This window comes from Mytilus californianus, unplaced genomic scaffold, assembly GCF_021869535.1.
Source record: "Mytilus californianus isolate M0D057914Y unplaced genomic scaffold, xbMytCali1.0.p SCAF_8, whole genome shotgun sequence".
Taxonomy (NCBI): domain Eukaryota; kingdom Metazoa; phylum Mollusca; class Bivalvia; order Mytilida; family Mytilidae; genus Mytilus; species Mytilus californianus.
Genome location: NW_026262734.1, coordinates 60,487,108 through 60,559,196, shown reverse-complemented (window position 1 = coordinate 60,559,196; position 72,089 = coordinate 60,487,108). Strand labels below are relative to the sequence as shown.

Below are 72,089 nucleotides of genomic sequence, written 5' to 3'. Positions count from 1 at the left end.
GGGGGCAGTACCCTTGTCCGTAAGTACGTACGTTCAAAATTGGATTCCGTTCTCAAAGTTTTAGTTTGCCTCAACCAAATATGAAACTTAAACACAATGCGTATTACCATACAGATCAAGTTCCAAGTTGGGTGGCGTTACTTTTACCGGTCTGGAGTTATGTCCCTTTTTAACGTTACATGCAAGTGGAGGCATCATCTGTGTCCCATGGACACATTCTATTATATTATACATTTTATTATACTTCACGTTAAAATGCCAGATTTTGATTGATTGGCTAATACGAGGTAGACAATTTACTCTGTCCCATGGCTGAGCGGGAGACAATTTTTTGAATGTCACCCTCTCGTGCAGACCAATCAAAAATCGATATGTTAAAGAACAATGAATTGAATTTACATCAAATAATTAATTGCAATGCCCAATTTCTACGTTTTGGCTCAGAACTTTTTCATAGAATGTCAAAATAAAAAAAAAACCATCTTGCTGCACTGCTGTTAATTTTTCAAATATCTGTAACGTTGTTATGTACGTGACGTCATGGTAAAATACTTTAAATTTAAAATTCAACAGTAAAAGACAATAATGATAGGACATTCAGTATAATAAATTAAATACCACATAGCTGAGAGGTTGATAGAGCAGATTGGTACCACTCGAAAAAACATTGTCAACCTTGGCTTCGCCTCAGTTGACAATGTTTTCTCGGGGTAACAATCTGCTCTATTACCCTCTCAGCTATGTGTTATTTATATATTGTTATTTAATGCCGACGGTAGTTAATCGACTGAATTCCAATATTTGTGACATTTTTTAAGTACAGTCCTGTCTAAGCTACAATCTCTGCCAAATTTGCTGATTTCTTTCAAGAAAAAGTATGACCATGAACGTAAATATAAATCAACTATAGCATCCCTTATCAGAAAATATTTTTCGCGAAATTGCATCATTGTTTTTACTAAAAAAAGACGTTACTTGATCGTCGCAAAGTAAGGTATAGTTACACGTATCTTAAAATATTTTCTAGAATAAACAACACGTATTAATGTAGCTGGAGTATACTGTATAAATTACGCCATGTATAACATATCGATTTATTAAGCATGCAATGGTATGTGTAATTTTGTTTTTCATGGCCTGATTATATTTTATATGATCAAATACTTAGCGGAGGTCGAACACTGAACTGTTGGTGCAAGTATGGAAACTACATTCAAGCTTGATACAGCTCTGAATTTGGATTGTGATTTAACATTTGACACAGCATAGGTTTCTGTCACAATGAATGTGGTCAAAGTGCTGAAATTTTTAAAATTGGATTTTACCTATTATGGTCCAAAATTCAAATATAAATACACGGTTAGATTCAGCATATCCAAGTATACAAAAAAATTAATTCATTTATTTATTAATGGACCATAATATCCAAGGACACAAAGAATTCAATATAAGCTAAGTTTTAAAAGGATTCTCTTCTCATAAAAATATATATATAGCATTCTGAAAACTAATTTATACAGAAAATCACTCCTCAAGGGTAACTGGGGAATGAAAATATGGTCACCAATGGTCTTCCTCCTTCCTTTACCGGCAGTAAAACCCTCATCAAAGTGGGGCGTCCGTTTAGCTGTGCGGGATGAACAAGTTCGCAGCAACTTCCGGTCAGAATTGGGATGTTAAATCCGATGCCTCGTGTAAAGAGAGTGCCACGCTCTTCGAATGGTCCGTACTTGGCCTGTTGCAAGGCTAAATTTCTGTCCCTATATATCCAATATACCCTCATTTTCCTGTGGCAGTTTAAATTTACACGACCTTCATCCCTGACGGCCTCTATTACAGGACCTACCTATTATATTTATTGTTAATTTGTTCTCGTCCTGAACATGCATGAAATATTTGCCACTGGACATTAAGCAACCAACAATCAATATACAGAATAACAAACAAACCTCATTAATACAATGTCTTTAAACAATCTATAAAACTTGCCTCTAATTTTTTTTCAAAATATCTAACAATGAACAGTACATTTTAAACTATATTTATACATAATTTCTAAAATTAGAATATGATGATGCTCTATCTATTTTTAACTATGAATTTACTTTCAACTTCTATTAATTGTGCGATACATCTCTGAATTTGGATTGTGATTAAATATTTTACAGAGCATTTGTTTTCACACAATGAATGAAGTCTACGAATTTTTTTTTTTTTAAATTGGACATATAACGTGTATGGTCCTATATCCAAAATCTCGATACATGGTTAGATTCAGCATATCAAAGAACCCCTAGAATTCAATTTTTGATGAAATCAAGCAAAGTTTAATTTTGGACCCTTTCGACCTCAATGTGTACCAATTTGATAATGGGGCCAAAAATCCAAAATATTAACACACAGTAAGATTTAGCATATCAAAGAACCCCTTGCATACTATTTTTGTTAAAATCAAACTAAGTTTTATTGTGGATCAATGTGAAAACCCGGCCCAAAATCAAACATCTAAATTACACGGCTGTTAGATTCAGCATATCAAAGAACCCCAAGAATTCAATTTTTGTGAAATCAAACAAAGTTTAATTTTGGACCTCAATGTGGACCAATTTAAAACCGGGGTCCAAAATCTAAATACATGGTTAGATTCAGCATGATAAACAACCCCAAGATTCAAGACTTTGTATTAAATCCCATTGAAATTGTTAAAGAAAATAAGCAATTTATACAAAGTATTAAAAAAGTAATGTTTATGGCACCTTTTTCCCAAACGGTTAGGGACATAACCCCCAAAATCATTCCCAATATTCCTTTTTTGGTATGAAACCTTGTATAATTTCACAAAGATCCATAGACTTATACTCAAGTTATTGTCCGGAAAAATGAAAATGCTAGGTTTTTTCCCCTAATTCCTAAACAGTTTGGCCCATAACTCCCAAAATAAATCCCAACCTTCCTTTTGAGGTATGGCACCTTGTAGTACAATTTCATAGAGATCCATACACTTATACACAAGTTATTTTCCTGAAACAAGAAAAATGTTTGTTTTTGACTCCTAAGTAGTTAGAACAATAACCCCCAAAATCAATCTCAACCTTCATGTTGTGGTAAGGAACCTTGTGGTACAATTTCCTAGAGATCCATACACTTATACTCAAGTTATTGACTGGAAACCAAATGACTTCGGACGACGACGACGCTGACAACATGATAACATTATACGAACGCTTCAAAATAATTAAAAGTTCTGTCCTTATCGTCATTCGATTTCGTTATTAAACTAAATGGCGCGCGTTCAAACATATGCAATCTCTTCAAACGTATAAACATGATAAATGCTTGTAAAGATGTAATACTGTTACCTCACGTGTGTCATATCACATAACCAAACAGATTATATTGTAAACAAAAAAAATCTAATAAAAAAAAACACACACACATTGACATGTACAGAGCTTCCTGTGGATTGTATGCTTTTTATTGTCCATTCCTACTGGTAATGGAAATGGCTATTGCAATAAAACATAATTAAATGTCCGTCCACCTTTTTTCTCTTTTTGTGCCCCCGCCGTGCAAATAGCAAATTAAACCTTGAATCTTCGAGATATCAAATTAACCTTTGTCAGAAAAAAAATTTATCTGAATACATCACAAGGGTAGACTGGTGAATAGAACTATGGTCATCTTTGTTCTTCCATACAAGACAACAAGACAAATAGCATATTTAAGCCACTCCAAAAAGAGTTACGAGAGACTGATTAAAACACTTATACTTAAAACCTGTAAAACTAATATTGCAGTGAAGTCCATTCTAATCAGAGACTTCTATTTACCTGTTGGATTTACGCAGACATGTTCAGTAGGGATGTAGACGTTAAATCCGAAGACTCGTAAGAGTGTCGCGCTCTCTGTCAATAACTTATCTTGCATTAACTATTTTAGGGGTCCGTAGGTGGCTTGTTGAACGCAAAATTACTGCGATCCAACAAATAAATGGCAGTCTAAAATTGTTCTCCATCTGAATATGCATGGAAGATTTGCCACTGTACGATAGTTAAACAACACTCAACCATTCAATCTGGGACAAAAGTTGTTGAATTTTTAAAGTATTTAACAAGTATTACAAATATAGATTAAAAAAGTGGAACAATGCAGAAAATGATGAATAGTAACCACTCTGGGTTTTAGAGTTAGAGAGGACTGACAAAAGAAAATGCAGTTTCGAAATGAATGGAAACCATTCAGAATCCGATTTTACGTGTTCGGCCCCTGTGCGATATTCTTCACCAACGCTGTCCTGCTCTAGATCTGGTTGATCTTCAGAATAATGATCAGGAAATGTGCTTTCATCGACTTCAAGTAAATAAGCATGAGATTCTGGGACATGTTGATCTGGAATGATCATACCATCGTCATCCTGAACTGGGAAGACAGGCTGTTCTGTGCCCACAGTATTTACGCCAGTATCTATTTGTAGATGCCTATGTCTCGACGATGTCAAGTGTTTGAGAAAGTTTGATTTCTTGTCAGTCCCGCAGGTTGTCTTCATATTTATAGTAGATTTGTTCTATAAGTACATTCTGCTTAGTGGAACTACGTACAGGAATGATGTCGGATTTGAGAAGTCTGTGAATTACCATATTTCTTTGTCCTATAACATATGACTTCGCATATCTATGAATGTTTTATCACCTGCTTATCTATCTAATAAATTTACTGCATGTACTGATCTGTATAATTATTCGCTCAGGTCGACAACATCAGGACTTCTTCATGTACCAAGACCTAATTCTGATTTTTTAAAAAGAACATCTAAATATTCTGGTCTTATAACCTTGAATAATTCCAATAATATTAAAGAAACAAATAAATAAATTACATTTAAGATCAAATGTCCATTATTTTTAACTTTACAGAATGAAGAAGATACCTTAATCTAATGTATTTTTTTTTTCTCTCTATTGAATTCAGGAATCTAATGTATTTTTTTTTTCTCTTTTGAATGCATGAATCTAATGTAATTTTTTTTTAATGCATATGTGCTTATTCAATATATAAGCTGATTTATATATAGTTAACTGTATTATGTATGTTATTTGTCTGTACTTGATTTATTTATATCAATAAGTTTATATGGCAATAACTATTTGAATTTGAATTTATTAATAGTTTTTAAAGGCCTCCGGGAATATTAACATGTTATTTTTAAATGAATTACCTACGTTAAATAAAGAACTCAATTATAGTTTAGTAGAAATTAATCGCCTTGCTTGTGTAATCAATGCATGTAGCTTGTCCATGCATTATCATCTGGGATGACAGAAGATTGTTTGTTTGGGAACGTCCAGTGGCAAATAGTTCATATTTTAGACAAACATAAATCATTAATCAAACCATTGGATGGGTCTGCGACCTGGGTGACTACCACTGTAAAGAAAGGATACGTTGGAGGGGTAAACAAGCCACATATTGGCCCCTCAAATATCTGTAGGAAGGAGTATAATAAGGGTTTTTATATCGCCCAGCCAGCGTGATATCTCTCTAACGTCGGAATAGATTTAACTTATGACCAAAGTGTCTACGTATTTGTTCATCCATCCCACCAAAACGAGCTCCCCTCATCATGGGCCTTCCTGTTGGACGGGACGGGGCTTTTAGTGTCTTTATAACACCCATTTCGCTAAGAAAATTGATGTCTTTCCGAAAGTAAGTAGTTACCGATGTACTGTGCAAATAACTGGAAATAGGGCAATTACAATTTCTTTTTTGTTTTTTTAAATTATGTCTTTTGAAATAATATATCAATAATGAATGCCGTTTAACTAATAACTTCAAATAAATCGTTTGAAAACCGAACATCGATTATTTAAATAGACGTTTAAATCAAATATTGTAGCATCCCTCATTATGCAGAAAACAGTTTTAGTAGTTTGATCAATAATGCTTCGCAGATTGTTACTAAATATAGACTGAGGCTGGTCATCAATTTACTTATGTTTTAAGGTAAGGTACAGTAGAAGATATCTTTAAAAATATATGTGTAGAACTAACTACTTATTAATAGTTAAATTAAGATGTATGTCATGTAGCTGGTTCGGTCATGATTAAACTTTAATTTTTGCTTTGTAAAATACACACTGTACGGCGTATTGATTACTTCACTTGTGTATATTCTATTTTATTGTGTTGAATATTTCATATCAACTTATACTTTTCGTTTTATACATGTTATATACACATTTACATCATAGCGATTATTATATGCAAGAACAGTTTTCCTTTAGTGTTTATTCGTTGTTAAAGACAAAATTGTGTGTATTAAAAACGTGGTATCTACAAACGTGTAATAAAAGTTTGTGTACGTTATTGTAATTATAACAAACACATTACCGGTTGTAACTGTTTTTCTACTGTGGATTTGAAGCAATTTCATAACAACAGATTCCAAATATAATCATGTTAGTTATAATGGTAATTACTTATTGTCTGTCCGTCCGTCTATAATAAACATTTTCATATCCAACTATTACGGAATGATATTAGTTAGATTATCCCATCATCCGTAACATAAGCTGTAATTGATAATTGACTTGCACATCTTTTTTATATAGCCTTAGAATCTGTACAACAAATAAGAGCCATAGCTTGTATGAAGTGAACCGAAAAAGATATTTTTCTGTATGGATAATAAAAAACATTTGCACTTTATTTTGTGTATTTTGGACTTCGAATGTGAGCAATTAAGGTATCATCTTAATTACAAGTTTGTGTAACATTGCCATATAAGCGAGAGGTTTGGCTAGCCATACAACCAGGTTCTACCCACCATTTTTTCTTAAAATGTCCTGTACCAAGTCAGGAATATGGCAGTTGTTTTCACATAGTCCGTTTCTATGTATCGATTTATCACTATTGAACAGCGTCGTATTGTTTGGTTTATAGAATAGACCATGTAGAAAATTACTTGAACAAAATTCTGACGATCTGTATCGATTTAAATATTTATTTAAAATTAGCCCGGAATGTGTTCGGGATTCTAATTTCATATTAATGAAATATTACATTGTACCTATATTGTTAATTGCCAGGTGTCTCAGGTTACAAATTCATTATTTTTTTAAAAACAATGAGCCTAATTGACCAATGCACAATATAACATGTCTAAAAAAGTTCCGCTTTACATGTAAATGTTTCTCAGTTCATTCTAAATATTTATGAAATGCTTGACATTGGACGTTAAACAAATATTAATCAACCAATCGTCCTCTTTGTCGGGAAAGTAAACAGCTAAATAGGATTGCATGTCCATCTGGAAAATTCATTTGATGGTATTGGTTTTACTTAATTAAAATTATGGGCTTACCAAAATTATGGGCGCACGGATCGGTCCGAAAGCACATGTTGTGCACACGGAAATAATAAACACATTTATTTTTGCAGACATGGTCCGTTCAAAAAGTTCTATTTATAGTGTACGGACTTGGTTGAACAAAACATGCTGTTGTAGGTGCATATGTAGTAAAGACAGGGAGGTTGCTTCGTCAAAAGAATCTGCTTTGACAGGGGAGATTGACGATTTAAAGGTATGCTTTGATAATCCTATAACATATAGGAATCAAAAAGTGTTTGTCCTCGTGATGAACATACAACAGTGAATAACTATATGGACAAAAATAGTTTAAACATTTTCACGTTTGGGCTACATGACGATAAGAACTTCTTACAAAACACTACACCGAACACTTACGACTGAACTACACCAACAACAGGGGTGTTCGCAGGTGTTTCGGAAGGGTAAGCAGATCCTGCTCCACAAGGGAAATTTCTCAAACAAAGTTTCCTGTTGATTTATATACAGCATCGTGTATGTATCCCTTTTGACTCCCAATCTGTTGGCTCATTCAAGAAATGTGTACAAAATTCGTATTTTTTTGTTTAAAACGATAACAATAATAATTATATATTTATATATATGTTACAGGCATTTCTAAATTTAGGCATTTTCTAAATGCCTGTAAAAATCGGGCATTTTATGTATTGACTATTTTTGTTCAGGCATTTTACAAAATGCCTGGAAAAATCCAATGACACTTTACAAAATGCATGAAATTATTTTATACAATGAAACAAAACAAAAACTGAGCAAATGAAAGTATGGAACAACTGAGCAGTTTTATCTTTGTCACTCATAATAACGGCAATTTGAAAGCTTGCATGTTAAGAGCTTTAATAATTAAAAATGAATTCTATTGAATTACTTAAAAGATTTCCACAAGCACCGCACTCGACACATATTTTTTTTATTTTAAGTAATGTTTGGATGGCAGAATCAGTTACACATTCGTCCTGAATTTTTTGCAAACGCATTGTTTGGCTAAGCACAACCACTTTTGGCGAAATGTGTGCCATTTACACATTCAGCTTTGTTAATACTTTTTCTGATAAAACACTGTCGTTCAACCAACATTGGGTTTTGCTAAAAGTACACCCATGAATATTTTGTTTTTATGTGTTTTCTACAGATTCAAAGTCACATTAGCACGACATGGTTGACTGATATCATTTTTCTTATCTGATTAACAATTGACAGACTGAAGCAGATATACACGTTCCGGCTGATGCATCCATAGCAGGAGACGCTTACCCTGTCAATGCACCCTTATTTGTAACTTCATGACAAAAAGATAATAAAACTAGATTTGCAATTGTGAGCAATAGCAGATGGCACCCTCGTCCCCAAATTGCCAAGGTAGCTGCAACCAGTTTGAAAATTCTAAAGTCAAACAGTGCATCTACACATGCCAATTTACATTTTTTGTAAAGTTTCAGTAAATTTGGAACATTTTGAAATGTTTGCTGTTTCCATGGTAACGGTGACCATTTCCAAAATTCCAAAGGCAAATGCCACATTGGTACATGCCATGTTACATATCCATATAGTTTAAATGCGTTTGATGTTCTATTCTTTACGAAAATGCAACCTTAATGTATTTTCTCATAGTTTCCCCCTGTTTCAATGACAATGGCGGCCATTTTTGGATTTTCTAAATACTGCACATCTAGGCATACTAGGTAACGTTTCCTTAAAATTCCATCCAGTTAGGTCTGATAGTAAAAGATTTAGAATTTAGATTGTTTTCCTCCATGGAAACGGTGGCCATCTTGAACCATTCCAAAGTCAGAGGATCAACTTCACATGGGGGTCCTCATAATGGTCTAGTTCCATCAACATTGAACCATTCAAATCCGAGAACTAGAGCGGACAAAAAAAAATGGAAGAAAATTAATAATGATACGAAAAATGAAACGCAGAATAACAATATGTCAACCCAACTCCGTTGATGTTGCCATAATCCTCATAAAAGTATAGTTCCATCAATATTTAACCATTCAAATCCGACAACTAACGGGGACATAATAAGTGGAAGAAAAATGATAAGAAAAAAAAAGAAACGTAGAATAACAATATGTCACCCCAACTCCGTTAAGGGTGCTATAATTACAACCTGAAATACAGAGTCACTAGTACATACTTAACGTAGTTTCACTAAAACGAATACAAGTTCTAGTCACTGGTTTTTGAAGAAGTAACTCAATTTTATCGAACCATTTGTTATTTTCCTTGCAAGATATTGTGTTTTGGTCATATGCATCTTGATGATAATTATCCTTTTTTCAACAAATTTCCGGTAACTGAAAAGGCAATTTGTTGAATTTTGTTTAAAAGTTTCAGTAATATTTTATATAATGCCTGTCAAGGTTAGGCATTTTATAAATTGTCTGAAAAATTGATTCAGTCATTTTACAAAATGCCTGTAACATAGGGTTAGGGTTAGGGTTATATATATATATATATATATATATATATATCGTTTTGTGCAATTAGTTAAAATGCAGATTATTTTCTTAGCAATTAAGTGGCGCAAGTGTTTGCTCCGAAAATGATATCGGCTGAGGATAATTTCAGGGTTGAAAACTTTACCGACTACCATTTATAACGATCCTTAATTATTAAGTACACTTGACTATTAGATTTCCCTTCGAATGCTACTGTATAATTTGAATTTCATTCTGTTCTGATATAATTTTTTTTATTTGTAAACTGGGTAACTTTTTTCCATCATTGTCTGAACAAACGGTTAAAGTCGATAAAAGACAGACAGACGGGTTAACTTACTCATACAAAAAGTGCATACAGAGAACAGTTGATTTGTTTATACTTTTTTTAAATGATATTTCCAGAATCCTTTTTTGATTTTAAAGCTATATTTTGTAAATTGATCCTTATATGATAACATATGCCTGTGTTTAAAGAGAGAATAAGTGGAACAAGTTTCTAAGAAAATATGTCGATGATGCACGAGAAACTTGCATCATTTCATGGCTGGTTCTTTCTAAAGTTCTTATCAAACAAATGTGTTACAGTCCTAATTACAAAATTGTATGTAAAATATGAAGTAGTCGGTTTGTAAGCAGAGATGATGTTGAACATATTTTCTAAAATTCCCTATTGATAACTGAATTTATTTTTAAGGAACTGCCGCAGGCAAGGTTTACCTTTTGCTTTCTTTTATGTCCTTTTTGGTCATATAATTCGAAACGTTTCTACTTCTTTAAACAATCCTGGCTTTCAAATGTTAAGTTTTGGGCTTTCCTGATTAAGATAGAATTTATAGAGTGCTATTTGCATTTACGTTTTTTGATGAACAGTCTATATAAAGGCGGTGAATGGACCAGTCAAAAGACATTCAAGCATAAAGTATAAAACAGAGTCAAACTATCAATATATAGCCTACCTTTTTTCAATTTAAGTGTATAGTTAGATACATTTTCCATTTATTACAGATTTTTATCCATATTTCATACCCAGTAAATATATATAAGCATATCTTCCATGAAGAAGATGCTGAATGCAAACAAAAAGTAGACAAACTCGGTGAAAACAGAAAGTGGGATGAGCTCGTTTCTTACCTTAAAACAGCTGGAGGTATTAACTCCAGCAGATCCCCCATTAAAGATGAACCAAATTCACAAGCATCTTTGTACACACCTCTTCATCATGCTGCTGCCGGGAAAGCCCCAAAGCATGTCTTTGAAGATCTTCTGAAAATGGGTGCATCCAAATGCTTGAAAACATCAAAAGGAGAAACTGCATTTGACATAGCATTGACAAATTCTCTGGATGAAGATATATTAAGACTAATTGAGGTATCAGAAAGTGTAAAACAGAATGGAGAATATATAGCTATAATGGAAAAATCCCTACACACTATTATATTGGATAGAGTGGAACGTCTAATCAAAAATAATGGTCAACAACTCCCACAGCTTGTTTTTCTATATGAGAAAGGTCCGTTTCATTATTCAGTTCCAATGATGTATGGCGGATTTAACGTAAAGAAATATAATGATGGCATAAAAGTTCATAGTTTCTGTCGTGTAGTGGGTGGTTATGCGAAGGACCATTTAATTGAAAGAAATGGAAACATAACTCTAGTAGCTACTGGCTACCCTTTTTAAAACTTCAGATGTATAGACATTAGCTAACGTGAACAGTGTTAATAAATATACCCCTATACCCTGGTTGAATTCTTTTTCTTCCTTTGTCTTTCTGTTTTTATGCCCCCGCCGTAGCGGAGGGGGCATTAAGTTTTACCCTTGTCGGTCCGTACGTACGTCCCAAAGTTAGTTTCCGTTCTCTAACTTTAGTTTGCCTCAACCAAATGTTATGAAACTTATACACAATGCTTATTACCACAAAACACAGATCAAGTTTGAATTTTGGTGGCGTCACTTTGACTGATCTTATGACCCTTTATAACTTTATATGTTATGCAAGCGGGAGCATCATCTGTGTCCCATGGACACATTCCCCATTTATCTTTTTTATTCTTTTTTTTTGGGGGGGGAGGGGAGGGTACAAATGCGATATGCTATGCATAGTTGAGGATATTTCAAATAAGAAAGAACGTCATGCTTTTTAAATCAGTATGTTGTTATAAACAAATTATGTTTGCCAACTATTCGATTTTATAATGTTTAAACATTACCAGTTCTTAAAGTTAAACATAGATGTGATGGTGTAGTGATAAATAGTGATCAATAGTAGTATCATGTTATTTTCAGTTTGTATTTGTAAACTTGTCTTCATGGCCCTATTTTCTGCTTGGCGCAAACGTTTTTGTCCTCCGAATCTGATGCCAGGTTATTACTTTCGTATCCTCAGACTTTTCAGCAATCCGGATTCATCTATTCCTCTTGTTGATCTTTATAATAATGCCGGAAACCAAGTTTGAACCTAACGAAGTCTTCCAAGGACGTACGTTTCTAAAGTTTCTGCAATTTCTCACAATTCAAGGAATATTGAATCGGATTCCCTTCACCTTTCCAGCTTTGAAGCTAGGAGGTCGTTCCCACAAAACTAACTCATTTCTCAGAGATGAAATGTTAGGTTCGAAATATGATGCAAAAGAATTAAATGTACTGTTACTTATCTGCAGTTGCTGAAAAGTAGATACAGAAAAACTTGGCACCTAAAACATGTACTGTTCGATCATGTAATAACAAAGCATCATCGTCCTCGGAGTGGTGTTCTGTCATTATAACGAAACGAAAAGTATGCTACTCAATCATGCCGTATACGTGCTCCGACCTCCGTCTTATACATAAGATACATATGGTGATAAAATAGATATGCGTTGTATAAATATAGATTCTTACATTGATACCAGTGGATTATCGGATTTATCCAATCGAGATAGTTAAATTATCAATTTTAAAGTCCAAGCCTCGGCGAGGACTTTAAAATTTATAATTTAACTATCGAGATTGGATAAATCCGATAATTCACGAGTAACTATGTAAGAATCTGTTTCTCTAATGATTAAAAAATATTTTTTTCTTTTTTTGTTAAACGAAAATCCCCTTCGAGTGCCTTTCACATTCCACGAAGTTGTCAATTTCATTAACACCTGTTAGCATATTTTGATTCATCCAGTTAGCTAAAAGGTTATGATCCTTAAAATCATCCAATGATCTTCTGAGATCACCGGCAACCACATGTTGATTAAATTTTTTTATACAATGGGTTCGGAAAGGGATAAATTTTCATAGAATTAGAGAAACCCTTGTATCTTTTTTCTTTGTATTTCTTTTGCCATTTCACCAGACAATTTTACCAAACTTTCAAATTCATTTTGATCTAGTTTGTTGGTATATCTATATTCTGTTACAATTTCTTGAAGTGTTCTAGTAGTGTTACCAAAAGTTGAAAAGTTTCATGCTATTTTTGCTTCAGTTGGTATCTTCTTCATTTCTTCCAAGTAGTGTCTATACGGTTTCTTCCCAGACTGAAATATGTTTCGAAGTTTTTGATTCTGTTTTCAGCTTATAGGTCTAAAGTGGTGTTCTGTTATGTGGTGATTTTCATGGGAGCTTATGTTAGCGTGTACAACTTTCTTGTCGTCCATAAAAAACTGGTATTTATAACTGTGTGCAATGAAGTACACCGTCACCTCGAAACAATTGAAACTTCTGTTTTTGATTTTGCTTCGGCAATTATAACTTTGTCATTCGCTAAACATATAAACACAATACGGATTTATACTTTTAATGCCATTTGAAATAATATACTCCCACGTCCTAATCTTAAAACACCTGTATTTCTGTCCTTTGCATAGATTACTTCAAACTCGATCACTCATGACAAAAGAACATGTTGTGCACACCTCTTTCTCAAAATATTAGTTCGGAACTGGTATTCCAAAGTACTCTCTATTGTAGACTTACTGAAATTGTTTCCTTTGTTTATCTCCACTTCTTAAGTCTAAATTTAATGGAATTTCTTTTACATCAATTTTGTGGGTCTCACTGGCGTTTTATATTCCTGTGTCGATTTCATAGCGTCCCTTTTGACATTATCATTCGAAGCGTGGGCGATGTTTGAATACTACAGATTATGGAAGATACTTTTTTCAAAAACATTTTGTTTCCTGTTAGGTCTGAGGGCAGATCTTTATTCTTTTTTATCGTTGACGTTTCATCAGTACCAGAACATTTGCTGGATTCTTTAACTTTAACTTCCATTTGTCTTTCTTGAATATTGTTATCATATTCCTTACTTATTTTTTAACATCTGTAGCAGTGCTTTCTTTATGCATATCTTGTATGTTATCCTGATTGATTTCCTGAATTTTTATAGCTGGTTGTCTCTCTGGAATAAGTGTGTTTGTTTTTGGTGTTTTTTTTTAAGGCCTTGACAGAATCAGATCTTCCAAGTTTAAAGTTGGAGATCATTCACAGTATCACTCTCCGTGATTGACTCCATCAAAAGCTTCACATTAGCGTCAGGGTTGAACGCTCTTTGCCTCATCCGTACTCTGATTTATATCTATAATTTTTTTTAATATAATTATTAATTTATTAAGTAATGCTCATGTATACCCCGAGGGGTTGTAGGCAAACAATACAACAATATACACAATGCAAACATTATAAAATATTAAACATCATATACCAATAGTAAAAACTGCACACAAAAACAACTAGTAATGATTATGCAGGTGTGGTGTCCACTCTCCCCAGTATATCAACAATCTTTCTATACAAGACAACTATCAATTGCAGGGTTATCTTTATCTTCTTTTGCATCTTTGACAGACACACTCCCTTTCTTCTATTTTACAGTAATTTGTTTTCACCTTATTTATTTTTGTCGCTTGCAAAACATGACCGTAATTTGGTACAACGCTCTGTTCAATATTCTGAGAAAAAAGCCTTAGTATGAACAAAAACTATGTATATTCAAAAAGAGTGAAGTCCATTGATAAAACCTGACAAAACCAAACACTCGTCTATATTATCCAAAGGAACGAATGGAAAACAACTGTCAACTGTCATACTCCCGACCGTGTACAGGCACTCAGAACATCAAATGACAGTTATTAAAAATATTTATGTTTTATAACAAGACCATGTAAAAAATCACGATCCTACCCTCAAGTACACGTGTAGAATTTCTGCATTGCGTCATACCATATAAAAAAGAAATTGTGGTATCGTTGCCAATGAGACAACTCTCCACAAGAGACCAAATGACACAGAAATTAACAACTATAGGTACCAAAATCACGATCCTACCCTCAAGTACACGTGTAGAATACCTGCATTGCGTCATACAAGACTGCACCAAAATCACGATCCTACCCTCAAATACACGTGTAGAATGCCTTCATTGCGACATACAATCGGGTATTCAACCATGTGCTCAGCAACACGTGTTAAACATGAAGAAACAGACATATCTCTCCGGAACTATTGATAAATATATTGCCAAGTTCTTGAACCAAACTCTTCATCTTATAGTTATTTGGGATAGACACATACTAGTTATGACTCTTACTTTCGCATTTGTTCATGACAGTAAAAACCAAAAAAAAGTACGGTCGATCTTTAATCATCAATGTCCGTGGCACTGTCGGATTCAGTTCTAACTCCATTTCAGATTTTTTGTGCTTCTTTTGTAATTTGACATGAATTTTTGTATGTAATTTTGTTTTGTCAGGCATCTTCCATAGTAGATATTATTTTTCTTTTTTGATGGGTGTTTTGGAGTATGATTAGGAAATATCCAAGACTAGTTTTTTCTTAAATTTGAATATTTCTGGGTCATGTGGGTCGGTTTCTTGGACTTGCAAAGTGCACAAGGAATCCCTTTTGAATCATTTTCTTCATGCAAGTTGACAACAAGTTCTTCTGACGTCATGTTGGCAGCATATTCGACTGACATCAAGTTTGCTACCGATTCCTCTGGCTTTATGTTAGCAACAGCTTTCTCTGGTGTCGTGTTAACAACAGGTTCTTCCGTTATGTCTAAGGTCAATTGTGACCGAGGTTTTTCTTTTAGCGAAATAATTTGTAATTGGTATGAGCTCATTAAACGAAATAGGTACAGTTCTGTCCGTGTATAGGTCAGTCGTGTAAACTTGGTGCCCAACATATAATTATAATTAAAAGAAAATAATAAACCATCGAGAAAGCATTTGTTTAAATCTATTAAAAAATTAAAAAGGACTTGAAATTAAAAAGATGTTAGAAATACTGACTTGGCATATTGTTTTATGAAATAGCTCAATCCTTGTCGACAATGAAAATGCATCCATTCTGAAATTTCACAAGTTTTTGTATTAAATCTATAGTTTCTGTCTTCTATTTTGGGTAGACTTGAGTCTCCCCTTTTTACACAATTTTTCATACATTTTTTATTGATATTTATTGATTTCTTTCTCAATGTTTGTTTGTTATGTAATCGATTTACGGGATTTGAATATCGGTAAACTACTGTCGTCTTAATTTAGATATGCATGAGATATTTGCCACTGGGTGGTCAGTAATCAACAATCAGTAAAGCAAGAGGTAAATGTATAAATCAATTGATTGATTTAGTTTTTGTTGTTTAACATACAGTGGCAAATATTTCATGCATGTTCATGACGAGAACATGTTTACAATGAATAGGTCCTGTAGTAGAGGCCGTCCGGGATGAAAGTTGGTTAAGTTTTGACTGCCACTGAAAAATGAGTATGTATTGGATAAGGACAGATTTACCTTCCAACAGACCACCTACGGGTTCTTGACGTGAAGAGAACGTGGCACTTCTTTACAAGAGGCATCGGATTTAATGTCCAATCCTGATCGGACGTGCCTGTGTACTAGTTAATCCCGCATAGTCAAACGGACGTCCCACTATGGTTTTACTCTAAGTCGGAAGAAGACCAAAGTTATATTTCTATTCCCCAGTCAGACTTGGGTTTTATTGGCTTTTCTCATTGTTAAAGGCCATATGATTGCCTATAACTTCTCACATCCACTTCATTTGAACTCTAGTTGTCTCATTGGCAATCTTACCAAATCTCCTTATTTATACATATAAATATATACAACTTTGAGGTAATATATCGGAGTTTTATTAATAATTTGAATTTAGAAATATGAAAACCGTACAGTGTATTTGATATTTAAAATTATATTTACACTTGTCAAAGTGAAAATGGTGATTATTGTTTAACAAAATTTTCACTGATATGAAATAAGACAATCAAATCAAACTAAAGGTTGCGCTTGTGTAAATATAGACAATGCATTTTCACATACGCCAAAGACTGTCCCTTTTAGGTTGCACTTCTGTAAATATTGACAATGAAGTTTCCCATTGGAACTCCTTTTACGGCTAAAACTGTATCGCTTTTACTATGAAGTTTCGTAAAAAAAATATTATCCTAGAATTGAAAGCTCACATGCACTACTATTTTTTTCAAAGGTCAAAATATAGGGCTGTGCGGCATATTTTCAACATTTATATGACCCGAACTTCTAGTTTAAACTTATACTAAAATTCTGTACTACGGTACCCCTCTTTTCACTTTGGGTCTTCCTCAGAATTCAATTTAGCCGCTATCTATGAGTATTTATACTGGTAACATTTCCAAGTTATTTCTGTACGAGATGAAACATAAAAATCATATGCGGGAACCAGTAGGTAAACAAAACAGAATATCTGAATATTATATAGTTTCATAAATAAGTACAACGTAATGTCTTGAAAAAAGATATCCGATGCATTCAGATGTGAGCAAATGTTTAAAAGCAATTAATTTTACGACTTTTTTATCATATTTGATTGCCCTTAATTTAACGGATAAAGACTGACAATTCTGAAAATTGAGCACATGGAAATGTCCTTGAAAAAATAAACATGTTTAACGTTTCTTTATTTTTTCACAGACATGTGCCTTTGAAATTTTGATAAAATATAATTGTATACTATTGAAATGTATAACACATAAAACATGCAATAAACAGGTTTAGAATGGGTAAGAAATGTCAAAGATAACTAATACAAGGATAAATTTACCAGTTAGAGACGCAAACCCTTTCAGCGCGCTTATAATGTTCAAACATCAACAATTACATCAGTTTAGTTCAATCAGGGAACAGATCAGTGACAACGCCAAAGTTGTTAATAGACAAGACAAGACCGGTGCATTTCATTTGCGCGCATTCTTTTACAGGTAAACTTAGGTAAATACATGTACACTTCATGAAAGACCCGTCTAAATTGCATTTAATTGATAAATTCAACAACACTTACCGTTATCTTGATATTTTTTTGTTAAATAATCAAGAATTTTCTAAATATACTGCCGAAATTTACCCAAAGGAACTTACTTTGAATAAATCAAATATAAACGTTAATAACTGTCCTTTCCTAGATTTAGATATTTCAGTTTTACACGGGAAACTCTACACTAAAATTTACGACAAAAGGGACGATTTTTCGTTCACTATTGTTAATTTTCCTTTTTTGGATGGTGATGTTACTTTGGCACCATCTTGCGGTGTTTATATATCACAACTCGTTCACTATGCCCTTGTCTGTTGCGACGTTTTGGATTTTAATAAACGTAATCTGTGTATTACTGGTAAATTATTAAGTCAGGGATTTCGTTACCAAAAGTTACTTAAAACCATTACCAAATTCTTCCACAGATATAAAGATTTGGTTTTGGAGTTTGGTTGTACCTGTAGAAAACTTATTTCAAACGGGATAGCACATCCTCATTTTTACGGAGATGTTGTTTACCGAGCCCGGAAATTAAGAAAAGATCCGGATAAACTTATTGATCTTTGAAATAAACTTATTCTAAAAGGTTACCAATTCAACACTGTAATTAGATCTTTTAATATTGTTTTTATTGGTATTAATGTTAATTTTGTTATTAGTAAATTAAAAGCAAACTGAATATTATTGTTATATACATATGCACATTCATGGCTCTACAATCTGTCGATACCTGTATTTTGGCATTGCACAACGTCATGTTTCTCTGACTGTTTATGACGTCTTTACACTAAATCCATTGGATGTTGGATGTGTATTGATTGATAATTTAGTCTTAGACGCATAATTTTTTTTATTAGTTGTTATTGGCTTTGCACTAGCTGTCAGTAACTGCGAGTTCTCTCAGATCTGTACTTGGTGTCTTTTTGTTGTTAGGATGTACAAGTACCCGTCCACGCCTACTCTGTGTTTTTGTTAGCTGTTTCTATTTGTATCCATCTGATGAGTTAAGCCTTCTTCAACTGGTTTTTATAGTTTGTTCTTATGTTGTACTGTTACGCCACTGTCCCAGGTTAGGGGGAGGGTTTGGCGCCCGCTAACATGTTTAACCCCGCCACATTCTGTATGTGCTTGTCCCAAGTCAGGAGCCTGTAATTCAGTGGTTGTCGTTTGTTGCTGTGTTACATATTTGTTTTTCGTTCATTATTTTGTACATAAATTAGGCCGTTAGTTTTCTCGTTTGAATTGTTTTACATTTGTCATTTCGAGGCCTTTTATAGCTGAGTATGTGGTATGGGCTTTGCTCATTGTTGAAGGCCGTACGGTGACCCATAGTTGTTAATTTCTGTGTCATTTGGTCTCTTGTGGAGAGTTGTCTCATTAGCAATCATACCACATCTTCTTTTTTATGTCTACTTATTTATTTATTTAACTGTTATTTTCCAGCAGTAAAAGTCCCTTTTAGCTCACCTGGCCTAAAAGGCCAAGTGAGCTTTTCTCATCACTTGGCGTCCGTCGTCCGTTAACTTTTACAAAAATCTTCTCCTCTGAAACTACTGGGCCACATTTAATCAAACTTGGCCACAATCATCATTGGGGAATCTACCCCCTTTCGTCTGAAAAGTTCAGGTCAGATAGATCTAAACCTGATGAACATTTTTACCCCATGTCGCTCTAAATGCTTTAGTTTCAGAGATATAAGCCAAAAACTGCATTTAACCCCTATGTTCTATTTTTAACCATGTCGGCCATGTTGGTTGGCAGGCGTGGTCATTGGAGCAATAATGTTCAGCAAAGTAAGATCTACAAATTTGTCAACATGACCAAAATTGTCAATTGAACCCTTAAGGAGTTATTGCCCTTTATAGTAAATTTTTAACAATTATTCGTAAATTTTTGTAATCTTTTACAAAAATCTTCTCTGAAACTTCTGAGACAAATTCAACCAAACTTGGCCACAATCATCATTAGGGAATCTTGTTTTAAAAATGTGTCCAATGACACCGCTTGCCAACCAACATGGCCGACATGGCTAAAAATAGAACATAGGGGTAAAATGCAGTTTTTGGCTTATATCTCCGAAACTAAAGCATTTAGAGCAAATTTGACAGTGGGGGGAAAAATGTTCATCATGGTTAGATCTATCTGCTCTGAAATTTCCAGACGAATCAGACAACCCGTTGTTGGGTTGCTGCCCCTGAATTGGTAAATCTAAGGAAATTTTGCAGTTTTTTGGTTATTATCTTAAATATTATTATAGATAGAGATAAACTGTAAACAGCAATAATGTTCAGCAAAGTAAGTAAGATCTACAAAAAAGTCAATATAACCAAAATTGTCAATTGACCCCTTAAGGAGTTATTGCCCTTTATAGTCAATGATTCGTAAATTTTTGTAATCTTTTACAAAAATCTTCTCCATTTAATCTACTGGGCCAAATACAACTAAACTAAGCCACAATTTTCAATAGGGTATCTTAATGGAAAAATGTATCCGATGACCTTGTCATCCAACAAACATGGCCGCCATGGCTAAACATAGAACATAGGGGTTTACTATTGAAGTCTCAGGGAAAATTATAAAAAAAAACAATTTCAAATGGTCACAACTTGAAAACTAATTTGAATAATGATAAGGGGTCTTCAGTAACTATTGTAAGACTACAATGGAATGACCTGTTTTTAATATAACTACTGGGCCAAATTAAACCAAACTTGGCCTCAATCATTATTAGTGTATCTTATACTATTAATTATGATTTCAACCTTATTTTACATGATTTCGAAAACAACAGTAGATACAGGTGAGCGACACAGGCTCTTGGGAGCCTCTAGTTATTGTGCACTAGCACTTAGTCCTGGAAATATATACAGATAAAATGTAAAAACATAGTAAATCTAAAGATTAAAAGTACTGATTCCACATGTTTTTACTAGTATTTTAAGTGTCATCTCTTACAAAACATCTACAAATTATAAATTCACATATAGAACAAGAGCCACTCTAAACAGAGTTAAGAGACTTCATTTATATTTTGAATATGTACACACAAAAAAATATATTAATTTAAAAATCAGGAGATGTGGTATGATTACAAATGAGATCATTATCCACCAGAGTTCAAATGACGTCATTGTCGTGGAAATAAGCGATAATATGCCACCGCACGGCTTTCAGCAATGAGAAAACCCCATACAGTATAGTCAGCTTTAAAAGGCACCGAAATGAAAACTGTGAAACAACTCAACCGAAAAAAATAATTTACCATATTTAAGCATCACAGAAGTCAAAGGTTACCAGATCGATACTATGCCGACTGAAAAAATCATATCTTGGAAATGGAATGGAAAGTTCACATGCACTACTGTTTTACACAGACTAAAACATAAGGTTGTGTGGCATTTTTCCAACATTTAAACATTTGTTATATACCTCGAACGATTATACTTAATTCTATACTACCCTTCTCTTAAGTTGAGTATTTCTGGGAATTCAATATGACCCCTATTAAACTGTATTCATAATAGTAAAATTCCCAAGTTTAACTATGTGAACGTTTCACGGTGTTCCGGGGTTGAACCCCTCCCCCTCTTTTCAAAATGTTGGATCTGCGCCTGGCATGAGTGTGTGAGCTCTCTATGAGATTAAAGATACAGAGAGAAGTCTACTTATCAAGTTCAAACTTAGATTATCGTAAAATTGTTACGATATTTAGAATATGTGATCATATATTATAATCTGGATCTAGGATTGGGAAGATATACAAAAAAAGTACCTCGTAATATAATAATGGTCATAATAATAGGTTGCTTTTGCTCTAGTTATGATAAAGATTGTGAGTTTCATTTCATCTTCCATCGAGAAATAAATATCAATGCAAGAAACAACTATTTCTCTGAACTGGTCTCTCAAACGACTGACTTTATGAATTTCACTTACAAAAGAAGCTACGATATGTACTCAATCCAACATATGTTCAACAGGTACAAAACGGTCAATGGAACTTAAGACAAGAACTATTGATTAAAAGATTTTTGAGGAGCAGGAACTGCTTACCCTTCTGGAGCACCTGAGTTTCCCCCGGGTTTCGGTGAGGTTTGTGTTGCTCAATCTTTAGTTTTCTGTACATTTTTTTTTATTGTGCGTGCGTCTTCTCGTTTTTTTTTTCATTGCGCTGTTGACTTTTTTTTTCGACTTGTGAGTTTTGAATGTCTTCGTTGTATTTTCCGCCTTTTTCTATAAGCTTTGTTTTTTTTGGTATTTTGTTTGTTTGTCCTTCTGTTATTAAAACAATAATGATTTTTGTACTTAAACATGGAGATCATATCTGGAAACCAGGTATCAAGTAAACAAAACAAAATATCTATTAATATTAAGGTTTGTGAATCGGCTATCTTTTAATACAAAATGCACGGTAGGTATAGTGTCCGGCGTAGATAGTGTTTTTATTCGAGTGAATCGATCCACTTTTTTGCAAGTGTAGATCAGGTTTTTATGAGTGATATTACATGCGATCAGATCGTTTCACTGCTATGTCGCAATTATAATATTTTTTATTATGACTATTCATCTTATTTTGAATACTATTCATATTTTTAGCACAAACTACGCACAATGTCCTTGAATTTCACTTAAAACTAAGCCATTTACTAAAGAAAAGCAGTAAAAAATCAGAAAAATTCAATATAAACACATATATTCTACTAAAAGACCTCCCCCCCCCCCCCCCCCCCCCCCAAAAAAAAGAAATTACAATAATAAAAAAACAAAACACACACACTTAATCCGCCCACGTACTGTTTCTTAGTGACAATACCATTTTTAGTTGAATGGATTATCTAATACTAGTAAGAAATGAAAACGCTTTATAAATTTCATGCGTCTGAAGCGCTTTTTACCTTCATCCAAAACTCTCAAAGCCGAAGATTTGAAAGCCAAGGATTTATAGGAACCGAAACAAACGAAGAGCTATGTGACCAAGAGGACCTAAAAATAGCCAAATCCATCTAGGGTCAACTTTGCCTGATGGAGTTGAAACCTTAGTTTCTTTATAATTTTTAAATTTATAAACGGACAATTTTAAATAATTGATTGTTGGTTGCTTAACGTCTAGTGGCAAATATTTCATACATGTTTAGGACAAGATCAAATTAACAAAAAATCCAATAGGTAGGTCCTGTACCAAGAACGTTCGGAATTAAGGTCGGTAAATTTAGACTGCCACTGAAAAATGAGGTATATATCCCCAGTCCCCCTTGGAGGTAAACAATTTTAGAAAGGTTTGTTTTAAATCATGTGAGTACCGAGATACTGACTTCTGAGTTGATGATAAACTCGGGGACTTATCCAATTGTATTTAATATATAATGAAATAAATAATCTGTTATTTTTAATACGATCCTTTTGAAATTATAAAAAAATATGTAAACTATATAATATTCCTGAAAGTTCCACATTACTTTAGGAGCATTTGAACATTGTTCTCGTTCTCCATTTTCTAGAACGATAAAACATATTACCATCAAGACAAATAGTAAATGAAACATTTACGATGTATTTTCTGTTAAAAACACACATTTACAAGCATGAATTCCATATCGGTACACTAACATGAAGATTTCTGAATACAAACGAACGATGCCTTTTAATGAAATGTTTGTGTTGATACAGCATTATCAAACTAGTTTGATGCATTCTTTCGTTCTTCGAGAAGTACTTTATTTGAACCTTTTCATTGTTTTTAAAAGTAAATGCACTGACATATTACATTTTAAGCCATAGTTTAGTTTTTTTACTCGATAAAACAAGGACGCGATACGTGTTGCTTAGTCTTTAGTTTTCTATGTTGTGTCATCTGTACTTTTATTTGTCTGTTTGTTTTTTTTATTTTTGGCCATGGCGTTGTCAATTTGTTTTCGATCTATGAGTTTGACTGTCCCTCTGGTATCTTTCGTCCCTCTTATATACAGATGAATTTACTCTCCAAAATGTCTTTTTCAATGCAAAAACAAGAATGTTTGTAAATTGTTTGTATATCTAAGTGTATATAGATTCCATGTATGCATTTCCGTTGACAGTTGCAATGGTACATGTATGTGTATAAATAGCTTTAATCTATTTTTTGGAATAAAGTATTGTAAGTTTAAATTAAACGTCTTTAAAACAAGATAATTTAGGGTTGATAATTTCTTTTTATCACAAATTCTAATTTACCTTCTATGATCTTGTAAATAAGGTTTTTACGATAGTCTGTGTTTACATTTTTGATCATATTCACTCGAAAAAACACGATCCCAGAAGGACACTATATATACCTACCGTGAAGTGCAACCTTTAGCATTATCCCTCATTTAATATACGGGAAATATATTTAGCAATTACATCATTTCGAAGGTTGTTACGAAAGATAGACATTATAGTGGATTATTGTTTACATTCGTTCAAGTGTAATGTTATAGAAGGTATATTTATTTAGATAATTTATAACTGATGACTTTTTTTTAAGCCTTAATATTCTATTGCTTTACGTTATTTCACTGTGTAAAATACACCATAATTACTTATCGATTCTCTTGTACATAATAGTTGTGTGTAATTTCATTTTTATGTAGCCATATATTTTATTTGAAAGAGCTTTGTGCTATTTATACATCAGCATCATGTTTACTCTTATACGTATTTCTATAATTGACTTCAATTATGAAATGAATGAATATAATCATTCTTACCGTTATCACTCGATTTCATAATAAAAATTGATGTTTAAAATGTTGTGTGTGTATATATATATATATATATATATATATGACTAGTATATATATGTTAACATATCGTGTCGTCGTTCAAACGTGTGTTCATATTATAATGTAGTTCTGGTCTAATTCCCCCCAATCTTATTAAAATATGTTCACATCACTTGCTCCTCGATTTTTTATATGTCGCCACACACGGCGACATATAAAAAATCGAGGAGCAAAGTGATGTGAACTTATTTTAATAAGATTGAATTCCCCCCAATTACTTCATATAAGAAAATAATAAACAACATAAAATACTTATTGCAGGTCCGATTAAGACGATATTTTATTGTTAAACTCATAATGTGTACAGTTTTCATCTTTATTTTGAAATATTTTTATAACACGTCATTACTCAGAAATAATTATTTATATATAGATATAAAAACTAAGTTGGGTATACTAGTTTACGTCCGTCCCTGTATCCTTCTGTCCGTACGTCATTCCGTCTGTCCCTGTATCCTTCTGTCCTTACGCCCGTCCGTCCCAGCGAAATTTATGTTATATTTTTCTCAAGCCTCTTAAAATGTGAGCATGTTTTACCTTGTAATGCGTTTTCACATTCATCTCTCATGTTTATCAAATATTTAAAAATTTTAAACATAATGGCCATGTATGAAATTTTCGTGGCACACTTTTCTGAGGACCTACGCATCAGAAGAGCTTCCTGAAATATGGTATCAAGCTTTAGTTTAATAGGTTGTACATTGTGAAGCGTTTTCAGGTGTATCGCTTATCAATTTCCTGTTGGCCGAATGCTTAAAGATATTCTTACAAATATATGATGGCCATATATGGAACATTCGTCCCATTTTTCTCAAGAAGTATAGATCAGAGCTTCCTGAAACTTTATTACAAGCTTAATGTGATGTAATCATGCTATATCGTTAAAGTTTTCACAACCATAGCTCATCAACGGTACAAACCGAAAACTTATTGCGGGCTATCATAAGTGAGCAATAGCTCCAGTTCAACTTGTTCGTGCTAGTCCTTGATATGCATGAAATACTAACCACTTGAAATAGAACAAACAACAACCAAGCAATCTTTATTGAACATAGTGTTCAGTTATTATTTTCATCTGGACTTAAATTTGGACAAGGCATTATTGAAAATCATTTATATACTTTTTTTAATTTCAAACGGGCATTTAGTACTGTCTCCGATGGCCATGCTTAATTATGATAAAATTGAGAATGGAAATGGGGATAGTTCATATCTAACCGAACTTTACAATTGTGAGAATTCTCATAGAAGTTAAATTATATCTGTTCATGATTTGGTTGACCGTTATGGAATACACGTCAATGTTCCAAATGTCGTAGCAATAGTCCTGACCTCAGATAGTTTTAGTTGTTTTATTTAAATTTTTTTACATTTCTGTGATTGACAACGTTTGAAACTCTATGAAACTTTTGGTTTCGATAGTACCTGATTATGATTTTTTCTGGAAACGTGTTTTGCGCAAGGAAATCATAAAATTCATATTTTTTCCAGATATGGTCCGTTCAAATAAGTTATGTCATCGTGTACTGAACTGGGTGAACAAGACATGCTGTTGTAGGCGCTTATGTAATAGAAATGACAGAGAAGTCTCTTCATCAAACGAACTTCCTTTGACAGGGGAGATTGAAGATTTGCCGGTATGTACACATGTATTAAAAACCTTCAGATACCTGCTTATAAATATGAAAACAACACATTATAAATTTTCTGCTCCCTTCGCGCCTTTCTGGGTTTACCTTCATCCCACATGTCAATATATGATTATACGAAATTGTTTTTTGTGTAATCGCCACATTGAGGTATTGCGAAGAACTCGACCAAAGAGACTTAAATGAATTAAACATATTCATGGTTGGTTTTACCATGGAAGTATTATATTGACAGGAACTCCAACGAAAAATTAGCACATTCCCACCCCACTGATTTCTTTAAGAAAATAAAAGGTTCCGACTCAGTTAGTCAAGTACGTGATAACTCCTTTGTGGTATCTGCGATGCCGCCTTCGCCTGTTCTGTTAACTGAAGCTGGTCTTATCACGTGATTTGGTATCGAGTGTCTTATCTACCTACCAATGCAAATAAACACGGAAACGCCCGTGGTTATATGTGAATCGCCACATGAATAACGACACCTTTTTCCGTTCAATAAATGAAGGCAAAAGCTGAAAAGATCTAAAAAATCGGTCCATATTTAACAGAATGACATAAGAAAATTAACTGCATTCGGAAAGAGGGCACGCTTATTTTTAGTTTTGTTTAATATGTTTTATTCATTGGAACTTGGAAATCGGGAAATATCCGATATTAAAAATTACATGTACCTAAAGTCGGGTGTTTGCGGAAAGCAATGACGTTACGCACGATATTGCGTCTCAAATGGTAACGTCATTTTTTTACGTTTTACGGCGATTAATGATTATCATGATTATATTGGGGATATTTATTTTATTTCACTTGCAATTTCTGTTTTGCACATCAATATTGATACTTCTTAATGTTTGGTTGTACTGAATATGCATGAAATATTTCCCACTGAAAGTAACGTAAGCAACAAACAACAAAATATATCGTATTTGGGTAATGCATAAGTCTATATGAAAAAAAAGATATACGGTATGATGAGTGCCAATGAGACAACTCTCTACCAGAGACCAATTGACATAAAACGTAATAAAATGCAATGTTTCCCCATTTTGATCCGAAAAAGAAGAAGATATATATTTTGATTTAATTAAAAAATGTTTGTCGGGAATTACAAGTTAAACGGGTCTTGCTTATAAAATTCACTGTACTTTCTTTAATGATTAAGAGATGAAACGATTGTCAGAAAAAAGGTTAATTCTATTCATCTCATATGTTTACAAGCCTTGTATATTATGGAGAGGTATATAGCCACGCTTCAGGTCGAATTTTATTTTTACTTTCAAGTTCTATACATATGAATCTTATTGCAGAGAAATAAAACAAATCGCAGTTTTACGCTCCCCAAATTTGAAAATTTGAAAAAGATTATTTTTTATCCTCTCGTAATACACAATTTTTTCACAACTAAAGAACCTCATCTAAACGAACAAACCCAGCCATCGGATTTTTTTTTATACTTTGTGGTCTTTTTGATAGTATCTGACTATCAAGAAAATTCTATCTGAGGAAATATATACAGATGATCCACCATAAATAGCGTCCCGAATTTACAACGTTCAAAACGTATCAAAATCGTCCAGTGGACAAACTTGCAAGACATTTCATTTCTTTGAAAACGAAGTCGTTTTGACTACGCAAATTATCAAAAAGTATGTAGCTGTTTCGTAGAGTTAAAGTACAATTACGGAAAAGCAATATTTAGCATGCAACAAATCTCAATTTTCAATAATAACGTCGCAAATGACAGTTTATTTGTAAAAAGCGACGAAATCCGACATTGGACATCTTGCAAGACATTTGCCAGAAGCCGTTGCCTTTTTATATGTGGTGTGAGTGCTGCAAAAATTCGATTTTGATATGGTCTATATATGTACTTTTGTGAGCATAATTTACACAAACGAAATTTCATATAATCTTACATTTTGAAACCTATAAATTTTGATAACTTAAGATTTTCCTAAATCTGACCATAATGGACACTTTTTGTTTTTGCCAAAAAATAACGTTGGTTGTTACAGGAACGCATATTCAGTAATATTGTAATACTTTATATATAAAGCATATCATTCATTCAAATTTTCGCGGATATAACACTGTTTTGAAGAACACAAACACCCCTGCTAAAGTTATTATGCGTATAGTCTGTTACGTCTGACACGCATATTTTGTACGTTTTGTCAATATGTTGTCCTTATTTTAGACTATGGTAAAATATGATAAAACAGTTTGTATTTTTTTTTCGGAATAGTTTTTACTAGTCTAGTCTATGGATAAAAAATTTATATAACTTCACTGTTATGATTTTATAGAAAAGCTGTTTATTAGTGTGGACTGGTTGATTACACGGTATTGACGCAATAACGTGCGTAACGTCAATGTGATGCGCGTGTAGTGTGTAAGATGGCGAAGGATAGCTCAAATTCAAGTTAAAGGTTGTAAATTTTTATCGAGTGTTACAAGAATATTTATAGTTTTCTCTATCGTCTCAATGTAGAAAAATGTTAGTTAAAGTATTTATCAAATATGTTTTAAAGACTAAAAAAGGTTAACAATTACACGCACGTGATGACTTCTACATAGCATTATCAGGTCACGAGACAGATGAATTGTTACACCTTTTATAATAATTCCAAAGTTATAAACAACCTTAAACATTCAACCTAGTCCGAGATTACTCTGACAGATTTTTTTTTACGAATGGCTTAAAATATTTCTGGATGCATTTAAAGAACGATCACCATGATGGGCCCTAAGCAGTATAATATTTTTTTTCATTCTTAACATTTTATCATGGGAACCATATTTGAATTTATTTATGTGTGTAAATGCTTAACAGTTCTTAAACATCTAACGCCGTATGTTAAGCAATTTATGTTTCTGTTTCTTGTTGAATTCAATTGCATGAAATATTTGCCATTGGACTTTCAGTAAACAATTAATCAAAATATTTGATTTTTTCCCGATCAAATCCTTTTAACCTCCCCCGGGCCCCGCCGCTACTGGGAACCAACTTTTGGATTAAATTTTTGTTGGAAATTCTTTCAGTAAACACTTAATTAAAAATTTTGTCAAAGTTAGCAGTAGAACGCGATAATAATTGCTGATAAAAACTTTTCCGTTTACTTTTGTAAGAATTTTACGATTTTAAAGACTAGCATCTATATGCACATGTAACAGTTATGCGTGTTTATCCAACAGCCCTCTCATGAATAAAAAAAAATACTATTTAAATTGATTGTAACTTAAACTGAAATGTTTATGGCTTGTACGTGTACGTTACTCTTCAGTTTTTTGTTTTATTTTTGTTTTGTGAAAACAGTCGCGGGGATTTCGTTTCTTTCTTTTTATTTGCTTTTACGCAGCAAAACTCGTAAAAACTGACATATTTGTCATCGGTAAATGTCATCTCCCTCTTCCTTGGCAATTAAGATTTCGGTATGTTCCGTAATTACGATCAATCACGAGGTTCAAAAAATTTGATCGGAACCCATGCATCCATATGACATGTCGAGTTAATTAACAGATACTTAACGATTTTGCGGCATCGCACTGTAAACTTTAGAAGTCCGCTTGTTGGAGTTTCTGTCAATATAATACTTCCATGGTTTTACTATACGAAATATTCTGTTTTATATTGATGTATAGAGGTTCTTATCGTATAGAGTATAATCTTTTGGACAAGAACATAGTTATGTTGATCATGTTGACAAGCCTGTTTACTGGACGTATAATGGTAAACCGTTGTCCGTCCGTTGTCCAAGACGAGCCAAAGGGCGACGGGCGTATCGTGCGCTCATGGCGCAGCTCTTTATTATTGGCTGTTGTCAAGCTGGTTGTGATTCTCAATTAAAACTCGTACTCAGTCCTTTTCATTGGTGTTTTTTGTGTTATATCTGAATTTCAAGTAGTTTGACCTTTTTGGGAAACTTTGTGTTTTTATAGTCTCTGCTTTATTATTTCACGACGTGTCTACAGTGTGGGTCTCATTGGGGTCTAATCGTGACCCGGGATTGCCGATTTTTTGTAAGCGTGACACGTGAAAATCAAATTATTGTGCCTTGAAAACGGGAAATGAAGTCTAGCGGGACACGGGAAATTACAAAAAAAATGAGAATTGCTTACGTACATAGTGTAAGCGGGATACGGGAATCTGACAAAACAGTAAGCGGGATACGGGATCAGAACCCCCCAATGAGACCCCCTACAGTAGAGTTGGTATTATTTAGAGCTTGACATATTGAAGGACGCTTATCTATTGATAAAGACTGTATATTTCAATCCTCAAGATCCGTATATTTATATTGTTTTGGTTTTTTTTTTCGTTGAGTTACTGAGACAGCAAGTCTCGTTGGCGTATACTTTCTTTTTTACGTAAATGTTGCAATTGCGCTTCGAAAATGTATTTTATGGGAACATTAAAACAAAATGAAAGAGATACAAAATAACTTATTTAAAACTAATCTCCAACATAAGTGCATTTGAAGTGCTTTTCTGAATTCTGAGGTTATCTTCATCAGGAACGCTCAAAGACAAAAATTTGAAAGCCTAGAATGTTTAAATACTTGAGGATCTAACTGACCACACTGGGACCTTTAAAGAATACCTTATTCCACCTTTTATATTAAAAATGTAATATAAAACACATAAGGTCAACTTTGCATGAGGGAGTTTTAACCTTAGTTTCTGAAAAACTTATCAATTCATCAACATTATAAATCTGACCAAAATCTTCACCATGACTTACAGAACTTTTGACTGTGTAGGAGTTTAAACTCTTATCGTCATGAAACGGATTTATACACGTATAAACATTTGGTTGCCATGACGTTCATCAATACTGTAGAAATGACTATTTAGCTGCTTATTCCCACGAGAACTAGCAGTCCACCAGAAGCGGTTACGACCAAGTGCTAGAAAATGGAAATTATTTTCTGTATGTTTCAAAAATAACAAAATGATATGATGCAATGGTACTAAAATTTATTTTTTTGTGATATCTTTCATCTAGCCATGTTAAACATCTGTCTGTGCGTTTATGGTAATCATTATTTTCTAAAATAAAATAATAATTGTATATGAATAATAATGAAAGGGGGTGGTGGCCCGCTTTTGGGATGTGGGATATAGAGGGTAAAAAATGCGATCTTGGAAAAAGAGGGAAGTCGGATCTGGTAAATGAGTACCACCGTATCATCCCCTCATAATTCCAAATTGGTGAGCACCTTGGCAACTAAACCTTTTTATCCTTCAATCAGTAAACTAATGTACGCATATGTACAAATAGCAGGTACATACATAAATGTTAGTTTTATTTGTACTTGTACTAATAAAGGTTCCTGTTACACCGCTTCCATATTGAGCAAACGGAAATTTGAATATTTATTACTATACTATACTATAATTTTATTGCCATATAAATCATAAGATTTGTGACAGTAACATACCCAAATATAACATATAAACATTATATGAAATAAAAATATACACACAAATACAAAAACAAAACCATAGGAAAACATATCCCATAAAACATATACAAGTAAAAAGCAAAACAATCCAGCTGTATATTAATATACAGTCCGCCAAAAGTTAGGCACCACCTATTTTTATTGCATCGAAATTTTTTCATTTTAAAAAAATCAGTTATTCCTCGAAAAAGAGAAAACATTCAAGTAGCAATTTTGCTAACATATACCATAAACAAACCTTTACTTAAGTTTGGTCACTTATGCAGGTTCTTTGCATTTAAATTTTGTGTTCATAGAAATAGTGCAAATTACACAAATCAGAAACGGAATTTAAGTTTCACTGTGATTTTATTTTTTTACAACAATTAATCAGCCAATATCATTAAAATTCTCTACAAATATTTTTTGGTATGTTCGGCAAATTTAATGTCAATATTTGAGTCAATATGATGTGTAACCACCTCTCTTCCGGTACAGTTCCATAACTCGGCGTCTCATACTCTGTACAAGCCATCTGAACTTTAGTTGAGGAAATCTATTCCATTCATCAACAATTGCCACTCTTAAATCGCCAAAATTTTGCAAAGGTGGATCTCTGCGATTGAGATTTCTGCCAATGGCATCCCAGACTTGTTCGATAGGGTTCATGTCTGGAGACATGGAAGGCAAAAAGATAGAGTCAATGGCTTCTAGGGCTTTGTCCTCGGTTACAATCCTTGCCCTGTGTGGTCTAGCATTGTCGTCCATGTACAAGGGTCTTGACGCAAGTGGGGGATTATCAAAATGAGGGACTACAATGTTTCTAAGCACCAAATCCCTGTATGTCTGTCCGTTCATGTTACCCTGCAGAATATGCATACCCAGCTTACAACGGTATGATAAGCAACCCCATACTGTAACACCACCAGCACCGAATGCAGTCATTGGGCAAATGTTGTTTTGGTCATAGGCAGTTTTATTTTCCTGTCAAACTCGTATTCTGCCGTCTACTTGTCGTAACAGAAACCAACTCTCATCTGACCAATGAATTTTTTAACAGCTTCTCATGTTCCAGCGTCGATGATCATTATCCCATTGAAACCTGATTATACGGTGCCTGGCTGTTAGGGCAGGTCTCTTGACAACACGGCGTGCTCTTAGGTTGCCTCTATGAAGTCGACGGACCAATGTTCAAACACTAACACGACCACCTGGAGGCCAGTGGTGTCTAAGCTGCGGGGCAGGAGTAAATGGGTTGGCTTTAGCACGACGAATAAGCAGTCTTTCATCACGACGGGTAGTTAAACGGGGTCTTCCGGACCTTGGTCTATCATTTGCACAAGGATAATAGTTACGCTGAACGGTGCCCACTGGTCACTCTATAAATAGTGCTCTTGTGTGTAGTAATATTGTAGTTCTAACACATGTCTAAAAATAGAAAGCTTAAAATAGACAATTCATCTTTCTATTTAGCAATACACCATAGAGCCTGTCACCGTCTGTATTATCTGTAAGTAAAATTAACATACCGAGCAATTGAATACAATGAATAACACAAACTTAAGCATATTAAGTTTAATTAAGTCATTCAAAGCAAAATAATTGTTTCATCCATTTTGCATGATTTGTCATTTGTGATGACACGTTTTTTTTAAATGTTCGAATCACAGACTAGAAGGATATATTAACCCTAAGACTCTAAGTAGAAGTAGATATAAAAAGAATTCACAAAATAAATAATTCACTAAGGCCGTGTTCACACCAAACGTCGTGTACAGTAAACATGTTTACATTTGGTTTAATGTAATGTACGCTAGTTTCACATTAAATTTGTTCACATCTATACACCTTGTTTAGTTACATGTACATAAGATTTGTTCACACTCGTAAACTATATGTCATTTAAATGTTCATTACGTAGAACCGAATTCAAATTTTCGAACAACTTTTCTACAGTTAATAAACGATCACTTGACTTTAAAAAAAGGGGGGGGGTGGATTTTTCCACAATTAGATTTAAAAAAAAAAATTGAGACATTCAGACAATTATAGAATGAACAAATATTCTGAATCAAACGTTTTCCCATACATTATAGTGTTAAACATGTTAAATATTATATAAATTGGTACCATCGAAAAAAAACTAATTATAAACTTTCGCGCGAGAACTCAGAACCCCTCTCCCTTTTTTTTGAAGTAAAGTGGTTGCTCCTTTAAGAAAGTCATTTTGGATGATTTGCAGTAGTTTAAAGATGTCTCGATTACGCATTAAAAACGTAGGATTGCCATTAGCGTGCTTACAGACGAAGAAAAAAAATTGCTATGTTAAGGATCACTACATTTCTATCTCTTCTGTTTATTTCAAGTGCTATTTTTTTTTATCCAAGGAGTATTTGTCAAAGGGAGGGGAGAATGTTTTTTTTATTATTTCTAATAGTATTTTAACGAGTCTCAGATACTACACAAACAAACAATTAACCTCCCCCTTTTTCAGTAATGCATTTATAAGTGAATCGCTGTTTGAGTATAAAGACCAGTGGCAAATATTTCTGTCAGTGTGTACGTCTGATCGATTCAGGAAGACCTTTTCAAATGAACTATGTGTTCGGCAAAGATGATAGATGAGTCTTGATTAAATCTTCATGTAAACATTAAGTTTTATCAATGGGAACGCAATTATGTTTAGTTAATGTGTGAGTTACACTAACACAACACCGAGTTTAAGTCAATGTGAACACGGCCTAATCTTATACATGTAGTTGATGATATTGATAATGTTAAGATAACTTAAGCAATGGATGAACTGTATTTTAATATTTTTTAAGGATAATGTTAGCTGTCATAAAAGAAAGAAGTAAAGGTAAGTTTTTAAATCAATTCTATATTTATCTTCAAGAAGAAAGGAAATGCTATTGATCTAGTGCCACCTTACAAACGGAAGACAAAAGTTACACAATACAAAGTTAGGGATTTACCTACTTTAGAGGTTTGATCAAGAGTACCAGAAGGTTCCATATTATGACATTTACTTTTAATAATATTTTTCAATGATTTATCTCTTGAGCTTGAGAAGGTTTCTTCTGATGTTATGCTGATCTTACAGTTTTATTTGTCAACTCAACCAGTAACATATTTATATGTATTTATGAATGTAGACATTTATAATGTTGTTAGCTATATATAGTTGGTGTAATTATATTAAAATGCCATTGAACAGTATTAAGAGTAAGGTCACATTCTAATCGACTTAATCCTTTTAATTCAGGATTTAATATTTATATAATAGTTGGACCGCTCACAGGACAGTGGTATTGACTAAGGTAGCGATAATGACGCGAAGGCGAGGTCATTATCGCTGTCATAGTCAATATTACTGTCCTACGGGCAGTCCATGTATCACGATAATGACCAGTTTTTTGAAGAACTATTATGTTTATTTCATTGAGGAACTATGTTTTGAAAATTTTCATTAATTCAAAATGCCTAAAGCGAACTCGAGTAGTTGACGTACGATTTGTATGGCAGAGAGTGAAGACCAGTTGTAGGAATACTCCCATTCATTTTAGTGCAATTTTTCAGTATATAAATACTTAATCAAGTTCTCTTTAATTTTATTATTAACAAAAACAAATAATAAACAATTCAACACATTAAATATAATATTAAAGAAAGGAACATGTTTTAAAAATGGATAAATCTCTCTAAACAGAGAAACCACGCCCCATTGGTCATTAACAGAGAAACCACGCCCCAACGGTCATTTACAGAGAAACCACGCCTCAACGGTCATTATCAGACGGAAACCACGCCCACCTGTCATTCTCATGTAAAAGTTCGTTAACGACCAGTTTTCTGGTCCGTTTTGTTCTGTTAATGAAGGATGGAATTTATTACTGAAAAATAATGAATGTCATATTACCCCTTTTTATCCAATAAGAGAATCTTATTCTGAACCGATATGAAATAAATAAAATTACAATTAAATTTCAAAGTAGACGTAAACCATAACATAAAACTGCTAGGAATCCAAAAAAATAAAGAGGGAGGGCCAATTTGCCGGAGATTTGTTTCATTCGATAAGATAGGTAAATAATGTTTTAAATAGCCCAATAGATGCTAATTATAGTACAAGAAAATACGTCACATTATTTATTGTCATACCTTGAACAGGTATTCCTACAAAAACAAGGCCAAGACTATTGTTTTTTTTAATATTGATTTTATTTTATTATTAACATCCTTTATGCGAGGTGCCATACCATGTAAATTGTCAAGGAGCCAAATAATATCGAACTAATTCAAATCGTGATTTTCTCATTCTGAATATGTATATCTGTATTTGTCCTGGTCTTTTAAGGTTTTATCGTCTATAAGATAAGACAAGAAAATACATGTACATGTATATAAAATTAAAACCGGAGAACATCTTACATCAGTTGGTCATAGATCACCCTGTGTTACTACTTCATGTTTTATTGCCTTTTCTGTAATTTTAACAAATCGGCCCTTCGTTGTGATACAGATGCAACAGCTTCTTGATGTTTTACCTACAATCGCGATTTGTAGTGTAATTGATTTGTTCTGTTATGTTGTTTTATTTTTCTGATGAGTTAGGTACCCGTGTATAGAAGGTGGTAAAAATTTCAGTACTAGTATCTTTACAGTTTGTGATTTGGCGACAAAATTGTTGTTGACTGCATTTGTTACATATAATACCATGTTCAAAAAAGGTTTCGACGAATTGTTTTTTGTTGTTATGAAACTTGTATACAATGGCCTTATTTTAAGTTATGTGTATATTACACCCGCAACATGTAGGCTTAATTTCTATAGAATTAATTCTCGTGTTATTGGTTATGTACAGGCACCTACATCAATTTGACGGCAGTTGTCCCTTGGTTATACGTAATAATGTAAACACATGAATAGAAAGTAATTCAAGAGTATGGACAGTCATAGGATTGCACACAATAAGCGATACATTATTTTTCTTTGATACACGTAAAATTATATACTAGTAAACTAACTGAATAGTCAAAATGAACCAGAATGACTCTATGAGTCAAGCAAACATCCGAAAAAATATGATAGAAACTTTAAAATTTAATATAACAACACAAAAAAATGCAAAAGTTCTGAGCGAGGTTCGAACCCTTTCTTCAAATTCATCATTTATTAGTAGTTCTGTGCTCTAATGGTGGAGCTACGGCGATTCTGATCATTATGACTCTTATTTAGAAGGTATATCGGTACAATTTATCGATGTTACAATTTTTTCTTTAAAAAGTTGTTTTTTATGTAATAAGGACACACTAAACCAATTTCATTTTTGAAGTAAAAAGTAGTATGAATAACAACAGTCATAAAAAGCATAACTTTTTTTTGGTTTGAAATGTCCTTCTTGGGGGATTCCCTGTTTTTTCCACATAAAAACACCCGAAAATCCGGATATTGGATTTTCATCATTTTTTAGGGTTAAATTAACTATTGATCACACATATCATACTATATGTAAATCGAGATATTGATCAAAAAGCATTTTTATTTTTTGTTTTTATAGTAAATTTTATTCTGTCGGCACTTTTTGAAATTGGCCCTTCTGTGAAAAAAAATCCTCGGCATATTGGCCCTACCTCTTTCTTTCGTTGGAAAATTAAAATTACCAAACTCTGTGCAGTAATTGTGTGCATACTAAAATCATATCTTCCAGATTAAACAATGGTTACCTTTGGTCACCCTTCATATATATTGAAACTGGTTACTTCCTAACGCCATACACGTGACAGATATTGTCTTTCGTTTGCTGTCGGCAGTTTACATAGATATAGATTTTGATTAAAGATTACATCTGGTCGCCATAGAGATTTATTGACTGGTGCCCTCTGGTCACCTTTCACATATATTAACTTTGGTTACCTCTGGTCACCTAACACAGATATTAACTTCGGTTATCTCTGGTCACCCTACTCATATATTGACTTAGGTTGCCTCTGGTCACCCTTCACATAAAATGACTTTATAACCTCTTTTCCTACTAAGTTATTGACCTGAGTTACCCCCGCACAATTATCAAACTTGTTAACTTGTAGGCAGTTCACACATATACAGATTTGGGTTACATTTGTCCCCTACAGATTTATGGACTGGTGCCCTCTGGTCACCCCTTCCCATTTATTGACTTTCTCTACATTTGGTCACCTTACATAGTAATTGACTTTTGTAACCTGTGGTCATCTTACACATATATTGATTTTAGTTAACTTTAGTCAGGTGACAAAGTTATGAACTTTGGCTAGCTCTGCGACATTTAAACAGATATATATTCTTTGATTAAATCTGGTCACCCTACGCATATTGTCTTAGTTAACATTCGCTTACCTTACAAATATATTGACTGGTTACATCTTGTCGCCCTTCACTGATAGTGACTTTGGTTGACCTCTGGTCACCCTACATAGTTTCTGACTTACTCTGCTAACCCTACACATATGTTGATATTAATTACCTCATGTCATTCTGTAACTTGTAAATCTTTATTACCTCTTTGCAATTTAAACGGTTATAGACTTAAATAATATGGCACCTATTGTTTATATAATATTGACTGCGGCTACTTCTGGTCACCCTACCCAAATATTGTGATCTTCTGTGCTAAACAAGATTGCACTTCTGTTTTCGTAGAATTCCAAAATTTAAAAGAAACTTAATTGATGTCATTTGTTTCAGGTATTATTATTTGTATTACTTTGATTGTTAAAAATGATTATTTATTTAAAGCATTTTTGGAAACTATATGGGATTCATGGAAAGGAAATGCTGACGAAAAGTTTGGTACGGTGTATGGGAATGTTCTTTACGTATCGGATTTAATGAGCTTAAAAATAGAGGAGGAGTTGAATGATCAGGTAACAGTACTAATGGTTTAATTTATGTAATAAAGGTTAAACGTTTTCAAAGATCTTGAACTCTCCTCTGAAACTACTGAACCAATTCCAACCAAACGTAAGCTTAATCATCCTTAGGGTATCTAAAATAAAATTAAATCTGACATTGGTGAAAAGGTTCATTAGGTAAAGCATTTTCAGACAAATAAAACTACCCATTGTTTGGTTGATGCCACTAAATTGCTAATTTTTGTGACCCCTTAAAGAGTTACTGGCCTGTAAGTAATTGTGTTTTCTTTTATGCCAAGAAATATAGTCACTATGGCTTAATAGCATATTGGTTTAAAATGCATTGTTTTGCCATTGAAGAAAATATGACAGATACCAAAAAAAATTAAATACCAATTTGACAATGTAAGCACTACTTTATTTCCATTGAAAAGCAGAAATAATCATTGATGAAAGATTTAACAACAAAAAAAATGCAGGTAAGTCATTCAGGTTTTTGGAGGTCTTTTGATTTTATTTAGTTCTATAAAATGTACAAGGATTTTTTTAAATAATCTGTCTTAAACTGATAACATAATCATGGTACTTTATGTTATGTGTTATCTTGATCAAACTTGTATGTCTTCACCTTTGTGATATTTAGTTTTGTTGATGGTTTCCTTTGTATCATACTGATTGAAAAGATCTGACCATATCATTTTCTTTTTTTTTTCAGATAATTAATCTTTATTGTAGTGTACTGCAAAAACGGACGGATCAGTGTGTACAGGTAAACGAATTAAAAGTATTTATTTAATAACCGTTTTATCATATTTCAGTGCATTTATTTTAGAGTTGACTGATTTTTTCATCGGCTACTTTAAAGCATGCTTATTTTTTTGTAACTTCCAGGATCAATTCATTTAATTTCGCTTTTTCTACATGATCCATTCCTCCATTAAGGGTATCTGAATTATCATTCTAAACTTGTTTTATGCATTTTTTATTCATTTCCAATTTCACCAAAGTAAACTGTGTATTGTAAAAGTTACTTTCGCACCCACCACCCTTTTTGCAGAGAATGAAATATTTGTTCCATTAAATCATCTTTTATTTTTTCCCTTTTATATAACTTAAGGTCTTTCTACCTTTCGGTTGAAAGACTTTTAGCTTTACTTAAGGATTATAATTATTATCATTATTTTGATATTATTATTTATATTTTGTTCGCCTTTTTTAAGTTGAGCTATTATTTTTAACAGATGTAGCTTTGACTTTGTTTTATATGATATCGTACAGCTTATGAGCTTTCGCCATTGCCCTAACGAAGACTTTTTACTCTCATTAATAGAGTTACCTCCCCAATCTCGATTTTGCGTGTAGATACATCTACTGCGATATTTTATTAGTTTACTCAATTACTCGTTACACCCTTATGATGTCATATATTATTTAACCGAAGCTATCTGGATATTCCTTATAAGAGTTATATCCCATTTGGAATTATCGTTAAGGAAATATATGCACAACTCATTAACTATGAGAAAAATGAATTTACTTTTATTCCTCGTATTTTTGATGGGTAATTTCATACTGACTTTGAAGAAGTATTGAACCAGGCAAGAAAAACCTTATATAATTTCACGTTCCGATGTAATAGAAACAGTTAAATAAATCCAATGTTCTTGTCACACAATTTGTTTTATACATATTTCCGTTTTCCAGAAAGTGTCCCGTGCAGATTGTCTGATTCTGACCTCAATTTTTGAAGGGAGGAAAAGCGTAACTTGGTTTAAAAAGGTATAATACTATATAATCATCTGTTATAAACTCTTTTTATATAAGTGCTTTTGATTTACACATAGATTACTCTTTTTACAGCTAAAAGCTGGATATTACCAATTCGCCTTTCACGTTTTAACAAAATAATAAGACATTCTAACATATTGATGATATATGTAAATTATCAAATGATAAATAATAAAACAATATGCTAAATATTGTATTGTGTATGGTATTATATTGCTGTTTATAAAATGTATTTAATGTTTCATCGGTCTTTTTTTTATCAGTTTGCAAGTTAATAATAACATTTTACAATACTTTTTTAGGACGATATACAACAGTATGACACTGTCATTGGGTGCATTAATGACGGGAAGTGTCATTGGGTTGCTGTGGTAGGTTTATTTGCTCAATTAATGTTATTAATTACACTATTCAGGCATTTTTCCATGAGGTTATAAGTTAATAGAAAAATGAGTTGCAAGAACAGCATTTCAGACATTTCGTTGAGTTTTTAGTCATGTTAGTTGTTCTTCTATAACTTAATTCAACTTACTTGACTTAATATATATATTTTCTCATACATTTTTCCAACTGATTTTGCACTCATTTATATGAAAGCATTTATACTGCATGGAAATGATAGTTAGAAAAGAAATATCAGATATAAAATATTGGCTTCTTCGTATAGAATATTATCAAATATTTGCTTCTGAACATTGAGCAACAACCAGTAATTAAGCAAAATATTTATTTTTTTATAAATGTTAATGTAAACAGATTTAAGTATGTGAAATTAAAAAGAGAGAATAATTTTTGTTTCAGGTTATGGATGTCCAACACCATATTGTGACAATTATGGACCCGCTCAAAATATCAAAGAAATTGAGAACATATGAAAAGAATTTCAAGTAAGATTGAAACTGTAGTTACATGACAGTCGTTTATTGCTTTAATGCATGCGATTTGTTTCAAAGTAAATTTTTATTTCTGTGTTTGATATATATACTTAAAAAAAAGTTTATAATTCTGAAATTTTCAGAAGTGAGTCACAAGTTATAAGGACAAATCTAGAGAAATATAATTTGTTAATCTAAAATGAAAATTACTTCTGGTTGATACTGGAATTGAACTATAATTGTATTATTGATTGCACAGCTTTGTAAATTGAATATAGCAGTAAGAACTGAAGACCAGTTATTTTTTTCCAAACGTTGTTGATATCAACTTTAAAACAGCTGCAATTATTTGTTTTCCTACATTAGAAAGGTTGGTCAAATGAACGGTTTTCTATGGAATGTGCAATATCTCCTTAAGTATCATACATCTAGCTAGACATGTAAGTTCTATGATACAGTCCGGGGTAAGGCAATGGCTGGCATTATGGCTATAGCCAGCTTGACTTTTTAATATATATCAATTTTAAGTAACACATTTTTCTTTTCATATTATATTATGTAGCTACTTCACTAAAAGCAGAGATCTTGGTACATGGACAATCTGTACAGCAGTTGGGTATCCTCTGCAAAATGATTTTAGCTCATGTGGTGTTTATTGTTTGAAGGTACATAAAACATTGGGCTTTGCATGTATGAATTGAGAGTTAATAAATGAAAGTTCAATTGAAGCTTGAATCTTAAATCAATGATATATATTTACTAATAAAGATCACAATTTTGCACGTAAAAGACACCCTTGTTGATTTTGAAAAAAAGGCAGAATCGTACAAACAAGATGAACAAAATATTGTTGTAAGTTGTAAACAACTTGTTTCCCAAACCTGTTTATTTAAATATGTGTAAACAATAACTTGGAATATATATCATGTAAACTATTTCGGTAAAATCCGCAAAGCACAAAGGTTGTGTGAAATTTAACCAAATCTATGATTTGCATAAATTACTTTAAATGTAATGGAAAGAAAAACAAATAAATATGTGGTACTTTTAATTTACCTTTTGTAAAAAAAACATTTTTATATCATTATTAGGCCTACATGAATCATTTCAGTAATTTAAACATTCAGTTTTGAACAGGCCATAGAAAATTTACAAAACAATGTGTACATTTAAGAATTATTTTTTTAGTTCCTCGACCGATACGTAAGTAAGACAGATACATCTTTGGAATTAAACGTCCAAGCTGAAAGATTCACAATTGGCAGTGAAATTGTTCAAGCTGTGCGTAAGTAATCAATAGAATAAAAGCATTTACTAATAGTACCGTATGTTATGTAAATACTTAATATCTTCTTGCTAGACAATAAGTGAATCTAATAAAAAGGGAATATGAATTTTAACATGTTCAATAATGTGTTTGAAATCCTTTTCTTTGATGTTTATCTCAATTCATTGATGATTTGTTTTTAATTTTATCTATTGTTTCTGACCAAATTTCTTTACGCTATAAATGATGTATTTATGTTTCTTTAATGTATTATTCATTATTGATATGTTATACTTAAAAATGTAGTTTGGAAAAAAATAGCTTAATAATTCCGGTTGTTTTCTGTAATAATTTCTCTCTTTTTTCTACAGCTCAAACTGTACTTATTTTTATGATATTCTATGTCTTATATATGTATGATAATGTGCTGTTGTCAAATATTACGATCTTATTAATGGAAATATAAACATGGAAAGTAGATGTTTAAAAATCAACTAGTTTTTGTAGGTCTAATTAAGTTAGCCGATATATTTATGCGATTGTCTTCTTCATATAAACTGCCGCTGTCATCAATGAGCATCACCATCATAATTACCATCTACGGGAAGGAACGTAAAAAATAACATCAACCAAGTGTAAACATTTTCAATTTTATGACTTATTATCAGCTGCTGCAATTTGTGATTTGGAGCAGAAGAATGTTGTTCCTAATTCATGTTAACATCTATTTCTATTTTACTATAGAAACAAAAGGTGCTGTTATGACATGCTTCTTGTGTGCTAAAGAACCAACTAACATGGTAAATATACATTTATAGATCGTTGATGTTCAACTTAACAGGGTGCTTTATTATTTTTATTGCTTATTTAAATACGTTTTATGGTTAAAATTGATAATTTTTTAACAGAACCTTGTGATATTGTAGGTTAGAATATAAATGTTTTTTTTTATATCAATTTGATGAACTTTCACTAATATTAACATTTTTCGCAATAACTACATTAATTCATAGAATTTGAACATGTCTATTAAATATTGCAGAGAGCATGTTCATGCTGTAAAAGGAATTTCCACAAAAAGTGTATGACTCCAGGACTATGCAGTCTGTGCTCAATTTTTCCACCTGGTGAGTGCAATAGAAAATTCTACCATTTCTAATTTTTTTTTAAAGTAATACAATGAAATAGAATTTAATTTGCAAGGACAAAATGCGATATAACAAAATTGTAGAATGATCATTGTTCTTCCATTTGTTCAATAATTCTATAAGTTGCGTTTAATTTCATAACAGAAGTCGACTTATTAATTTTTGTAGATATATTCATGTTGATATTTCTTACATTTTTTATAGATTGCACTAAATGAACTTATTCTAAGATATCTTTGAAATCCAAAGATTTGTTGTTCTCACATTCAGACTCACATGGTAAAGGCAGACGTTTAATGTTCCCCCTCATGACTTAGTTGATTAATACAGAATGACGCTGGCATAGGTACCGTTTGCTTAGTGCACACTACTTTTTAAGTCTTCTTTAAATATTGTCTTTTCAAATGATTTTGTTATATAACTTGTCAGTTTCTTGTTTGCATTGTATAAGCTGTTGGATTTTATTTATTTTTTTGTTTCTTATATACAGATGTATGGTAATGTATAAAATACTGTGAACTTTTAGTTTGGTGTGCTTTATCCTAAATCTGTACGCTTCAAATATAATCAATGTGTAGTCAATATGCCACTACTTTTACATATTATAGTTCTCACTTAATGTTCTGCTTGACACAATAATTACAATTTCCTTATTTATTATCTCTGCTGTGAAGTCATGTATCTTTATCACAACTTCATTTCTATCCTGTATCAATTTTACATTACATTATAATCAATGATAGATAAACATAAATGCATGCAGAAAAAATAATAAAGCATGCTTCTGAATTAATTCCTATGAATATATATAATTCACACAGTTTTCGCTAGAAGTAAGTTCACGTTAAGCTATTAATTTTTTTATGTTTCACCCACACTTATTTAAAAGCACTAAATGGTTCGTGTTGTTCAAGGTAATCTATACTTGACAGAGATTTTGATATCTATAATTGGTTCATCAAGACTACAGATGATTGTTGCATAACATTTTAAATGTTTATTCATTGAAAACACTTAACCATCGAATTTTCTTCCTGATCATCTAAAAAAAATTAACGAACTTGCAAAAATTGTCAAGAACATTCACAATTAAAAATCGGGTCAATTTATGCTTGTTCTCACTTGATACTTCTGAATAAATCAATTGATTTCCTTATACAATTATTATATTTTTATCTTCTTTTTTCAGAAGTCCATACAAATTTTAGATGAGAATGGTATGAATGCATTTAATTTGTTGATTAAATCAATTAATATGATGGATAATACCTTATGCAGATTTCAGATTTTGTTAACTCTGATCAACTAATGCAAATATTGAATTTGGTTACCTCTGGTTATCTTATGCAAAAAAGTATTGTATTACCTCTGGTCAACCTATGCAATTATTGGATTTGATTACCTCTGTTAGTTTATGCAAATAGCGGCTTTTGTTACATCTGGTCAACTTATGCTAAAATAGTATTCGGTTAACTCTGGTTACCTTCTGCAAATATTTGAATTGTTACCACTGGTCACCTTCCGCATATAGGATTTGGTTACATCTGGTCATCTTACGCATATATAGGATTTGGTTACCTCTGTGTACCTTATGCAGATAATTGATTTGGTAACCTCTTGTCACCTAATGAAGATAACGGATTTGGTTACTTCAGGTCAACTTATGTAAATATTGGAATACGTTCATCTAGTCACCTATGCTGATATTGGATTTGGTTACCTCTGGTCACCATATGTATTTATTGGATTTGCTAGCTCTTGTCACATAATGTAAATATTAGGTTTTGTTACCTCTGCTCACCTTACCGCGATATTGCATCTGAATACTTGTGGTCACCTTGAGAGTGGTTTGTATGCATTTAATTTATTGTATTAAACCTTTAATATGATAGATATGTACACAAAGTTCATATAATGCTGCAACTAATATTCTTTTTGAACTTAAAACTTGCAATCGTTTATGGTAATGGCCACTTAGGCTTAGTTGAACAAATCATTTTTTGTTTCTTGATTACCTTACACAAATATTTAATTTTGATTACATGTGGTCATTTTTACCAGAAATTAGATCTGTTAACCTCTGTTTGCCTTACTACAACGGGGTTACTTCTGGTCACCTTATTCATATATTGGATTTGGTGACCTCTGGTCACCTTATGTTAATAACGGGTTTGGTTACCTCTGGTCACCTTATTCATATATTAGATTTGGTTATCTCTGGTCACCTTATGGAAATACTGGATTTGGTTACCTCTGGTCACCTAATGCAGATTTCAGATTTGGTGACCTCTGGTCACCTTATGTTAATATTGGATTCGGTTACCTCTGGTCACCATATGCATATTTTAGATTTGGTTATCTCTGGTAATTAACATTTACATACAACTAGTTGATGTTTTTCATTTCATTTGTAGAAAGTTTTAGACAATCAAAGAAAGACAAAAAAGAAGAAGAACAGGTTTGATATACATTATGGATTCAACAAGAATATAGAATATTATTACATTAAGTTTAATATACCGATAAACTTTACACATTGATCATTATCTTTCATGATCATCTACAAACAAATTTAAGAAAAATCATTGATCTTTCAAACATTGCCAAAAACACTGACAGTTGATAATTAAATAAAAATAATACTGATCCTCATTAGATATTTTTGGATAAATAAAATTGAATTTACTAATACAATTATCATATGTTTATCTTCTTTTTTCAGGAGTCCTCAGAAAATGTAGATGAGAGTGGTATGTATGCATTTAATTTATTGTATCAAACTTTTAATATGATGGAAACATACACTATGTTTATATAATGCTGCAACTATTATTCTTTTTGAACTTACAACTTGCAATCGTTTCTGGTCAAATGGCCACTTAGGCTCGATTGAACTAATAATTTTTTTTGTTTCTTGATTACCTTACACAAATATTTAAGTTGATATCATGTGGTCATCTTAGCCAGAAATGGGATTTGTTAACTTCTGTTGGCCTTAATATGCTAGAATGGGGTAACTTCTAGTCACCTTATTCATATATTGGATTTGGTTACCTCTGGTCACCTTATGTTAATATTGGATTTGGTGACCTCTGGTCACCTTATGTAGTTTTCAGATTTGGTTATCTCTGGTAAATAACATTTGCATACAACTAGTTGATGTTTTTCATATCATTTGTAGAAAATTTGAGACAATCAAAGAAAGACAAAAAAGAAGAAGAACAGGTTTGATATACATTATGGATTCAACAAGAATATAGAATATTATTACATTAAGTTTAATATATTGATAAAACTTTACACAATGATCATTATCTTTCATGCTCATCTACAAACAAATTTAAGAAAAATCATTGATCTTTAAAACATTGCCAAGAACACTGACAGTTGATAATTAAATAAAATAAAACTGATCCTCATAAGACACTTTTGGATAAATAAAATTGAATTTACTAATACAATTATCATATGTTTATCTTCTTTTTTCAGAAGTCCTCAGAAAATGTAGATGAGAGTGGTATGTATGCATTTAATTTATTGTATCAAACCTTTAATATGATGAAAACATACACTATATTTATATAATGCTGCAACTATTATTATTTTTGAACTTGAAACTTGCAATCGTTTCTGGTAAAATGGCCACTTAGGCTCGATTGAACTAATCATTTTTTTTGTTTCTTGATTACCTTACACAAATATTTAAGTTGATATCATGTGGTCATCTTAGCCAGAAATGGGATTTGTTAACTTCTGTTGGCCTTAATATGCTAGAATAGGGTAACTTCTAGTCACCTTATTCATATATTGGATTTGGTCACCTCTGGTCATCTTATGGAAATATTGGATTTGGTGACCTCTGGTCGCCTTATGTTAATATTGGATTTGGTTACCTCTGGTCACGTTATACAGTTTTCAGATTTGGTTATCTCTGGTAAATAACATTTGCATACAACTAGTTGATGTTTTTCATATCATTTGTAGAAAATTTGAGACAATCAAAGAAAGACAAAAAAGAAGAAGAACAGGTTTGATATACATTATGAATTCAACAAGAATATAGAATATTATTACATTAAGTTTAATGTACCGATAAAACTTTACACAATGATCATTATCTTTCATGATCATCTACAAACAAATTTAAGAAAAATCATTGATCTTTCAAACATTGCCAAGAGCACGGACAGTTGATAATTAAATAAAATAAAACTGATCCTCATAAGATACTTTTGGATAAATGAAATTGAATTTACTAATACAATTATCATATATTTATCTTCTTTTTTCAGAAGTCCTCAGAAAATGTAGATGAGAGTGGTATGTATGCATTTAATTCATTGTATCAAACTTTTAATATGATGGAAACATACACTATATTTATATAATGCTGCAACTATTATTCTTTTTTAACTTGAAACTTGCAATCGTTTCTGGTAAAATGGCCACTTAGGCTCGATTGAACTAATCATTTTTTTTGTTTCTTGATTACCTTACACAAATATTTAAGTTGATATCATGTGGTCATCTTAGCCAGAAATGGGATTTGTTAACTTCTGTTGGCTTTAATATGCTAGAATGGGGTAACTTCTAGTCACCTTATTCATATATTGGATTTGGTTACCTCTGGTCATCTTATGGAAATATAGGATTTGGTGACCTCTGGTCACCTTATGTTAATATTGGATTTGGTTACCTCTGGTCACCTTATGTAGTTTTCAGATTTGGTTATCTCTGGTAAATAACATTTGCATACAACTAGTTGATGTTTTTCATATCATTTGTAGAAAATTTGAGACAATCAAAGAAAGACAAAAAAGAAGAAGAACAGGTTTGATATACATTATGGATTCAACAAGAATATAGAATATTATTACATTAAGTTTAATGTACCGATAAAACTTTACACAATGATCATTATCTTTCATGATCATCTACAAACAAATTTAAGAAAAATCATTGATCTTTCAAACATTGCCAAGAGCACGGACAGTTGATAATTAAATAAAATAAAACTGATCCTCATAAGATACTTTTGGATAAATAAAATTGAATTTACTAATACAATTATCATATACTTATCTTCTTTTTTCAGAAGTCCTCAGAAAATGTAGATGGGAGTGGTATGTATGCATTTAATTCATTGTATCAAACTTTTAATATGATGGAAACATACACTATATTTATATAATGCTGCAACTATTATTCTTTTTGAACTTGAAACTTGCAATCGTTTCTGGTAAAATGGCCACTTAGGCTCGATTGAACTAATCATTTTTTTTGTTTCTTGATTACCTTACACAAATATTTAAGTTGATTACATGTGGTCATCTTAACCAGTTCGGATTTGTTAACCTCTGTTTGCCTTAATATGCTAGAATGGAGTAACTTCTAGTCACCTTATTCATATATTGGATTTGGTGACCTCAGTTCATCTTATGTAAATACTGGATTTGGTGACTTCTGGTCACCTAATGTTAATATTAGATTTGGTGACCTCTGGTCACCTTATGTAAATATTGGATTTGGTGACCTCTGGTCACCCTATGTAAATATTGGATTTTGTTACCTTTGGTCATCAAAACATAAGTCATGTTATGTTTTTTATCATTTGTAGGAAACGTAAGACAATCGAAGAGAGGAAAAAAAGAACAAGAAAAGGTTAATATGCATTACTGGTTCAGCAAGGCTATAGAATTGTATTGCATATTACATTTAAAATATTAATAGCACTCAACAGAATGATCATTGTCTATCCTGATCTTTTAAAGAACAAATCTTTGAAAATCATTGACCTTGCAAACATTGCCAAGAGCATTGACAGTTTAAAATTTTGTCAATTTTTACTTATCCTCATAAGATAATTATGGATAAATAAAATTGAATTTACTAATACAAATATCAGATGTTTATCTTCTTTTTTTTAGAAGTCCTCAGAAAATGTAGATGAAAGTGGTATGTATGCATTTAATTTATTGTATCAAACCTTTAATATGATGAAAACATACACTATGTTTATATAATGCTGCAACTATTATTCTTTTTGAACTTAAAACTTGTTATCGATAGCTGTAAAATGGCTTCTTCGGTTTGATTGAAATTAATTATTTTTGGTATATTTAATTGGCTGCATATGGTCAACTTTCCCAGATATGGTATTTGAGTACCCTAAGCAACCTTAAAATGATATAGAATTGTGTTAACACTGATCACCTGAAGCAGATACTGTATTTAGTTATCTTTGGTCACTTTCTGTTGTTATTGGAATTCTCTTGACAGTTGACACCTTTTGCAGATTTCGGATTTTGTTATTCACTGGTCATTAAATTTTACAAAAATTGGTCATATGTAGTCTTAGATGTATGATCGTTTGAATTATTTTACATTTCTTATTTCCGGGCCTTTAATAACTGACTATTCGGTATGGACGTTGCTCATTGTTGAAGGCCGTACAGTGACTTATACTTGTTAATTTCTGTGTCATTTGGTTTGTTGTGAACAGTTGTCTCATTGGCAATAATACCACAATTTCTTTTTTAAATGTTGAGTTTTTTTTATCATTTGTAGAAAATGTGAGAAATTTGAAGAGGGTGAAAAAAGAAGAACAGGTTTGTATATATCATTGGTTCAAAATATAGAATACTATAACATTATATTTACTATCTAAGTAACACTGAACAGAAAAAATGTACATTATCTTCCATGATCATTTAGAAATAAATCTTAAAAATAATTGAATTTGCTTGCGTTGTCAAGAGCCGATAATGAAGTCAATTTATACGTATCTTCATTAGATCCTTTGGATAAATCAGTTGATTTCCTATACGATTATTTAATATTTAACTTCTTTTTTCAGAAGTCAACAGAAAATGAAGATGAAAGTGGTTTGTATTTATTTTATCATTTTTTTAGTATGATGGATAGGTTCATTACGTCTATATGATACTGAAACTAAATTTCTATTTAAACTTACAACTTGTTATCGATAGCTTTAAAATCGCTACTTAGGTTTGATTGAAAAATTTCTTTTTCTCTTTGGATTAACTTAGAAAAATATTTAATTAGCTATAAGTGATCAATTTTATCATATATGGTATCAGATTATCTCTAGTGATCTTAACATGATATGGAATCGGATTACCATTGGTCATCTAATGCAGATACTAGATTTAGTAACCTCTGGTCACCTTATGCAGATATTGGATTTTAGGACCTCTGGTCACTTTATGCAAATATTGGATTTGGGGACCTCTGGTCACCTTATGAAGATATTGGATTTGGATAAATCTGGTCACCTCATGCAGATATTGGATTTTGGGACCTCTGTTCACCTTATGCAGATATTGGATTAGAGTTCCTGGTCACCTTATGCAGATATTGGATTTGAGGACCTCTGGTCTTCTTATGCAGATTTCCGATTTGGGGACCTCTGGTGACTCTATGAAGAAATTTGATTTGTTATATATCTGTTCACCTTATGCAGATATATGATTTGGGGACCTTTGGTCACCTTATGCAGATATTGGATTTGGGAACCTCTGGTCACCTTATGCAGATATTGGATTTGAGGACCTCTGGTCACCTTATGCAGATTTCAGATTTAATTAACTCTGGTCATCAAAACATAAGTCATGTTATTTTTTGTTATTATTTGTAGGAAATGTAAGACAATCGAAGAGAAGGAAAAAAGAACAAGAACAGGTTTGATATGCATTACTGGTTCAGCAAGACTATAGAATTGTATTGCATATTACATTTAAAATATTAATGATCTCAACAGAATGAACATTGTCTATCTCTTTTAAAAAACAAATCTTAGAAAATGCTTGAACTTGCAAACGTTGACAAGAGCATTTAAAGTTGATTATTAAGTCAATGTATACTTACCCTCATTATATTATTTTGGATAAATCAATTGATTTCCTAATGTAATCATTATATATTTTATCTTCTTTTTCAGTCACTAGAAAATGTAGATAAAAGAGGTATGTATGCATTAAATTTGTTAAATATAATTCTTATTTATGATGGATAAGCGCCTTGTGTCTATATAATACTGCAACTATTATTCTATTGAAACTTTAAACTTGTTACGAATTTTGTGAAATGGCATTTAAGGTTTAATTAAAAAAAACATTTTTCTTTTGGGATAACCTTATAAAAATTTAAATTGGCTACATGTTGTCAACTTTACAAGATATGATATATGGTAACCTCTGGTCATCTGAACAACATATAGAATTTGGTTACCTCTGGTCACCTTACGACGATATTGAATGTGTTTACTTACCTCTGGTCACCTTACGACGATATTGGATTTGTTTACCTCCGTTCATTTCATGCATATATTGGAAATCTCTGGCCACCCTATGTATTATTCGAATTTGGTTATTTCTTGTCATCAATATTTACCTACAACTGGTCATGTTGTGTTTTTTTTATCATTTTAGAACATGCTAGAAAATCAAAGAGAGGGAAAAAAGAAGAAAAACAGGTTTGATATACATCATGGGTTCAACAAGAATATAGAAAAGTATTATATATTACTTTTAATATTTTATTACAATTAACAGAATGAACTTTGTCTACCATGATCATCTATAAAACAAACGTTAGAGAATGATTTAATTTGCAAACGTTGCCAAGAGCATGTTCAGTTGATAATTGATACTTATCCTCTGTAGATATTTTTGATAAATCAATTGATTTCCTTATACGATTATTGTATTTGTTATCTTTTTTTTTCAGAAGTCACTAGAAAATGTAGATGAAAGAGGTATGTACGCATTTAATTTGTGATATATACATGTAATCATTATATATGATGCATAAGTACATGAAGTTTTTATAATACTGAAATTATCATTCTATTCTAACACAAAACTGGTTATCATTTTTTGTTAAAACGGCTACTTAGGTTTGATTGAAAAGTAAATTCAATATTCTTTTAGAATTTCCTTACAAAATTCTTAATTTTGGATACATGTGGTCATCTTCCCAAGATATGGTATCTGGTAATTCCTGGTCACTTTTAAAAGATATAATAGGGTTTTGTTACTGTTGGTCACCTGATTTAAATATAAGTTTTGGTTACCTAAGTTTATGCAGATATTGTAATTATCTGGTCATCTTCTGCATATTTCGGATTTGGCTTCCTCTGGTCACCTTATGCAGATAATTGATTTGGTTACATCTGGTCATCTTATTCATACATGGGATTTGGTTACCTCTGGTCACCTTCTGTAGATTTCAGATTTTGTCACCTCTGATCACCTTATGTTGATATGAAATATGGTAACCTCTGGACACACTTACGCAAATAAAATTTGTTTTATTTAGTCTTTAATAACAGAAAATGAAACAATTAATGTTAATATAAATTGCAAAAAAATATCAACATTTACATTTGAATGGTTCATGGTTTTATTTCTTTTCATTAGTAGATAATGTTAGACAACCGAAGATCCAGAAAAAAGATGAAGATCAGGTTAGATATACATTCTTGGTTCAGGGAGAATATGTTATATTGTTATATTAATTTCAATATATTAATAACCATTAAAAAATGTACATTGTCTTTCAGAGTCGTCTAAAAAACAAATCTTAGAAAACAATTAAAATTTCTTACTTTGTCAAGAGGATTTTTACAATTGATTATGTAGACAATTTATACTTATCATTATTAGATAATTTTTGATAAATCAATTGATTTCCTAATACAATCATTATAATTTTTATCTTCTATTTTTAGAAGTCAACAGAAAATGTAGATGAGAGTGGTATGTATGCATTTAATCATGATGGATAAGTTCATTAAGTTTTATGATACTGAAACTATCATTCTTTTTGAACTTAAAACTTGTTATTGATATTTGTAAAAATGCTACTTAGGTTTGATTGAAAAGTAATTTCATTTTCCTGTTGAGATTACTTTACAAAAATATTGAATTGGTTACATGTGGTCAACTTAACAAGATATTGCCAATTTCATCAAAATTGAATGGGCAAGATGTGGCGCCATAGTTAAATTTATGAACATTGAAAAAGGTGACAAAAAAGTAGGGAAATTGACCAAAATGAATTATTTTCCTATTTTAGAATGATACATTTTTAAATATGAAGCATATAATAGTTTTTGTTATACTTTATATAAAGAAAACAATTGAAGTTTTTAATATACTTCTTCACAGGGCAGGCTTTGGAGTTGACTGGCTCAACCCCCAACCTAATTTTATTTAGGAGATATTGGGGTAGAAAAATGTCACTTTGTTTCTAAAAATGGTATCATAATGATCAAGACATTGATATTATGTAGTTATTTTGTACACAAAATCAATGCAATTACCCGGAATTAATTACCGAAGATAACTAGGATTACATTTTATGATTAAAGTAATTGTGTTTTGATTGGTTTCTTATCAATTATCCTGAATAATACTCTTATCTCAACAGGTACAAGTGAGACGACGGATTGGAATGAGATTACTTCTTTTGAGGAGTTTAGGATTGCAAGTATGTACATTATATTTTTTTGATCATTTGCATACCATGATCACCAACAATCTATATTTCACCTCAACAATCATTATATTTAGCACTTCATGGATTTGGATATGAATCATTACTTGTTTTATTATTGTCTTTCCAATTACTTTTTATGAATAACAAAGCTAAATGTCCTGTGTGATGACTGTACCTTCACATTTTCAGGAATGGCTTTTATCTGTTTAGTAACAACCTATACATATACTAGTTTGATATTTACTTGGTAATTTTATACATTTAGAAGCTCCCTGTATCATTTATTTTTACATTGTGCCTTAAATAATTCAAGTCATTGATTTCTTTTAATAGGCTAACAAAAATACAATTTTAAGTTTCTCATTAATCTTATCATAAGGGTTCATGATTATTTTCCAATTTATTTTAAAAAGACATTAGACCTGTGAGAAGTAGACTACAGTCAATGAAAACAAACAAAACGGAGAAAAGAATGATTTATATGGTGAAGAGAGATGAAATCACGGCCAGAGTCCAGGGACCAGACAGAATGTCAGTTCACCAGATAGGTGATTACTTGACAATAGGGAAATCAAATACTACTCAACAAAATCGAAAGGAACTTTCAAGACTAGTCAATTTGATTCCAAAACCAACAAACATAGTGCCACCGATCACATCAGCCTGGTCCATGTTAACAAACGGTAAGACTTTAGTGAATACACTTGATTCTCAAAGAAAACAGTTTATGCTGGTTAAAACACATAAATTGATGATCTCGTGTTTTTTTAAGCATTGATTGATTAGAAGGTAAGGAATGGTGAATGGGTCGAAAGGAACAATCAAACTGAAATTTGGAGAACAAACTGACAAAGCTGAGCAAAAAAATTTAAAAAAATGATGGAAAGTCAAAAATGCAATCATTATAATTCAATATAGAAAAAATAAAACTGAGCAACATAAACCCCATAAAAAACTAGGGTGGTCTCAGGTTATCTATATTGGTTAGCAGATCCAGCTTATTATGTGGTGCCCATAATATTGTTCATGCTTGAGTTTATGATCCCTTGGTATATAACTGTATCTTTTGAAATCATATGTCTACTGTGAATCATATACATGTCGCTTTGCCAATCTGTAAGACATTTTTTTAAGTTGTAAGAACTTTCATAACGGTGCTTAATATGTCTTATTACATATATTTATCAGCTTAACTGCAAGAAAAGATCACAACTGTATTTCACTTCATTTTCAGGTGATGTTGACTATCAAGTTCAATCTTTAAACACTTTGACCGAGGCTCTTGTTGACAAAGAAGCAACCAAAAAGGCTGTATGCAAAAAAATGAAAGGGACATCTGCCCAAAAAAAGGGTGACATTGAAAAAACTAAGTAAGTGTTTGAGAAGAATTCAATTGTTCAGATTTTATGAACATTGGATTTATAATGGCTACAAAGGCAATCGTCTTCTTGACATCTTTATTACATACTAAGAGTATGGAATAAAATACACAATAGAAAATGCAAACATCTAGATTAACATGAAATATATAAAACATACATTTTCCAAATACCATGATCATTATGTATTTATCTTCTCAACAATCAATTATAAACTGAGTTCTCATCTATTCAATTGATTGCTTATCTGTTTCAATAATTATTCTAGACTAAATTTGTGACAAAATTCAGATCATAAATTCATAATCAAGTCTATAATGCAATCTATCTTTTTACACTCGAGGTCTATATATAGAAAATGAACAATTGTGTTAAAAGCGAATGGAAATGTGTAGTTATCATTTTAATATACAGTCAAACACAAACATACTACCAGCTGTTTAAAAACAGATTTCGTTTTAATATAACTTTATGGACACAGGGATTATGTCAAAGAAACAACAACCCGACCAAAACGCAAAAAACAACTCAAGGTTTCACATTTCTCTGTGTACTAAATAATAAACTTTTCAAAGCAAAATGACATGGAATCAATCATTTTAAAATTAATAGCATCGTTAGAATACTAACTATAAAATCATATACAATCTACTTCTTACTGGTCATAAACTTGAAACAATCCACACTGCATGTTTATCAGAAAGCTAGGTAGAACAATTGACTTATAATTATTGATGTACAAATTACTATTTAATTTGGCCTTACAATTCGACTTGGTCCTTTGTTTTATTATTGATATGTATAACATTGCTATTCTCATTTATTTTCCAACGGTTTAACATGCTCTATTTTGTTGTAGCTAGGAAACATTTGAAATTATTGAATACAATTTTTGTTAGTAATGACATAAATTAAGCATTATAGTATTAACATATTAAAACATTTAAAAAAAAATATTTAAGTCAATAAAATAAAATGCATTCTTGTAAATTAAGTCTTTTATTTGCTTAGATTAAGTGATTCTTATTAAAACTAGAATAATTAAGATGGTGTCATTATATAAAATTGTGTAGGTAAAGAAATGTCCTATAATAATAAAATTGCTGTCTTAACTTATATTTGCAGAGAAATTGTTGGCCATGTTATAGCCGAACTAAATAAAACTAATGTAAACAAGGCAATGCATGGGAAAGTTTTTGAGGCCTTTTGGAAGACAATACAGACAACGCTGCCAGGTAATGATTTATTAGACACATGACACGTATTATCTTAACTTAAAACATATTTGATCATTTGCCTAAAAAATATAACCTACTTGAGACAACAAACAGACCTAGTCCAATGTAATAATTAGCCAAGTTATCTGCTTGACAAAATCATCATTAGGAATAGGTATTTGTTATATTAAATTATATCCATTTGTTCACATCAGTATCTTTGCAAAACATTTGAAGAGCAAACTGTATATGTCCTACTTTTAAAGCATTTAAGCACCTATGTAACATATACAATTTTTGAACGAATATCTAGAAAAGGCAGTTTTTCAAAATCAGTATAATATTTCATTATTTTTTTCATTGAAATGGTTTACGAATGGATCCTTTCTTTCTGTGCGTAGATTTGAAACTGCCATCATCATTAACTTTACGCCCCCGTTTTTTCAGAACACACTTTCGGCTTACTGAATAGTCATGATCAGTTTTTGGACTTTTGGATTTTCTGCTTGGAAACAGCGGTTGCTGCTTTCGCTTTCTTGTTGTTTTGGAAAAGTTGGTTGTCTTACAAATATGTAATGCCGTTGTGAGTGCTTGACAAATAGCTTTCTTTTTTTTCACGTCAATTGTCTGGAAATTTTTATTGTTTACATATAAATTGATTTCCTCAATTTTTCTTTTAATAGCCTGGTCGGTTGTTTCTTTGTCTTCAATTAATTGTTGTTTTGTTTCATCAATTGAGGTAGACTCTATGTCAGGTGATGGAACTACCAGTTTTGCTACCATCACACAAACACAATGTTTACCATGGCTATTGGCAAAACATGTACATTTGAAAGAGGTCAAATTAACAACTGATACATTTCCCAATCTTGACAAAACCTCTACCTGGTTGTTATCTCTGTCATAAAAATATTGTTCTGCATTTAATACATCCATTGCTTCTGATCTGCGCTCTACAGTAAGGTCGATGTTCCTTTTAGAAGCAATCAATTCAGCTAAATGAACATGCTTACACATTCCTGAAAAATAGTAGAGAATGGAACATAAATAACTTGTACCTTTATGGTTCACTTTCAATTGTACAAACTTTAAACAAAACCACTAATGAACGTTGAGTAAAGATTTACTTAAATTGGATCGCATTGTTTTAGAAAATTTGATGAGGAAAATGATTATTTGCACTTGTATAACCTGATGACGGTTGATAATGCCTTGTTGGAAGACAAAAACAATCAAAACCGAGGAGACTCATAAAACCATAAGACATTTACAACAACAGTAAAAAACGATAATAAACAACACGAATTCCACTGAATACCTGAAGTGAAATTAGGTGCTTTAGAAGGATAAGCATTTCCGGGAACCATATACGGTACCCGAAATTAATAATCTTGATTTCAACAATTCATACTTGATGGTGTACTTTTAAACATTGTTGGACTGACTTAAGATGCTAAAAAAATACCTCTTGTTGTTGCTGCTGGACAATTGCACACTTCATTGACAATGTCCACATTATAAATCGTCCAAAATGCTGTCTGTGATGGAACAGTGCATTCTGTGGATGAAGTCCATTGCACAGTTTGGTCGAGTCCTGCCTTGAGCATATTCTCTGCTGTCAATTTACTTTTGTCTCCTCTTTGTCCTCCCATATTTTTCAGGCGACCAATCTTTGCGAGTTCATCCAGATAGCTAAAATTACGATGTTTTTTTTAATTTATTTTTGGTTATGAAAACATAATTCAAAGATCTAATAATAAATTATTTCTTAAAAAATTGAATTCACAGTATTTAATATTCAATGTATTTGCATCTTAAATTAAAATGATCTTTCTAATTTCAGACGATTCAAGTGAACGATAAGAAGAACAGGATTGTGACAAATTTAAACTTACTTACTCATAAAACATAGTTACATTTCCATGGAGAAGGAGTAGTAAGTCCTCTACTCTGCTATTGGCATACCCACCAAGGAAATGGTATTTCATGCCCAGGAAAAACCTGAAAATGACAAAATGTTAAGGACTTTGAATTTATGATTTATATTTGAATGTACAAATAGAAAGTACATAAAATATTAATGTGTTAACATTTGAATGTCATAAGTAGCATTATATTTTTTTGTTTTAATATCCTCATACACATCAGGTTTTGCTAGACTACATTTTTTCATTTTGTCTGCTTTTATGTAATTATCGACTTGCATTGACAATTATGATATTTGTATTAAATTTGCATAACCCTATCATGAAAGAACGGCAAAAATCCTCTCCATATAGTTAAAAATTGTAAAGTTTATATCATGCTATGTCTTTGGTTACCCATGAAGAAGTAGGATTTAGACAAAGTGTAATACTTTTTATAAATCAGGTCATAAAAACAGAGACAGTTCAGAAAATTTATCCCCAAAATAAAATATACTTAGTTACTATTATCAAACAGATGATAATTAGATGATGCTTAAAATTTCGATCTTGTAAAATATAAGGTGTATAGTAATACAATGTATTAATAACCTTTCAACTAAGTTATTTGTATCTTGATCTTCATGAAAAAAATGTCTTCCATAGTTGGCCCATCGACATCCCCACTTGTCAGTACACCAGTTGTCTAACAAGTAGTCTGCTATTTGTTTGGAAGGCATTTTCTCTTGCAACATTTTAACTTTTTGAGAAAAGTCTTCTTTCTGATGAAAAATTATATTGACACATTTCTTTTGAGTATAAAATCAGATTTTATAGATTAAACACGCGTGTACTCATAAGCATTGTATATTTATAGGTAAGATCTTTAAATCGCATTAAGCAACTATTTGTACTTTCTAAATTATTTTACTGCTTTAATTCAATAGAGATTCATTTCTATATGTTTCAGTGGTTTTTTTTTCATCTTTTATCAACCAAAATTCATTGATTGTATTTTTTATTATTATTATTATTGCGTTTTAATTGACTCTATTTGAAAAATCTTGTTGATATGATTTTGATATTAAAACAATTACAATGTTGGAAAAGGAGAAAAAGATCCCACTGAGGTTTCATTTCTACAGGGATTTTTCTTATAATATAAACATATCAATAACCAATCGTGTTTCATTGTGAGGCAACACACTCGTGATTAATTTTTTAACAATGTTTCACATCCTCTGCATATAAAACTGTTATTATCAGAAGCAGGTCAAGTTATACTATGTAAATTAACATTCACCTAGTACATATTAAATATTCGAATACATTATTTGAATTTGTCAGGACCAACTCAAAATTATTGACCAATTTAAAAATTATTATATTTCACTGTGGTATCATAGGTTCATTATATTTTATTTGTCTTAACTATCACGTTTGATTACCTTGGTACATATTTTCATAGTTCTAATATAGTCAATAACTTTTTTTCTGGTATGTGCGTGCATGGGTCCTGATACACCAGATTCTTTTTTATTCAAAAATCTGTACACAGCCTGTAAATCAAATCATTTATATTTAGTTCATGTCTTAAAGATTCTTGATAATAATAATTAAACATTGTCTTGAATATATCATGACTAATTATTTTTCAACAAGATAATATTTGATCTATGAAAGTATTAATGCGAAAGAGTCTATTTATTAATTCAAAACTGACCTCAAGCTTATAAACACAAAAAAAAGATATAAAATGTTAAATCCAATGCAATTAATACTTATTGATCCAAAAGAGTGAAACTTCACAGAATAACTCTCATTTAATAACTGATTTTTTTCCCATAAAGAATAAGGTAAAATGTATGATACATATATTGAATAATATATTACCTGTAAAACATGAAACCAGCAAAGTAAAACAGAGCTGTTTGGGAATACTTCATTAATTGCGCTGATTTCTTTGGTATCTCTGTCTACCATAAAAGATCTAGTAAACAAAATGTAACACTGCAGTATCAACAATCTATATCTTTATCTCATATTGGTTTTATTCTATAATACTATTTGTTAATTTGTAAATAATTATGTAAATTTTTTTTTTTTTATATCAATTAGATTTTTAATTTGTGATTAAAAAATTTGGAAACAAGCCTAAAAAAGCTTTAATTATTATGTTATGTATAAACCTGACTATGCTTTAATCTTAAATGCTTTGGTTTTAAAGCCTTGCTATAGATCACACTCAAAAGATTTTAAGGAAATTGATGTTTTTGTAAGTTTCATTAGTCCATTAGAAAAATATTATTATGCAAAAATTATTTATCTAATATTCTTTGCCAAAATTCAACTGAAATTATTGTGGACCTTAATTGTATTAATTTTGATATGCATGAAAAAATGTTTCTTTAGATGAATCTTTCATAGCATTGTCTATTTGTCATTTCAAATAACTATCACTGCACGAATATGTGAATAATGTCATAGTTTAACCTGTAATTTTTACAGCCAAATTAATTAAAACATATAATTGAATGGTATTTATTTATCTTTTATATCCATATCAGATTTGATGTTGACTCCGAATAATGTTACTAATTGTAAACAAATAATAAGACGAAAATGAAAAGTGTTAATAAGCAATGATATTGAATTCGAAATATTGTCAACCTTGATACCCACAAACCTTGGACGGAAATCAAATCCATGATTTTCAGCTGTAGTCTTCAGAGATCTCAGAAATATTTTGACAACTTCACCAGTATCATCTGACGAGATACAGTACGAAAGAGGAGTGCCTCGGCCTTGCTGTTCATCTCTTGCAACAAGAGCATAGAATGAATAACCATAGGCAGTTAATCCTTAAAACAAACAAAAAACATGTTGTAAGTTTATTGTCACACAGTTCAATTCTTTTAAACGTATCAATATTTTAAATTGAAATTTCCATGATTATATACAAGTATATACCTTTATATGTAGCATCTAAAAACACCACATTTTCTGCTAGTTTCACCATTCTTTTTCTTTGTGCTTCATTCTGGTAAATAATTACTAATGGCTGTACTCCCCTACAATGTAAATGTTACATATTTAATGACCAAAAGTATGAGTATGAATTATATATTTTATGTTGAAATCATGTCCATTTAATGGAAAAGAAGACGACAAACTAGCTACATTGTACTCATATTAAATAACCTCTATTAAAACTGAAAAAGACAAAAATGTAAAATATATTGACAAAATATATGACTTGTGAACAAGTGTAGCACTAAAAACACTCAAAAGGATAAAAACCAAAAATACAAATCATCTATTATGAGAAGTCAGATATACGTTCAGTCTACAGAAAACTCATCTGTACAGCTCTCATTGAAACATTTTACAGACAAAATCATATACGAAATTGGACAGACGAGTACTATAAAAACTATTTGAACATAAGGCAATCCAGTCATGTCTGAAGAACAAAACAGGGTATCAATCAGTAATTTCAGAATTACTCTTTATCAGCATTATGCTTATATCAGTTATTAAAATTTACAAAAGTACATTATTATATAAGAATAATTACTCTTTCAATTCTTGGTAGAAAATTATCTCTTCCTTCAGTATTTGTGTGCATAGCTCGTGTACAGCTACAGCATCATTCTGGTGAATTCTAAAACAAATGAGGAAATATCATAGATCAATACCAGTACTGACATATACAAAATCAATGTCAACAGTACATCTGTATAATTTGACCAGAAAACACCAAAGTTAATTTACTGTGTAAAGTGCATGTTTACAATCAGATTGGTAAAAAGATTAAAATGGTGAATAAAGTAATGATTTTAACAGACGAACCATTGGGTTTGCAAACAGTGCATCAGTTTAAAGAACCACAAATCAAAGGCTGTATCTATAAATGTGATGGAGGTAACCAACGTCATTTCCAGTGTAAGGTACTAAATACCAAATGCTCTTTAAATTTCACTTTACTAAAGTATGTAGATGTAACAAGACGGAACCAAGGATATACTTTGTGTAAAGCTATCATTTTTTTTTAAATTGTCCAGATGTGACCAAAGTTGCGGTGAACAGTGGTAACCAAAGTCAATATATGTGTACGGTTTCAAAAGGGATATAGATTATATACATATCTAAAATAGACATAGGAAACACAAGTATGATTAAGGTAGCCCTAGTCAATACCTGTGTATCATTATATATATGTTTCAGGTGACCAAAGTTAACAAAATGGTGAAAAGTGATTATCAAATTCTACAAACATTTAAGGGTACAAGTGGCGACCCAGGTCCATATATGTGTTCATTAACCAGAGGTTACCAAAGTCTGTATATGTTAAGTGTTATCAGAGGTAGCAAAGTCTTTGTCAATATTAAGATTTGGTTCAAGTTATCAGAGGTAACTGAAGTCCGGATAATGTGTTATTTTTCGATGACTGGATACGTAGAGACAAATATAAAAAAGAAGATGTGGTTCGATGACTGGATACGTAGAGACAAATATAAAAAAGAAGATATGGTATGATTACCAATGAGACAACTATCCACAAAAGACCAAAAATGACACAAACATTAACAACTATAGGTCACCATACGGCCTTCAACAATGAGCCTGTTTCTTTGGATTTTTTAGAAGAACAAAGTAGTAAGTACATATTTTAAGTAAATCTTTTGATTATGTTTTGATACCTTTTATCCATTTTGTAACGTTGACATATATTCTTAATGTCAACTGGTGTCAGATAGTATCTTCTATCGTGCACATCAAAATGCCCTTGATCTCTAGCCCATTTCCATGCTTTGCACAATATTTCCATGGGTTTTTTCCCCTATTGATAATGAAATAAAATTAAATTCGTGTCAATTACAATTAATTTCAAATTTAGTTAAAATCTTTTTGAGCTTAAGGATTTTTTCAAATCAACACAAAATATGTCGTTGTATCAATATATGTCATTGTAAAAATATATGTCTTCTAGAATATTTTATCATCAATGCTATTCAGCTTTAAACTGGTTTTTTCATTAAAATATTTCATACAAGCGTCCGATATTTATGTAAATGCATTAAATGACTCTCTGGCAAGCCAATTTTATCCTAATCATTTTATTTTTGATTTATTTCAACCTATTCATTCATTATAATCTTTGCAAATTATGAAAAAATGTGCCGGAAGACAAACACAGACATCGAAAAGAACAGAATGGTTGAGAAAATATTAAACTCCAATAATGTCAGCATACACAATTTTTATTATCATTTTGTTTATAAGAGTGCCAGCAACTTATAATTGAAAAATAAGTCAATTCGTTATGAGCAATAAATTATATATAATACCGACGACATGAATACCTGATCAAGTAAAGCATCTATATAAAGCAGTAAGCTGTGATCTGGGCGAGATTGGTGTTTTTCCTCTTTTATCTGTAAACTGTGTCCATTGTGTTTTAGTTGTTGCCGAATTATTACTGCTTTTTTACTCAAATGGGTCAAAAATCTGTGTAAGAAGATATTAACATGCCCTTTAATGATTTTTTTTACATGTACAACGTCACTGGTTAGTACTGTTTTGCCAAACGTATCATTATTATATTTATTACAACAGCTTGTAAGCAATATTTAAGATCTATCGGACTTGAAGAAAAGGATTATTTTTTCTAAAAATATGTGTAAGGCTACTTCGAATAACTGCTATGGTTGTTGTGTTCTCCTTGTAAATTGATAACTTATCATCAAAATGATATATACCAAATTCTATATAATTTGATACAGGGATTCTCTATATAATAATTTCAACCATGACAGGGTGTATTGACCCGCTCATCACATGAAATGTCAGGTAAACTAGCCAGAAACTCATGAATGGTGTATGCCCGGTGAATACCTGTTTAAATGTGTTTGGTTTAGTAATATGATAAATGCATTTAATTCCCACTCTCAAGACACGGACAAAAGGTTGTTTAACTACAACAAGGATGTTAGGATCAATAAATAATGATGTTCAAACGCTTAAAAGTTATAAATTAATTTATAGTTTTGCATCATAAAAGAAAAGTAAAAGAGATAAATGAATATTACATTAACATAACATACTGGAATGACACATATGCCTGACAATTATTTGCCCTGGTATTCAAAGGACCTGTTTTTTTTCCTCTTGGTTTATTACATCTAAAAAAAACATGATAAAATTTAAACAAATATGCATCTTAACTTTATAGATAACCAAAGAGAAAAATGTTGTGCAATATTTCAGAAAATTCATAGTTCAATACGTTTAAAAGCTTTCGGAACTATCTGTTATTAAAGGCCATACTATAATTACTGTATAAACTATAACACAAAACGTATATTATTGAAAAAAAGCAAGAGAATAACATACAACCAGAAGTCAAGATTATACAACTCATCTCTTTCAAAACTATACCAATATTATTTTCTGTCACAAATGTATCTTTTAACTCAGCATTGTCTTGCAAATTTGATATGCAAGATATGTAAATAGATTCTTTAAGAATGTTTACGATTGTTACTAAAGTTGTTCTCTTTTTCTATTTATTGTTTATTTGGAGAAAAACAAGAGTGGATTTATTTCAAGATAAAATTCCTTTATAGATTATCGACTTAGATGATTAAAGTTACCTTTCACACCTGTATTGCAATGTGGTTTTATTTGCTTTCCTGTGAATAAAATTCCCTGTGATTGTTATATCCATTAAATGCTTGGTTATGACGTCTTCGTTGTCCACTTCATTTCTGTTGAATGATAAGCAAAAACTGAAGCCAAAGTCACAAATGCTAGCTGATAAAACACAACAATATGTTTCAGTGTAATAGTGTGACCAAAAATTCATCCATATATTCAGAAACATTGGAAAGAGTTACACCATAGTATAATAGACTTAAATTGTCCCCCAAAAAATAGAGTTCTTAAAAATGATCCCTTTGTTAATACAGTGATTTTTATATTTTGTAAGACTATTTGAAGTTCAGTAAAATTATTCTGAATAACAAACAGAGTTATTTTTCAATAATCTGAAGGTATATGTTTTGCTGTGATAGATATTTATTTTCTTTTAATTCTATTGAAACCATTAGGTCATAGGAAGAAGGTAGCATATAGAAATTAGTTGATTTCAAAACTATATATTTTCGATTAAAATAAAATTTCCCATACCTTAAACGTCTAACAATGCAATCAGTACCATTTTTCCGTTTTTTGATGAAGGTGGATCTCACAAACTCTACGAATGGCATATCTAGGGTAAGAAAAGCATATGTATTGCTATGTAGTAACACTAGTTTACTTGTTATAAATTTAAAAACAAATGATGACATCGATGAAAAATACCAACAAACGACCTCTGCACAATAAAATTAACGGTACCAATTTTCTTGCACCAGATGCGCATTTCGACAATACATGTCTCTTCAGTGATGCTCGTTGCCAAATTATTTGAAATCCAAAGCTTATATAAAAGATGAAGAGCTATAATCCAAAAGGTCCAAAAAGTATAGCCAAATCCGTGAAAGAAATCAGAGCTTTGCATGAGGGAGATACATTCCTTAATTTATAATAATTTCTAATATTTTGTAACAGCAAATTTTAATAACACAAAAAAATAGTTGCATATAATATATTTGAACGTTTCAACAGGCGCAAACCTGCACATTACACGTAAAACAGCAGTAAAACATTAAAAGAAAAGACGCACTATAAAAGCAAATAATGGAAAATGGCTTAACTCTGACAAAACAATTAACGAGTTACAAAAAATACAATTATAAACATAAGTATACTTCGCGACACAGTATTAATACAATAATTAAACGCATTTGCAGTATAACATAGACGTTACAGTTAATAATAAAAAAGGAGGACACATGATACAACTATTGCGACAAAATGACGTTAGATAAACCACTTTAAATTTCGCATGTAAAGTCAAATTTAAGTATAATAATTTTGTCGTTGGAAGTACGGAGAAATGGAAATAAAATGTGTTTTAAATGCATTGTTGACTTTCGAAAAGCCTTCGATAAAGTCATGCTCATTGGTAGTATCTATAAACTGTAACTTTATAATACAACTAATTATTTTTTATAGAATATTGACGTCTATGTATACTAATGGTAGGTTATGTATAAAAGTGGATGATAAAATGACTTTTACTTTTTATAATAAAATTGAGAATAAAAATGGGGAATGTGTCAAAAAGACAACAACCCGACCGTAGAAAAATACAACAGCAGAAGGTCACCAACAGGTCTTCAATGTAGCGAGACATTCCCGCTAATTATAAGTTATTCAAATCATTTTAAAATCACTGATGATAAGTATGGCTAGTGAACATTTCCGAAGGAACAATATTGTACCTTCAACATCATGTGTCATGTTATAGTTGCTGAGTTCTTCGTTGCACACATCAACAGGAATAAAAAGGTTATCATCATTTGTTGCATGCTTATCATTCGTGTGGTGATCAAGTTTGCCACTGTCACCTAAAATTTGTTGTATAAACGTTACAATTAACAAAAAAACGTAATAATTTATAATTAATACTAGTTTATCTGTTAAAATAAAGCTTTTTTTGCATCTGAATGTATTTGCCAATTAGAAAAACTTTGCCTCTAATGCTGATTGATATCAATGCAGTAATTATGCAATCAAATTATGTAAAGTAAACTTATATAAATATCACATTTACAATACTTCCTTTAATATTTTTCTTTTTCAAAAACAGTCTACAGTGAAAAAACGTAAAACGATTTAAGGTAGATCATTACTGAATTTTTTTCTCAGACATAATTTTCTTATACATAGCCACAATTTAGTAGAAAATCAAAAGAAAAAGGGTGAAAATAAATCTCGTTTTCTTGCGAAAAATGGAAATTTCATTATCATTCCTTTAAAGAAAATTCACCAAATAAGTTATCTTCCGTTAATTAGCTCAGTTGACAAATTGAATCAAACAAAGACTGATAGCCGGTTCTTACAATAACACTTATTTTTTCAATGATATAATGCACTTATTTACATTTATCAAACAAGAGTTTTAAAAATGAATAGCATTTATGTCTCAAAATTTGCAGTTTTAAATAAAGAACTTTGTCGCTTGTGTGCTGCTATTTTACAATTCAAGATGGCGATATACAGATATATAGTGATGATCTACCTAATTCAAAGATATAAGGCTTAAAAATGTGTTCCGTCTACGTAAGACTCATTAGGGTCGCTCCTATCGAAAATGTGAAAATGCCTAATGAAGAACAAAGTTAAAGTAAACTTATTTCATTTCGTTTTGCCAAAAACAATTTGATAAAATATCAAATATATAAATATGGACATTTTACTGATTCTATGGTATTTATCCCTTTCTGAGCACAATATTGATCAACATTTTACCAAACGTGGGTCATTTGATCGAAGTCCTTCCTTAGTCGAAATATAATAATGACGACAAATATTTTGCTCTCCTCTGAATTTTATATAATGACGTCATTGGAATAGGTGATCATGCCCGATGAAGTCAGACAAGAAGAGCATGACTTTTTGTAAATAATCTAAACAAATTATCAAATTTTATTGGAATCATTAGATTAACAGATTCCACAACTATATCTCGTGTTATAAGATATTTCCCAACTATCAACCGTAGACATTATTTTTTTAACATAGATTTACATATGCGTTACTTTAAACTATAACTGTAAAGGTATCTCTTTATGAGAGATAATCATAAATTATATAATTTCTATTATCAGTTACCTTTTGGCTGGAGTGACTGGTAGTGGTTTTCGAAAATGTGCCCAAGAAGAATAGGATTACCGGAAAAACCATCACAACCAGTTACCCAAAGGACACTATCCTCATTATTGGTACTGGGAGAACTGGTGACAATAACTATGTCTCTCTGTAGCATTCTGGACATTCCAATGACCACAACATGGTCTGCGTACTCTCCATTCTGTAACATCCTGTCACAGTAGTCCGGAAAATTGTCTTCAACGAAGTTTTCTAATAACACAATGCCTTGACTGCCCTATTGATTGAAAGAAAGCTACTTACATAAGTCTTTATTAACTACTGTACATTGAAATTGATTAATACAAAACAAATACTTTTATAACTACATTTTATCAAAAATCATCATGATCATAACATACATTTTTTATTTATTTTATTGTTTTTTGTCAATACCTATTATTTAGCATTGTACTATATTAACTGTAAATGATTTATTTAAACATCTGCAGAAAAAAGCATTCTGGTTGATATGAAAGTCTTAACTGATGCTTATTCTTTTATCAGTTTGTAAATCTTTAAATATTAAATTGCATTAATCACAGGTATTACGGGCAGTTACGTCAATTCCAAATTAATATTCTGTCGGAAGTATTTTTGATGGTATTTGTGTGTTAATAGTTTCTTAACTGATTTAAATCATATATTTAAGTTGTGCTGATGCGCCACTAACGTTGCCAACGGTTTTGATTTGTCCCCTGAAAACATGTCCAACTAATTCTTTATGTTTCTGTCCATGGAGGAGTTTGATAATTAGTGAATGTATTTAACAAGTAAATTAGTTTACCTCAAAACTAGGATGTGTTGATATGTAGTTTACAACATTTGTTCTTAATTGTTCGGGAGCAATAACGTCTGCGCCAATTCTATCTAGCTGGCATGTGATTGCTTCATAAAAACAATTCCCATTCCCTGGTGTTTGACCTCTGTATTCTAAGCCATGGGATGAACAGTTCCTCTTAAGTCTCTCAACTATTAATGTTTGTTCCTCGTTTGAAGCTATGGATTGCTTTATAGCAATTTGTAGTTCATCAGGTGTTTGGAATGATTTCCCTTAATATTAGAATATAAGGTTAAAATTTCTTCACTTCAAATTTACAGCTAAATGACATTGTTTATACATACTTATGTGTATTCAATTGTAATAAAAACGTATCATTGAAAATATTACTTGTTTATTCAGGGATCATTTGACAGATTTGTTAAGAGTGATATGATTCTGGGTAAACTCTGAATTTTACAATAAAATATGAATTATGATTCTTTCATTTCTTTGTGAGGTTGTAGACATTCACCTCTTTAGAATTATAAATTAACTTTTTCAGACCTTCTGCTCTGAAATATTTGTATCACAAAAGTCTGACATTTTTGGCTATTCATAAATTTATTCAAAAACAATATTTGACTTTGTTATTCATGATTATTGAAAGCAATGATAATATGCTGGTGGTTGACTGGTTTTGTGTAAATTATTTTGTTTTGAATTAAACAAATAAAATGAAGATACAGAACCAAAAACATTCTAAAATTTGAATGATGGCAGCAACTAGATGCATGTAATTGGTATTGACATTTTGTTTTAGAAAATGTGTGTGTAGGTGTGTATGTGTGTTGGTGTGTGTATGTGTGTTGGTGTGTTGGTGTGTATGTGGGTGTGCTGGTATGTGTGTGTGGGGAGGTAAAAATTTGATATGAATCCTTTCTTTTTACTAATAAAGGGCATCATAAGAAAATTGAAATAAAACACTGATCAGTATTAAGTGAACTGCCAAAGTGTGTTATGTACACTAGTTTTGAGATAATAAACAAATGATAAAGTAAGGAATAAACCGCAAACCAATTCCGTGGAATGATGTTTGTCTTGTTCCCGATTTTGTGTTTATTGTCGTGGCTTTGTCAATTTGGTTATGACAAGTGGATTTGATTAAGTGCCTTTTGAATTTTCTGTTTTTCAGTTTCCAATTTGCGTGCCAACAGATATATTCAACTACAAAAGTCTACAGTATTAGCATAAAAATAACACTACTGTGTTATAAATGTATATCTATAATATAATACAGATAAAGAAATAAATCACCTGATGCTAAGCATATCTTTTCTTTCATCTCATTTGCTTTTTCTGTTAAGGTTTGTGCGTGGCGAAGAATATACTGTTTTGAATTTGTATCACATGCTAAAATGGTAGGGAAATATAATATTTGTGCGTGTAATTTCCTAGAATAAATCATATTTTTTCAATTTGCATATGTACACAAAAAAACAAAAACAGTAACAATTTTCGATTTGTTGGAATAAGATACTAATTTTGAAACACTTTTAAAAAAAATATATACGCAGTCGCTGAGCCATTACAAATTGGCCAAGGATAATTGATCGTAGCTGAATAAAGTTTTAAAACATGAAGAGCATATTATCCATGCCATCGGTCGTTGTAAAATATTTAGCATAAAAGGTCAATCCGTGGTAAAATCAGTATAAATTCAAGCCTAAATGAATTATTTCTCAATTGTATGATCTAAACAGCGTAATCTATACAATACTGTATGAAAAATATCACGACATTTGTGGCGGTTTGGGCATAAATGAGAAAACACAATTCATACCCAATTCTCTGGCTTTTTTCTCCAAAGAGGTTGCCTCAATATATATGGCTTCAATCTGTTTTTTAACTTCTTCCTTTTCTTCATGTCGCAATTCATAGAGGTCTTCCAAATTAAAGTTTTCCAAACCTGTAAGATATGGAAATGGCGGAATAAATAACGATGTTTCAAATATACACCGCGATAATGTATCATAATTTGACATTCCTTAACTATAATTTTGGAATTTGTGCAGTTTTTCTAGTTTTTGAAGTATTTGATTTGTACTATCAACCCTACGTTTCGAATTCTGATTTTAGGAATTGAATATTGGTCTTAATATGACCTCTACTATGATTAATGAAATAATTATGTTTTGAAACTGTAACCATTACCTTCAAAATCGCCTGTTACACCTGTCATATTTCCTCTATTTAATTCACGAACAAAAAACCCTGTAATGAGAATGTGAAATATATCATATTTATTTTTAAAATGTCAACAAAATCTTTTTTTTATTAATTGTATATAACCGGAGAAACCATGAGACCCCTTAAAAGTCATATAATTATATATAGGATGAACAGATTTAACCAAAATGAATTGCAGTTCAGGGTAATAAGAGGTTGCCTAAGACATTATTTGCGTCAGATTACCAAAAGTAAATAAATTATAGGATGGGTATCCAGAG

General features: G+C 31.6%; 1 protein-coding gene and 3 long non-coding RNA genes across 5 annotated transcripts in view; 3 read left to right on the top strand and 1 right to left on the bottom strand.

The window, feature by feature from the left end:
- LOC127711407 (uncharacterized) overlaps positions 1 to 11,579 on the top strand; it is a 15,381-nt gene extending 3,802 nt beyond the window's left edge. The window contains exons 1-3 of one of the 2 annotated variants that reach the window (XR_007986676.1): positions 5,924 to 6,000; positions 7,438 to 7,580; positions 10,843 to 11,579. This is a non-coding gene — a long non-coding RNA (uncharacterized LOC127711407). Of the gene's footprint in view, positions 1 to 5,923; positions 6,001 to 7,437; positions 7,581 to 10,842 lie in introns of those variants that run through there. The other variant, XR_007986677.1, reaches the window with a different exon arrangement.
- A 21,816-nt stretch (positions 11,580 to 33,395) lies between these two features.
- On the top strand, positions 33,396 to 38,878 carry LOC127711406 (uncharacterized). The gene is made up of 3 exons (XR_007986675.1): positions 33,396 to 33,518; positions 34,834 to 34,868; positions 38,786 to 38,878. It is a non-coding gene; the product is annotated as an uncharacterized LOC127711406 (long non-coding RNA).
- Positions 38,879 to 42,760: 3,882 nt separating this feature from the next.
- On the top strand, positions 42,761 to 43,971 carry LOC127711404 (uncharacterized). The gene is made up of 3 exons (XR_007986673.1): positions 42,761 to 42,849; positions 43,576 to 43,631; positions 43,874 to 43,971. It is a non-coding gene; the product is annotated as an uncharacterized LOC127711404 (long non-coding RNA).
- Positions 43,972 to 57,108: 13,137 nt separating this feature from the next.
- Positions 57,109 to 71,526, bottom strand: LOC127712818 (uncharacterized). The gene is made up of 19 exons (XM_052219426.1): positions 71,423 to 71,526; positions 70,897 to 70,992; positions 69,607 to 69,872; positions 68,784 to 69,057; positions 67,391 to 67,516; positions 66,192 to 66,273; positions 65,657 to 65,770; positions 65,108 to 65,185; positions 64,367 to 64,511; positions 63,704 to 63,843; positions 62,578 to 62,664; positions 61,971 to 62,071; positions 61,687 to 61,861; positions 60,894 to 60,990; positions 60,449 to 60,559; positions 59,613 to 59,782; positions 58,996 to 59,097; positions 58,562 to 58,788; positions 57,109 to 58,115 (listed from the first exon to the last, which is right to left on the bottom strand). Exons 2-19 carry the CDS (start codon positions 70,922 to 70,924, stop codon positions 57,454 to 57,456), a joined length of 2,985 nt encoding a protein of 994 aa, XP_052075386.1. The 5' UTR covers positions 70,925 to 70,992; positions 71,423 to 71,526; the 3' UTR covers positions 57,109 to 57,453.
- Positions 71,527 to 72,089: the final 563 nt, after the last annotated feature.

Bases quoted from the DNA above. Each gene is read 5' to 3' on its own strand.
- LOC127712818 (XM_052219426.1), bottom strand. From the start codon at position 70,924: ATGAAAGAAAAGATATGCTTAGCATCAG. The intron at 65,186-65,656 runs GTAACTTTAATC...TGTTTTTTTTAG, and splicing joins TTGCAATACAGGTGTGAAAG to ATGTAATAAACCAAGAGGAA. The intron at 64,512-65,107 runs GTATGTTATGTT...CTTCTTACACAG, and splicing joins CAGGCATATGTGTCATTCCA to ATTTTTGACCCATTTGAGTA.